General features: G+C 46.4%; 2 protein-coding genes and 1 pseudogene across 2 annotated transcripts; all 3 read right to left on the bottom strand.

Moving 5' to 3' along the window:
- Positions 1-4377: 4377 nt before the first annotated feature.
- GATA1 (GATA binding protein 1) lies at positions 4378-12128 on the bottom strand. The gene is made up of 6 exons (XM_066356758.1): positions 12064-12128; positions 7483-7721; positions 6613-6990; positions 6365-6510; positions 5366-5491; positions 4378-4875 (listed from the first exon to the last, which is right to left on the bottom strand). Exons 2-6 carry the CDS (start codon positions 7700-7702, stop codon positions 4504-4506), a joined length of 1242 nt encoding a protein of 413 aa, XP_066212855.1. The 5' UTR covers positions 7703-7721; positions 12064-12128; the 3' UTR covers positions 4378-4503.
- Positions 12129-24055: 11927 nt separating this feature from the next.
- Positions 24056-38064, bottom strand: GLOD5 (glyoxalase domain containing 5). Its single transcript, XM_066357799.1, has 5 exons — positions 38002-38064; positions 34655-34792; positions 26821-26976; positions 25172-25340; positions 24056-24090 (listed from the first exon to the last, which is right to left on the bottom strand). The coding sequence occupies exons 1-5, from the start codon at positions 38062-38064 to the stop codon at positions 24056-24058; spliced, it is 561 nt and encodes a 186-aa protein (XP_066213896.1).
- Positions 27442-28367, bottom strand: LOC136385461 (calcyclin-binding protein-like; annotated as a pseudogene).
- Positions 38065-70954: the final 32890 nt, after the last annotated feature.

A 70954-nucleotide genomic window follows, 5' to 3' on the forward strand; every position in this document is an offset into this window, starting at 1 on the left:
AGTGTGAGGAGAGTGTTTCCAGAGGGCCAAGGTAGGATAGGAGTTCCTGTAGGATCAGGTCTGAGATTCCTGTAATCTAATCAAGTTGTCAATTTCTGTTGAGGCCTGGCCGGGTGCTCAGTGGATAAAGTGTCGTCCTGGTTTCCCAAGATTGCAGGTTCGATCCCCAGTCAGGACACATATAAAGGAGCAACCAGTGAGTGTACAACTACGTGGAACAATGAGTTGATACCTCTCTCTCTCTCTCTCTCTCTCTCTCTCTCTCTCTCTTCTGCTCCCTCCCCACCTCCCCTTTTCTCTGTCTCTCTCAAATCAATGGAAAAAAAAATTTTTAAGAGAATTTCTGTTGAAAGTCAGGAAAAGGTTTTCTGCAGAGTCTAGTTATAGGTTCCAGTACTGTTATAGGCAAGGCTTCCTGTAGGGCAGGGGTCCCCAAACTTTTTACACAGGGGGCCAGTTCACTGTCCCTCAGACCATTGGAGGGCCGGACTATAAAAAAAAACTATGAACAAATCCCTATGCACACTGCACATATCTTATTTTAAAGTAAAAAAACAAAAACAAAACAGGAACAAATATAATATTTAAAATGAAGAACAAGTAAATTTAAATCAACAAACTGACCAGTATTTCAATGGGAACTATGCTCCTCTCACTGACCACCAATGAAAGAGGTGCCCCTTCCGGAAGTGCAGCGGGGGCCGGATAAATGGCCTCAGGGGGCCGCATGCGGTAGTTTGGGGACCCCTGCTGTAGGGTCAGGGTCATGGAGCCAACGCAGAGTGAGGACCAGAAGCCCTGTCTAGTGTCTGGGCGGGGGTCCTGTGCCAGGTGAGACTGTTGGTACCTGCACAGGATGAGGTCTGGGCTTAAGCGAGAGTCAGGACAGGTGCCCCGCCACAGGCTGAGGGTTTTCCATTTAAGTTCACTAGCGAGGTTCATGCTGGGAATTGGATTGTGGGTTCCTGTGGACTCTATGGGTTAGGGGGTAAGATAGGGATTGTTGTGTAGAGTGACATCGGGAGTCATTGTTGACAATGAAAGCAAGGCTCCCAAACTCAATCAAGGGTTCCTACAGATTGGGGTTTCTGCAGACAGAGTCTGGTCACTAGTTCAGAACTAGATTTTATTATGAGTGAAGTGTTTCTATTCTTTTTTTAAAAAAGATTTTATTTATTCATTTTAGAGAGGAGAGAGCGAGAGAAGAGAGGGGGAGGAGCAGGAAGCATCAACTCCCATATGTGTCTTGACCAGGTGAGCCCAGGGTTTCAAACCGGCAACCTCAGCATTCCAGGTCGATGCTTTATCCACTGCGCCACCACAGGTCAGGTACAAAGTGTTTCTAAAATGCTACCTGGAGGCCAGGGCTCCAGGACATGTGTGAGGACGGAGGTGTCCTGTCCAGGGTCAAGGCAGGTTTCCTATAGAGAGATGGAAGCTCATGAACAAGGTCGGGACAGGCATGGGCCCAGACTCCTCACTGGGTAAGGCAGAGAGGTTTCGTGCCGTGGCAGGACAGGGGCGCCTCCTCTATAAGATAAGGACTGGTGTTCCTGTCCAGCATCAGGATGGATTTCCTGTTGATAATTAGAGAAGGGGTTCCCTTAGAGTTACAGAACTAGGTTCCTACACCGGGCTAGGGCTGCTGATTTTTTTTTTTTTTTTTTTTGTATTTTTCTGAAGCTGGAAACGGGGAGAAACAGTCAGACAGACTCCCGCATGCTCCCGACCAGGATCCACCCGGCACGTCCACCAGGGGCCACGCTCTGCCCACCAGGGGGGCTGCTGATTTTATAAGGATTCAGGACCATGGTTCCTGGACAAGGTGGGTCCAGGCACATTTTCAGCACAGGTTCTGAAAGGGGTTTCTGTAAGACAAGGACAGGGGTTTCTACAGGGTAAGAGGGCTGGGGTGCTGTGCAGTAGCCAGGGCAGTTCTGGACCATCCCTGTAATGGGCATGGACTACTGTGGTTCTCCAGCGGGCTAGTGTGGTGACTAGCTGAAGGGATGCTGTTCTGTTGAGGACAGCTGCTTACTCATATTATGTCCAGGATATATGATCCCACAATCCCCATCTCTGAGGGTCAAAGGGAGAAGCCATAAAGAGAAGCATCCCAAAAGGAAATCCAGCCTTGATTAGGTGGTGGTGCAGTGGATAGACCTTTGATCTGGGATCCTGAGGACCCAGCTTCGAAACCCCGAGGTCACTGGCTTGAATGCAGGCTCATTCGGCTTGAGTGCAGGGTCACCGGCTTGAGCATGGGATCATAGACATGACCCCATGGTCGCTGACTTGAGCCCAAAGGTTGCTGACTTGAAGCCCAAGGTCACTGACTTGTGCCCAAGGTTGCTGCCATGAGCAAGGGGTCACTGGCTCAGCTGCAGCCCCCCAGTCAAGGGACATGAGAAAGCAATCAGTGAACAACTAAGGTGCCACAACTATGAGTTGATGCTTCTCATCTCTCTCCCTTCCTGTCTGCCGTCTCTCTCAGTGTCTCTCTCTCACTAAAAAAAAAGAAAATTCAGATTTGAGTGAATTGAGGAGTGAGTTATTTAAAAAGAAAGAGAAAAGCATTTCAAATAAAAGTGAGCAAGAATCACTTTTGGGGGGGGGGGTGCTGATTCAAAATTCACTCCTTAAACTCAGTGTGGTCAGAGCAAGCTACTCCTTAGTTCTGAGCCTCACTTTTTCATTGATAAAATCACTGAGTATACTTTTATCTGGAATTTTTTTTTTTTACAGATAAGGAGAGTCAGAGTGAGGGATAGACAGGGACAGACAGACAGGAACGGAGAGATGAGAAGCATCAATCATTAGTTTTTTGTTGCGCATTGCGACATCTTAGTTGTTCATTGATTGCTTTCTCATATGTGCCTTGACCACGGGCCTTCAGCAGACCGAGTAACCCCTTGCTTGAGCCAGAGACCTTGGGTCCAAGCTGGTGAGCTTTTTGTTCAAACCAGATGAGCCCACGCTCAAGCTGGCGACCTCGGGGTCTTAAACCTGGGTCCTTCCGCATCCCAGTCCGACGCTCTATCCACTGCGCCACGACCTGGTCAGGCTATCTGGAATATTTCTTTCAGGTGTTTATGAACTAAAGCAACTGAGGCCTTCCAGGCATTGTCACCCAGAGTGAGCACTCAGTAAATGGTACTGCTTGCTGGTAGTGTGTTGGCTAAGCCATGGAGCCTGGCTCAGCCCCAGGCCACCAGCTGTGTGGCCTCGGAGAGCCACTTAACCAGTCCGGTTCAGGGTGGAACCCGACTCAGTGCATGTTCCTATGTGAGGGTTTGTTCGATGGAAGAACAGATTCCACATTAGGTGGAGCAGTTCACCCAGGCGAGCAGGTGTGTTGGGAAAAGTATTGGCACTGTGGGGAGCTCCCCGCCTGTTGGGTCAGAATATCCCCCCAGAGGCTCTTTTATCCTCCTAACCTCCCCCTCTCCTTCTCTGCCATTTCTCCCAGGGCTGCAGGCTGAGCAGGGATAAGAGGTGAGTGACGAGAATGCCCGTGGACAGCCCCACAGACCTTGCGGCTACCGTTCCTGCCCCACTCTCTCCTCCCACTCCTGTCCTGACATGTTTTCTGTCCCTTGGAGAGGGGTCTCTAACTTATACCAACTGAAACTGTAGACATTGATACTTCCACAAATAAGTGTACAGATAACTGCTCACATTGTCAGACTCTCAGAGACACTGTGGCCTGGCACGTGATACGTAAAACGCATGCGCACACAGACTTGCACAGAAGTACTGCCGTTACCAGACCCACCAAGACATCCTGACACGTAGTACCGCATAGTCACACTGTTATGTCTCCATACACCATCCCATGCAGCCCTTGTTCAACATTCCAAAAATGTTTATTGATCAAATTCTGTGCCCAGTCCACATGTTGTCACACCATCTCAAAACTAGCCTGTGTGGTGCACAACCACACGAGCACAGCCTCACAGGTCTCAGCGCACACCATCACACACGTGCTTCCCTCCACGTCCTCTCCTGTAGCCTCCTGTGCCCTGTTTCTCACAGCCACCTGGTATCTGCGCAGCATCTCACAGCCTCGTCGCCACAGTCACCACCTCGCAGAGCAGCCAGCCGGCCACACACTGTCTGTCCCCACGATGCGTGGATACCTGTGCCGCGTTGCACAACCTGGGGGCTTTCACACGCGGTCTCACACACACTGTGTAATTGCACGTCATAACCCACCATCGTGAAGGGTCATGTGTGCCAGGTCACACATGCTGTCACACAGGGTCACACACCGTCATCACAGAATCACAGACACTGTTACACACCCCCACCTACCGTGGCTCTTTATTCAGTTCTACACAGACTCACACCTTCAATTTCAGAACTTTGGTGGTTTTATTTCACAAAAGCTTTGAAGGTCCCCAGCCCAAAGGGTGTCTGGGGCCCAGAGGGTTGCGTTGTACAGACTGCTGGCTACAAGAGGAGAGGGACCCTACTCCTGCTCTGAGGCCATGCTCTGTGTCCTCATGAGCTGAGTGGCGCCACCACGGTGGAGCTTGTGCTGGGAGGCATGGGGCCTGCGGAGAAGGAACCTGTGGGTGAACCCAGCAGGGGCCCCGGGAAAGGCATGAGGTGGCTAACAGGCCCCGACAGCATCACGGGGCCCAGGCCTTGGTAGAGATGGGCAGTACCAGGGGGGCCCAATGTCAAGCCTGAGGCCACTTCCCCACAATTCCCACCCCCGCTGCTCCCAGCCACTACCATGAAGCCACCAGCTGGTCCTTCAGCTGCTCCTGTACCTCCTAGACTCGACCCCCGTTTCTTTTTCCCTTTTCCAGATGCCTTTCGGTTTCTAGTCTGAATACCATCCTTCCGCATGGTCAGTGGGCGGTTCACCTGACAAAAGGGAGGCCGTGAGTGTTTCCCAACTTCAGATTTTGCCTCTATGTCTCCAACAGGTATACCCTTTCCACCCCACTCCTTGACAATAGGGAATCGGGTCAAGGACTAGGGAAGCTGGCCCCCCACTGTGACACAGATATTGTCCTAAGGAATCATGAGCTTATGAGGCCCTAAGCTGGGGAAAGGCTTGAGGAAACCTCTACCCAGGGGACTAGCTAATGGCTGGAGGGGAGGAGGAAGGAGATGAGAAGTAGAGGACAGAGAAAGGAGCGAGAAGGATTGGAAGGGAGCGAGGAGATGAAGGTGCAGAGAAGAGAGGATGAGGAGGAAGGAAGAGGGAAGAGAGTAACAGGAAGTAGAGAGGGAGTGAAGAAGAGAGGGAAGGGGAGATAGGAAGAATACAGGAAAGGAAAAAAAGGAGAAGAAAGGGAGGGTTACTGGGATGGGACAGGAGAGGCAGGAGGCTCCGAGAGGCAGGGCACACCTGGTGTAGTTTGTAGTAGAGGCCACAGGCATTGCACACAGGGTCCCCAGTGGCATTTCTCCGCCACAATGTCGTGGTGGTTGTCTGGCAGTTGGTGCACTGGGTACCTGCCCGTTTGCTGACAATCTAGGGGAAGCAAGAATGTGAGGATCAGTGCACTGGGGAGTGGAGGGCACAAGATGTGAGGGTCAGGGTGAAGGCAGGGCTTCCTGGACAGAGTGTGGACTCTGGGTTCTCTATGGAGTGAGGACATTGCCTCCTGTCCTGGGCTTTTCCATATTGTGTGGGGAACTACATCAGTAGTTCTCAACTTTGGCAGATGTTGGAATCACTTGGGGAGTTAAAAACAATCCTGGCCCTGGCCGTTTGGCTCAGTGGCTAGAGCATGAGCCCAGCGTATGGACGTCTGGGGTTTTATTCCTGATCAGGGCACATATCTGCTTCTCTCCCCCTCCCTGTCCCCACCCTCTCCCTCTTCTCCACCCTCAGCCATTGGCTCATTTGGTTCAAGTGCGGGCCATGGGTGCTGAGGATAGCTCGATTGGTCTGAGTGTGTCACCCTCGGGTGCTAAAAATAGCTTGGTTGTGAGTTGCCCCAGATGGGCAGAGCATCGGCCCCAGACAGGAGTTACCAGGTGCATCCCGGTTGGGACACATGTGGGAATCTTTCTCTCTATCCCCCGTCTTCTCACTTAAAACAAAACAATCCTGATGCCCAGCAAGCACCCCAGACCAGTTAAATCAACATATCTAGGGGAGGACCGCAAGGTGGTCCCAATGTGTAGCCAAGTATGAAAACTGCTATGCAGGGAGTGGCAGGGTTCCTGCTTGCAGCCTGTGAGGGCAGGTTTAAGATCGGCACTCCTGTACAAAGCTGGTCCCTGCATGGGTGGGGCAGGGATAGGGGGTGTGGGTTCTTACAGAGTGTGAGGACGGGGATCCCTGCACGTGGTGAGAACAGCAGTACCTGGGTAAGGGGAAGCAGGCCTGGGGTCTTACCAGGCGCTTCTTGGGCCGGATAAGAGGCCTGTTTTGCCCATTCATCTTGTGATAGAGGCCACAGGCGTTGCACAGGTAGTGACCTGTCCTGTCCCGCCGCCACAGTGGGGTGGCTGTTGCTCCACAGTTCACACACTCCCTGGCCTCTGGTGACGTGGACAAGAGGGGAAAGGGAGCCAGGCTCAGCCCAACTTTGCTTTGGACACCAACCCCACCTCAACCTCCCTGCTCCTTTTTGGGAACCTCACCACAGGTGGCCAGAGGCAGGGTTCCACGAAGCTTGGAGGAGGAATAGGCCGCTGGATTGAGGGGGCTTCCGGTAGGAGAAAAGAAGTTACTGGGAAAGTCAGGTCCCCCATAGGCACTGCCGGGGACCGGGATTGAAGAAGGCAGTGCAGGCCCCAGTGTCAAAAGGTCCGGACTCAGTCGCTCTGTCTTTAAGGTCTCCAGGAAACTGCTGCTGCCTTTCCCATCCAGGTCTTCCGGGGCCTGGGGAGGGGAGTCCTCGCGTGTGGGGCACACAGTTGAGGGAGGGTAGAGCCCAGTCTTGCCATAGGCCCAGGCTGTGTATGGGGGGCTCCCTGGGATCCCCTCCATACAGTTGAGCAGCGGGTACACCTGAAAGACTGTTGCAGGGTGGGTATGGGAAAGAAGAAAGAAGAGGACAGAACAGTCTAAAGCCATCCTGCTTTCAGGGTACAGTGGTCCCCAACAGCCCCAACATGGTGGCCAACTTTCTAACCTTTCCATCGATTGCTAGAACAGCTGCTGGCTCACTCCTGGACCCTAAGCCCTCTTGGTCACTCTGGCAACTGCAGTAACCTCCAACCATTTCCAAATGGCCTTTGAGGATAACTGCTGTAATTTGGAGCCCCATGGATTACTCGCAGCTAAGGCCGCCACCACCTACTTCCAATATTGCTTCCCAATGTGGCAGGTTGAGGAGCATGGGCGTCAATTCATTGGAATTTATGCATCCATTGGAATGAACTAGTGGAAGTGGTCAGCGTGGCCATTTTCACGATGACGTCCTTGTGGGATTCTGCCCTAGCTAAGGGTCTCCATGGTGATCCTAACAGCATGGAACCAGTGCCAGGAAGGCCACCCAGAGGAGTTACCTGGCGAGTGTCTGTAGGCCTCAGCATCCCTGTAGTAGGCCAGTGCGGCAGCTGCGGCGGAGGTGGCGCTCGGAGCAGTGGAGGAGGCTGCTGCATCCAGGCCCTCAGGCCCAGAGGGGAAGAAGACCCCCGACTCTGGTAGTGAGGACACCAAGGCAGGGTCTACAAACTGGGGCAGGGGCTCAGAGGTTCCCAGGGCCCCCAGGCCAGGGAACTCCATGGGGCCTCTGAGGTGTGACCTGTGAGGACAGGAGGGGGCTTCAGACACAGAAATCCTTCCCCTCCCCTCTCACTGCCTCTTCCCTCCTTTCTCCTCTTCTGCCACTCCATCCCCTCCATCTTTATATCCCTCCTTTCCATCTCCCCAGGTCCCTTCCCCCTCCCCTCCTCTCTTTTCTCCCTTTCCGTTCCTCCATCCATCATCTCCCCCTTGTTTTCCTCTCTGTCCTCTCACTCCCCATCCTCCTCTCCTTTCCTGTGCCCCGTTTGTTCTTCCTCTCCTCCCTCACTCTTCCTTTCCCTTGCCCCATCGTCCTCCCTCCGTGGTCCCCCTTCTCTTCCTCGGTTTCTTCCTTCTTCTCTCCCCTCTTCCCTCTCAGCCACCTTCTGTCCCTCTTACCCTTTCTACGTCTCCTCCATTCCTCCTTCCTCACCTCCTTTTTTTCTCCTCCTGTCCCTTCCCCTTTCCTCCTCTCTCCTCACCTCCTTTTTCTTCATCCTTCTCCTCCTCTCCTTTACTTTTTTTAAAAAGATTTTATTGATTTTAGAAAGAGCAGAGAGAGAAAAAAGGATGGGGGTGAAGGGGGAGAAGCGGGAAACATCAACTTGTAGAAGTTGCATCTTGTATTTTTTTATTTTATTTATTCATTTTAGAGAGGAGAGAGAGCGGGAGAGAGAGAGAGAGAGAGAGAGAGAGAGAGAGAGAGAGAGAGGAGAGAGAGACAGAGGGGAGGAGTTGGAAGCATCAACTCCCATATGTGCCTTGACCAGGCAAGCCCAGGGTTTCGAACCAGCGACCTCAGCATTTCCAGGTCGACGCTTTATCCACTGCGCCACCACAGGTCAGGCACATGTTGTATTTCTTGTATGTGCTTTGGGCAAGTCCAGGGCCTCGAACCAGTGTCCTTAGCATTCCAGGCTGACGCCTTATCCACTGCACCACCACAGGTCAGGGTCTCCTCTCCCTTATGCTCATCTCTTTCTCCCTCTCCTCATTTTTACCTCCCCTCCTCCTATTCCTTCTCTTCCTCTTCTCCCCCTGCCCCCATCTTCCCTGCCCTCCCCCTTGGAGGAGTCTGGGTGCGGTAGACTGGGGTACAGAATCAGAGTCCCATGAACCTCTTCTCACCCCCTGGGACCTGCAGGTTCACCCTCCTGTGCTCCCAAATTTAATTTCTTTTTAAAAAATGTTGATTTGAGAGAGAGGGAGACAGGAACATTGATCTATTCCTGTATGTGCCCTGAGCAGGGATCGAACCAGCAACCTCTACACTTTAGGATGTCTCTCTAACCAACTGAGCTATCTGACCAGGGCCCAGTTTCATTCCTATCTGCTGCATCTTGCCTTCTGACTTTCTCAGAAACCCCAAGGTTTCCGGCTTGACTCCCCCTCCCCCACCTCAGTTGGGTCTGCAGACAGAGTTCCTCCCTGCTCCGTGGGGGGGGTCAGCACCCCACTGCTTATCTCTGCCATCCCCGCCCAACTTTTGAAATCACCCCAAGGCCACTGGCTTCCTCTGAGAAGGGGGCCAGGTGGGAGGTGTTCCCTTCACCCATACCCACTCCCCAGGGAGGCTGGCCATAGTTCTGCTTTCTGGTTCCTTCAGTCCCCACCATCTCCAGGCCTCAGTTTCCCCATTTTCCAGATAGGAAGTGGTGACCGGGCCAAGCTGAGACCTGTGAGCTGGCAGCTTGATCCATGCCCCTTTGCCACTGTCCTTCCCCGTGTGCATCTCTGTCTCCCCGGGTCTCCTTTACTCTGACACTTTCTTCCCAAGTCTGGCTCTGCATTTCTTTCCATTGTTCCGGCTCCCGTGGTGTATATTGCTCTCTCTCTCTGCTTCCGTAAATGTCTAATGTTTTTCCCTCCCTTTCGCTGTCTTTCCGTGTTTCTATCTCTATGATTGTTTCTCTCCATCTTTGTCTCTGCCTTTTTATCTCTTTTTGTTTCTCTTTCTCTTAGCTCTCTTTATATCCTTTTTCTCTTTCTCTTCTCTCTTCCTTTCCACTCATATCTACAGCTATCCTACTCTGCCTCTTTCTTTTTTTAATTAATTAATTGATTGATTGATTTTAGAGAGAGAAAGGAAGGGGAGAGAGAGAAAGAAACATCAATTTGTTGGTCCACTTATTTATACATTCATTGATTGACCTTTTATGTGCCCTGACAAGGGATTGAACCGGCAACATTGGCGTATCAGATGATGCTCTAACTAACTGAGCTACCCGGCCAGGGCTCTGCTCTGTTTTTCTGCTTGTTTGTCTTCCCCTGCTTTTTCTCTCTGTAAGCCCTCTGGCCTTATTTCCATGCCTGTTTTACTACCCCCATATCCCTGACCACACTCTACTGCACACAGCCCCAGATGAGGATCCAGGTAATTTACCCAGACCCTGATTTGCCCTGTGAACCTGAAGGCCTATGTGACCCATTTTGTAGACAGGCTAAGGGTTAGGCCTGGGGTTGGGGGTTATGCTGGGGAAAAGATGGCCCTGTGCATATGGCCACCACCAACCTAGGCCCCAGGATCTCTCCCCAGGGAGGGTGTCTTGCCTTCTCATCTCAGCCTCCCTCTCTTTCCTCTCTGTCTATTCATGATTCTATCTGTGACTCTCTCTCTCTCTCTCTCTCTCTCTCTCTCTCGCTCGCTGTTCTTGTCTCTCTGTTTTTGTTACCGGGTCTCCTGCTCTCCTGCTGTCTCTGTCTCTCTTATATTTCCCGAGTCTCTCTATCTGTGTCTCCTTTCTCTCTCTGCATGTCTCTGCCTCTTGCTCTTCTCTATTTCTTTCTCTCCCCATCTCTCCCTTTGTTTCTCCCTTCCTTCTCTCTATGTCTCCCTGTGTCTCTTGCTTTTTGTCTCCATCGCCACTGTTCCTTTATCCCCTCATGCTCACCCCCATACCCTCCCTGCAGCCCTCCCTGCTCCCCTTGCACCTGACTCCTTGGCAGGTCCAGGGCTGCCCACCCCCTCATGGCAGGGGCCCAGCCTACCCCCCCCCCTCCGCTCAGTTATCACTCTCCAGACAGAGATAAAGTTTATCTCGAGGCTGGGGGATATGAAAGCTCCTTATCAGCTGCCCCACTAGAGTAAGTGCTGCCCCAACGGGCAGCAGGCAGCAGGCCGGCACCCTCAACTCTCCCTCGGCCTGGCCCCTCGCCCAGCCCCTCGCCCCAGGTAACATCCTTATTCCAGTCCTTGAGGGAGAGTCCCTCAGGACTAAAAAGAGCAGCTGCATCTTGGTTTGAGGGTCAGCTTGGGGCTGAGGAGTCAGAGAGGTTTGGGTTATAATTATGGGGTTTTAGAAAGCAGATACAGGCTTGAGGAGCGGAGACTACCTTGCAGGGTCACACTTTGGGGTCAGAAATAGGTTGGGAAAGAAGAGACAAGGTTGAGAATCAAGGATGAAGTTTGAGAATCTGAGCTGCAGTCGAGAATTTGGAGGTGTAGTTGGGGATCAGAGATGGATTCTGAGGGTCATGGAAAAGTTTGGGGGTCCAGAGGTTTTACCGGAGCAGAGGTGATACTTAGGGGTCAAAGATGGGTTTTGACAGGCAGAAGTGTGTCTGGTGATTAGAGATGGGTTGTGAGAGCACAGACAGAGTTTTGGAACTAAGATAGAATTGGAGTAGAGAAAGATTTGGGGCCAGAAAGGAGATCTGATGGACAGAGACACTTTGGGACTGAGATGGGGTTTAGGGAAGGCAGACACAAAGATCCATGTGACAGAACAGATTGGGAGCAGTAGACTTGGTGTTTGGGCGGCAAAGACATTTTGATGCATAGGCAAAGGGTTGGGGTGAGAAATGTTTTGGGGGAGAGGCTCAGAGAGAGAAGTCACGGGGAACAAATACAAGGTTTGAGAGGCAGAGATGAAAGTAAGAGGAGGGAGCTAGGGCTTGGCAGGCCAGAGATAGTTCTGCGTGTCAGAGGGGAAAATTAGGGCAGAGGCAAGGAGGCTTGGGGAGCAGAAATAGTCAGGGTGGGGTGACTTTTGGAGGAGAGTCTGGAGACAGAGACAAGTTCAGGTGAGTGAAAATCAAATTGGGGGCATAAGTAGGATTTGGGGGATGAAGGGGTGTTTTTAGGGTGCAGAGGTGGGGCCGGGGGAATGTTAAAGGATCAGGGGAACATAGATATTTTGGAAGGTACAGTTGGGAATCAGGGCAGAGAGAAAGTCTAGGGGAGGAGGTTTGGGGTGGGGAGGGGGTTTGAAAGAAGAGGTGGTCTGAAGGAGCTGTCAAGGGATTCAGGGCTGGTAGATACTTGGGGGCCAGCGGTAGGGTGGGGAGCCTGAAGCAGGCTGGGGGAGTAGCCTTGAGGTAAGAGTTCGCCTTGCTGGGGACTCCTGAGGGCTGAGACTGACCTGGGCTGGTTGGTGCAGAGGGTTCAGCTGCTTTGGGGATGTGGCGAGCTCAGTGTGATCCCAGGGGGTGTCCTGGCTGGCCTTGGCCTTTGAGGCTCCCTTCCTCCTTCCCTCCCTCCCTCCCCTCTCCCTCCTCCCTCCTCCCCAGGGAGTGGCTGGTGCACCAGTGGGTGGGGCAGGCCAGGGGTGGGGGCCATCCTCCTTGCTGGTGGGGCACCTCTTGGGCAGTGGGCGCCTTTCTCCACCCCACCTGCCCACCCCATAGATTCTTAGACACTGTTTGACTTGGGCTCCCATGGATTTTAGTGTCCAAGCAAACAATATGGGCTGAAGCTAAGATAAAACGAAACTAGAAGATATGGTTTCATGACTCTGCTGGACTTTTCAGTGGGCATAAAGCCCCTACTATGTGCTGGGCCAGGTGTGGGCTGGGCATTTATGTATGCGAGTCTTCCTGGTCATAGGGAAAGGAGGGATGTGACTGTACCCATTTTGCAGGCAAGAAGAATGAGGCTCAGAGAAGTTCGGTGGTATCTGAACCAGAGCCCATAAGACATCTTGACGACCCAGGCCCAGCCCCTGGGAGGCAGGAGCACACTCACTCAGCGCCCCACTGGGGCTTACGCCAGCTCTGGCCTGCCCTGGGACAGCAGATAAGTCTTATCAGATGGAGGCCACAGTGGCTGTTGGCTCCGCGGTAAAAGGCTGTCTTGGGATGGGGGGTGGGGTTAGGGGGGGCATCCAGGGACAGCGGCCTCAACTTCTTGCCTGCCATGCTGCTCTGGAGGCGGGAAACAGGTGGGACCAGCGGCTGATTCCTCTGGCCGTCCTTGAGGAGTGGGATAGGGCGGGGGAAAGGGAAGAATTGAAGGTATAGAGAAGAGTGAGAAAGAGACAGAGAGATAGAAATCGGGAGACACAGAGAAAGAAACAGAGCTGGAAGGGGGCAGAGGGCACAGAAAGAAACAAGAGACTAGGAGAGGGAGGGAGGGAGAGACACACACAGAGATCCAGAGACAGTTAAAGACAGACAGGCAGAGAGTGAGAGACAGAGATGGACAGAAGGAAAAGATAAAGCTTGAAAATGGCAGAGGCCAAAGACACAGGTGGAGAAATAGAAGGGAGATGAGACGAAGCCAATGCTATAGAGAAGGGACAAAAACAGGGAGATACTCAGAGACAGAGAGTCTGAGAGGGAGTCCGTGAGACCCCATGCAGCAGCCTGGGTCCACCCTGGACAGGTGGTCCTAGGGTTGGTGGGACAGGGGAGTGTGAATTGATGCGGACTCATGTGGCCTGTCCCTCTGCTTTCAACCTGCTGAGACGGGCCCTCAGAGAGTCACTGGGCCTCTCTGCACCTCAGTTCCCACCTTCCTGCCCAAACAGTAACAGGTGGCAACAACCAGTGTCTCATGCTGTCATAGACCCACGCTGAGCCTGTCCTGAACACTTTCTCCATGTGAAATCATTGTACACTTGCGCACAGTGCACAAAGTAGGTGTCCAACCTAGGTCCCCATAGGGAGGGGGTAAGACTACCCAGTCATGACCCCAGAACTCCATGCAACAGGACTACCCATTCCACAGATGGAGAGACAGAAACCCACTAAGGGCAGGGGGCAAGGATGGAGGCCTGCGTCAGTGGGGTCTGCTCACCCACGGCTCCACCCCCCCGAGGGAGTTTCCCATCCTCATCTTTTCTCTCTGGCCTCGATGTCCTCATATGCAAAATGGGGATTTTAAGGAGGAAAGAGAACAAGGCCATTACTTCAGATTTATTGAGCTACTGCTATGTGCCATGCCCACACGGAGTCCTCATTGGTAAGAACGAGGTAAAGGCCACCATGACCTAAGTGAAGATGGTTTCAGGACATCCGCTCTGCAGCCAGCCCCCCTCATTTATAGACCACACTACTGCCCACTGGCCCCGCAGTCTTGGGCAAGTTGCTACCTGCTCTAGAACCCCAGTTCTTCATCTGTAAAGATGGCGTAATAATAGTGGCTACTTCATAGGGTGATGGGGCCTCTAAGTGAGATTTAATCCAGGGGTCCCCAAACTACGGCCCGCAGGGCACATGCGGCCCCTTGAGGCCATTTATTCAGCCCCCGCCACACTTCCGGAAGGGGCACCTCTTTTATTGGTGGTCAGTGAGAGGAGCATAGTTCCCATTGAAATACTGGTCAGTTTGTTGATTTAAATTTACTTGTTCTTTATTTTAAATATTGTATTTGTTCCCGTTTTGTTTTTTTACTTTAAAATAAGATATGTGCAGTGTGCATAGGGATTTGTTTATAGTTTTTTTATAGTCCGGCCCTCCAACGGTCTGAGGGACAGTGAACTGGCCCCCTGTGTAAAAAGTTTGGGGACCCCTGATTTAATCCATTAAGTGATTTTAACTCACTTGAATCTGAAATATCAGTAACTGTTAAGTATTCTTATTTACTCATTGAGAACCTACTCTATATGGGGGATAGTAATTGAACCTTTTTTACTAGAACTACCACTAATCCTAATACCAATGCTACTAATATACTGACAGCAATACCAATTCTAATTACTAATACTAATATTAATTCTACTATTGATACTAGCACTAATGCAAACTTTAATAATGATAATCATGCTAAAGCTGATTCCGATCTAACAGTAATGCTATTGTGAATACTAATACTCTTTCTAAAATGAGAAATTTGTATTCATTCTGATTCTATCAACAATAATGATAAACATTAGTGACTCTGATCCTGATACTTTTCTTAGCACTAATATAATAATAGCGACAATGCTTGCCAGACCACCCCAGGCGCTGTGCTAAGTGCTGTCCCTGCATAACTTGATCCCATTCTCACCAGTTCCCTGTGGGGTCAATTCGCATCATTGCCGTCATCTTCCAGACTGGGAATAGGCATGGAGAAACAAAGATGTTCATCCAAGGCCCTGGGTTCTTTTCCCAGCTCTGACACTGATTTGCTACATGATTCCTGAGCAAGCCACCCTCTGAATCCAGTTCCTTCACCTGGAAAATGGATACAATCATAGAGCCCACATCAGATGTTGTTGAGATATCACTCAACACAGGGCCTGCCCGGCACACCATAAACTGTGAGCTCTGTAAAGGTAACTGTCCTCAATATTATTATTATTAGGAACAGCAGTTGCAGCGTAGGAGGAGAGGTAGGGAAATCTGTCCTCCTGTGGAAGACAGGCTGAAGGGCCTGTTTCTTCATAACGAGAGGGAGAAAGAGCTCAGAAAGGAAAGTAAGGATGGGGAATGGGGACCTCAGAGCCTTGCCTCCATCAAGAGCCGGAAACCGTAAAGCTCTAAGACCAGGCCTGGGCCTTTCCCTCCCCCATCTCTGTGAACGGGGCACAGGCCCAGAGTCTGCGGCTACAGTTCAGCCAGCAGGGAGGCAGCTGGGAGTGGGCAGATAAGGGAATCAGTGGGGCCAGGCAAGGCTTTGGGGGAGACCCACAAGGGCGGGAGATGGGGGTGAGGTTGGGGGTGGAGTGTCCCAGCCAAGCATCCTCTTTGTCAGACCTCCATTTGAGACTCAGCCCCAATGTCCTCTCTTTCCTGAAGCCTTCCCTGACTGGTTCACTCCATCCTGGCACCTTCTGGGGTTCTAGACCTTAGTATCAGTTCATGGAATTTAGACCATTCATGCCTCTTCCAGATTGTGGCCTCTGAGTGGTTGGGGACAGAACCCCACCTTGTTTACTTCAGGTCCTTTAAAAAGAAATAATATTACCGATACAGTTGAAGCCCTTGCACCGATTCCATCTCCCCTTCTCTTTCCACTGCCTTCATTTTGGTGTTTGTTTTCCTCATGACTATTTTTATTCCATTAGTATATATGTATATACCGATAAACAACATAGGATACTGGGGGGTTGGGGCCTGGTTTTAGCTTCATATAACTGGAATCATAGAGTATGTGCACAGCATAATGTCTGTGACATTCATCCAAATTGCTGTGTGTATCAGTAGTTAATTCTTTTTTACGTCCCTGGCTGGTTGGCTTAGCGGTAGAATGTCAACCCAGGGTGTGGAAGTCCTGGGTTCAATTCTCCATCAGGGCACACAGGAGAAGCAACCATCTGCTTCTCCACCCCTCCCCCCTCTTGCTTCTCTCTCTCTCTCTCTCTCCCCCCCTCCCCCTCACTCCCTCCCTCCCCCTTCTGCAGCCATGATTCATTTGAGCAAGTTGGCCCCCGGGTGCTGAGGATGGCACAATGGCCTCACCTCAGGCGCTGAAATAGCTTGGTTGCTGAGCAATGGAGCAGTGGCCCCAGATGGGCAGAGCATTACTATATAGGGGGCTTGCCAGGTGGATCCTGGTCAGGACACTTGCAGGAGTCTGTCTCTGCCTCCTCACCTCTCACTTAATAAAAAATAATTCTTTTTATTAAGATATAATTCACATGCCATAAAATTCACCCTTTTAAGGAACACATTTCAGTGAATAGGCTATTCACATGGTTGAGCAATCACCAACACTATCTAATTCTAGAGCCTTTTCATCACCCCAAAAAGAAGCCCTGTACCCATTCATTTCCTATTACTGCTTCCCCCAGCCCCTGGCAAACCACTAATCTAAATCTTATGGATTTGCCTGTTTTGGACTTTTCATATAAATGAAATTATACAGTACGAGGAATAGAATTGCAGGGCCTTATGGTAATTCTGTTTAACTTTTTGAGGAACTGCAAAAGTGTTCCCCACAGCAGACATATAAGGGTCCAGTTCATTCACATCCTTTCCAACACTTGATAGTATCCCGCTTTTTGCATCTAGCCATCTTAATCGGTGTGATGTGATATCTTGTGCTTATGATTTGCATTTTCCTAATGACTTATGATGTTGAAGACTTTTTTCATGTGCTTATTGACCATTTGCACATCTTCTTTAGAGAAATGTCTATTCCAATTCTTTGCCCATTTTTAATTGAGTTATTTGTCTTTTTACTGTTGAGCTGTTACAGTTCTGCTTGGCCAGGCAGTGGCACAATGGATAGAGCATGGAGCTGGGACTCTGAGGACCCATGTTCGAAACCTCAAGGTTGGCAGCTTGAGCGTGGGCTCACCAACTTGAGCGCAGGGTCACTGGCTTGAGCGTGGGATTATAGATATGATTCCATGGTCGCTTGCTTGAGCCCAAGGTTTCTGGCTTAAGCAAGGGGTCACTGGCTCAGCTGGAGTCCCCCCGGCAAGGCACAAATGAGAAGCAATCAATGAACAACTAAAGTGCTGCAACTATGAGTTGATCCTTCTCATCTCTCTCCCTTCCTGTTTGTCTCTCTCGCTTAAAAAAAAAAAAAGATAAAGTAGAAAAAAGATTAAAAAAAATAAAAAAAAGAAAAGACAAAAAAAAAAGAGTTCTTTATATATTCTGGATGCTAGACTCTTAGAGATGTATGACTTGCAAATATTTTCTCCTATTTGTGGGTTGTCTTTTTGTTTTCTTGAGAGTGTCTTTAGAAGCACAAAAGCTTTTAATTTTCACAAAGTCCAATTCATCTATTTTTTCCTGTGGTTGCTTATGATTTGCATGTCATATCTAAGAAACCATTGCCTAGCCCTGACTGGTTAGCTCAGTTAGTTAGAGCATTGTCCCAATATGCCAAGGTTGAGGGTTTGATCCCCAGTCAGGGCACATATAAGAATCAGCTAATGAATGCATAAATAAGTGGAACAACAAATCAGTGTTTTTCTCTCTCTTTCTTCCTCTCCCTCAAAAATTAATCAATAAAGAAAACTTAAAATAAACTGTGCAGTGGATACAGCATCGGACTGGGATGCAGAGGACCCAAGTTCAAAACGCCAAGGTCGCCAGCTTGAGCGCAAGTTTGCTGGCTTGAGCGTGGGATCATAGACTTGACCCCGTGGCCACTAACTTGAGTCCAAAGGTTGCTGGCTTGAAGCCCAAGGTCACTGGCTTGAGCAAGGGGTCAAAGGGGTCACTCGCTCTGCTGTTGCCCCCCCCCCCCGTCAAGGCACTGTCTGTCCCTATCTGTCCCTCTCTCTGTCTCTCTGTCTCTCTCTCTGTCTCTATCACACACAAAAAAATAGCCTTTGCTTAATACAAGGTCATGAAGATTTATACGTACTTTTTCTTCTAAAAGTTTATGGTTTTAGCTTTTACATTTAAGTCTTTGATTCATTTTGAGTTAATTTTTGTATCTGGTGTGAAGCAGGGATCCAATTTCATTCTTTTTGCATGTGGATACCTAGCTCTCCTAGCACCATTTGTTGAAAAAAACTATTCTTTCTCCATTGACTTATCTTGACACACTTGTCAAAAACCAATTGTGCATAATGTATTCTTTCTGGACTCTCGGTTCTATTCCATTGATGTATATATCTATTTTTATGCCAGTACCATACACTCTTGATTACTTCTTGATTACTGTAGCTATGTAGTAAGTTATTAAATTGGGCACTTTGAGTCCTTCAACTGTGTTTTCCTTTTCTAAGACTCTTGTAACCATTATGGGTTCCTAGCATTTTCACATGAATTTTAAGATCAGTTTGTCCATTTTTGCAAAGGAGCAATATGACATTCTGATAGGGATTGCATGAAATCTGCAGATCAATTTGGAGAGTATTGCCATCTTAACACTATAAAGTCTTTTATCTGTAAGCATGCTCTCCTTTACTTTCTTTCAACAATGTTTTATAGTTTTCAGTATATAAATCTTGCCCAACTTTTGTTAAATTTATTACTATTTTATTGTTTTTGGTGCTATTGTAAATGGAATTGTTTTCTTAATTTCATTTTTGGATTGTTACTGCTGGTGTATAGAAATATGATTAAGTTTCATGTGGTCTTGTACCCTGTAACCTTGCTAAACTCCTATATATATGTGTGTGTGCATGTGTGTATATATGTGCACAGTATATAGAATAATTTTGTTGTGGGTTCCTTAAGATTTTCTCTGTACAAAATCATGTCGTCTGCAAATAAGGACAGTTTTACTTCTTTTTTCCAATATGAATGAATTTCATTACTTTTTCTTATATAAAATTGCCTTGACTAGAGCCTCCAGTACAATATTGAATAGAAGTAGTCAGAGGAGACAACCTTTACTTGTTCCTAATCTTTGGGAGAAAGTTTTCTGGCTTTCACCATTAAGTATGGTGCTAGCTGTATGATTTCGTAGATGTCCTTCATCTGGTTGAGGACGTTCTCTTCTATTCTCATTTGTTGAGTATTTTTATCATGAAAGGGTGTTGAATTTTATCAGATGCTTTTTTTAAAAAGAATTTTCTTTTTTTTTCTTTTTTTTTTTTTTTCTGAAGCTGGAAACGGGGAGAGACAGTCAGACAGACTCCCACATGCGCCCGACCAGGATCCACCCAGCACACCCACCAGGGGCGACGCTCTGCCCCTCTGGGGCGTCACTCTGCCGTGACCAGAGCCACTCTAGCGCCTGGGGCAGAGGCCAAGGAGCCATCCCCAGCGCCCGGGCCATCTTTGCTCCAATGGAGCCTTGGCTGCGGGAGGGGAAGAGAGAGACAGAGAGGAAGGAGGGGGGGTGGAGAAGCAAATGGGCGCTTCTCCTATGTTCCCTGGCCGGGAATCGAACCTGGGTCCCTGCACACCAGGCCGACACTCTACCACTGAGCCAACCGGCCAGGGCCAAAAAGAATTTTCTTGAAGCCTGACCTGGTGGTGGTGCAGTAGATAGAGCACCGACCTGGGATGTTGAGGATACAGGTTTGAAACACCGAGGTCTCCAGCTTGAGCACAGGATCATCAGCTTAAGCACAGTGTCACCAGCTTGAGTGTGAGATCATAGACATGACCCCATGGTTGCTGGCTTGAGCCCAAAGGTCACTGGCTTGAGGAAGGGGTGGCTCAGCTGGGGCCCACCAGTCAAAGCACATATGAGAAAACAATCAATGAAACAACTAAAGTGCTGTAACTATGAGTTGATGCTTCTTATCTCTCTCCATTTCCTGTATGTCTGTCCCTGCCTCTCCCTCTCTCTTCTCTGACTCTCTCTCAAAAAAAAATATTTTTTTCATGAGTTTATTTGAGTCAAACTTATGAGAATTGCTGGGAAGCAAAATCTCAATGGATTGAGAAAATGCTCCAGAAAATGGCTACTTCACCAGTTATTTCATACATCAGAATCGAAGGGGAAGACAAAAGGGGGTTATGTAAAATCCATTGGTGATAAATAGGAAGGCGAGAGAAAGCAGAGTTGGGGAAATCGCTGGGACTGGATAAAAAGTAAAAGGTATAGACACATACTTTCTTTACATAGATGGATGTAGGATAGTTAACAATTAACATGGTAATAACAATAAGAGTATCTGTGGTCTTTGCTGCTCCCTGAGTGGTCTGGAAAAGATCACTCTTGCATTTCAAATGCATGATACTCTTGCATTTTATGTATGTATGTATGTATGTATGTATGTATTTTTTAGCACATGGTAGGGGATGCGGACAGACAGGGACAGACAGACAGGGAGAGAGATGACAAGTATCAACTCATAGTTGGGGCACCTTATTTGTTCATTGATTGCTTTCTCATATGTGCCTTGACCCGGGGGCTCCAGTGAGCCAGTGACCCCTTGCTCAAGCCAGCGACCTTTGTGCTCAAGCCAGTGATCCCACACTCAAGCTGGCGACCTCGGGGTTTTGACCTGGGTCCTCAGTGTCCCAGGCCAACGCTTTATCCATTGCACCACTGCTTGATCATGCTACTCTTACATTTCAAGGTATGTTATCAGGTATATTATTGTAGATGCAAAAATGACAAGAAACGGACTCAGTTAAGGTAAACATTGACCTTTATTAGGGAAAAAATAACCACCCTAAGACATAATTATATGCTTTTTTCTGCATCTATTGAAATTATGTAGTTTTTATACTTTATTCTATTATCTGGTGTATTTGCATTGATTGCTTTTTTTTATGTTGAACCAATCTTGCATTCCTGGGCTAAATCCCACTTGGTTATGTTGTATAATCCTTTTATATGTTGCTGAATTCTATTTACTAGTGTTTTGATGATGATTTTTGCATTTATATTCATGAGATATTGGTCTGTAGTTTTCTTGTTATGTCTTTGTCTAGTTTTGATATCAGGTTAATGCTGGCCTCATAAACTTACCCTCTTTTATTACCGAGTGGAAGTTCATGGAATGGATATACCATAGTTTGTTTAACCATTCACCTGCTGATGGACATTTGGTTTTTTTCTATTTTTTCCCTATTATAGCAAATCTGTGCTTTACAAACTCATAGTCTTCTTTCTGAGCACAAACATGTGAGAGTTTCTCCAGGGGCAGGGATATCAGTCCATCTACCCATCCATCTACCCACCCACCCATTTTTTCATCCACCCACCTACTTAACCATTCATTCATCCACCTATCTACTGCCCACCTTCCCTCTCTCCCTTCCTCCCTCCCTCCTTCCCTCCTTCCTTCCTTCCCTCCTTCCTTCCTTCCTTCCTTCCTTCCTTCCTTCCTTCCCTCCTTCCCTCCTTCCTTCCTTCCTTCCTTCCTTCCTTCCTTCCTTCCTTCCTTCCTTCCTTCCTTCCTTCCTCTCTCCTTTCCTTAGGTCATCTGTTTCCAGGCATATAACATCTGGATACCAAGCAAGCTGTCTTTTAAAAATAGTCAGAAAACCTACTACAGCTTTGGCAAAGCCTTTCACATGTTGAAATTCACATCCTTACACACCGTCTCTTCCCAGCATTTTTAGGGCTTCCTTGGGGTTCACTCATGGGGCCTGACTGAATTACCATTTTGGTGGGGACTGTTTAGAGACCAGAGTCCACAAGATGAGGGACTCTCCTACCTCAAGAGACTCATACATGCTCCTTTATCCATCACTCATTCAGGAAGCTATATTCTTTCCTTCCCTCTATGCCTACCCCATTTGCTGGTTCCTCCCCTTGTTTCAGAACTCTAAAGGTCTTTCGGCCTCTTCTCTAGTTGACATTTTCTTTCTTGGTGAACATGTCCAGTCTCTGTCACTCACTGTTTCCTCTGACTCCTCATTGGTCCCTGCTGTTCCTCACATTCACAGTTCAGTGCCTTTGAACTGGCTCCTCTCTCTGCCCGGTATGCACTTCTTCCAGCGATCAGTGCGACTTCCACCTCATCTCTATAGGTCTGTGCTCAAATATCTCCTCAGTGAGGTTGCCCCTCACCATCCTATTACACATCGGAAACTGCTCCAGCGATTTTTATCAGCGTTCCCTCTTTTCCATGTTTTCCTTTTCTCCAAAGCATTTCTCATCCTCTAACATACTTAGTATTTTCCTTACTTAATTTCATTTATTTTGTATCTCACCCACTAGAGTAGTAGCTCCAGAAATATTGAGGGATATGCTTATCTCTTCTGTTCAATGCTATCTCTCCAAAGCCTGGAATAAGGCCAAGTATACAGTAGGTGCTCAATATATGTTTATTAACTGAGTGAGTGAATTGGGTGGTAGTGTGTGCAGGGGAACAGAAACAAAGAAAATTTATCCTTGTTCCATACTCTTTCAGGAGCTGAGCCTCAATTGAAATGAGTCCGGACTTATCAGATCCAAACACAGAAAGTGCCACATCCCCTAGCGGTGACACCAGATAAGGTAGTATCATCTGGGCTAGTCCTTGAAGTCCCACGGAAATCATAGAGATCTTGGGGTTCAGTGAGAACTCTAGGGTGGAGGAGATAGCAGGCGGCACCTGGAAGGAGTGAGCCGAATCTAAAGCATAAAAAATGGCTCTGACTAATTAGGTCAGTTGATTAAAGCATCATCCCAGTACGCCAAGGTTGAAAGTTTGATCCCCGGGCACATACAAGAATCAACTAGTGAATGCATAAATAGGTGGAACAACAAATTGATGTTTCTCTCTCTCTTTCTTTCTCTGGGTGTGTCTCTCCTTTCCCTCTGTCTATTTCTTAAAGTCAATAAAAATAAATACTAAAAAGGGTAAAAAAGCATGGGTTCCTGGATGAGAAATCTGTCAGAGGCCATGAATCCCAAGGGCCTAATCCTGGATTTAGTCCTCAGAAATGTCGTACCTTAGTCCCTGGCCCCCAAAAACTCAGAGACCTCATGTGCTAGAGCAGGGGTCCCCAAGCTTTTTACACAGGGGGCCAGTTCACTGTCCCTTAGACCAGTGGAGGGCCGGACCATAAAAAGAACTATGAACAAATCCTTATGCACACTGCACATATCTTATTTTATTTTATTTTATTTTTTGTATTTTTCTGAAGCTGGAAACAGGGAGACAGTCAGACAGACTCCCGCATGCGCCCAACCGGGATCCACCTGGCACGCCCACCAGGGGTGACGCTCTGCCCACCAGGGGGCGATGCTCTGCCCCTCCGGGCGTCGCTCTGCCGGGACCAGAGCCTCTCTAGCGCCTGGGGCAGAGGCCAAGGAGCCATCCCCAGCGCCCGGGCCATCTTTGCTCCAATGGAGCCTTGGCTGCGGGAGGGGAAGAGAGAGACAGAGAGGAAGGAGGGAGGGGAGTGGAGAAGCAAATGGGCGCTTCTCCTATGTGCCCTGGCCGGGAATCGAACCCGGGTCCCCCGCACGCCAGGCCGATGCTCTACCGCTGAGCCAAACGGCCAGGGTCCATATCTTATTTTAAAGTAAAAAAAAACAAAACGAGAACAAATACAATATTTAAAATAAAGAACAATTTAAATCAACAAACTGACCAGTATTTCAATGGGAACTATGGGCCTGCTTTTGGCTAATGAGATGGTCAATGTGCTTCTCTCACTGACCACCAATGAAAGAGGTGCCCCTTCCGGAAGTGCGGCGGGGGCCAGATAAATGGCCGCAGTTTGGGGACCCCTGTGCTACACAAACACCCGTACATAACACTGAGACAATATAATGGAAGGTCATAGTAATTGAGAGGTTAGTAGTTCACTGAAGCGGGTTAGAAGGAGAACATTCAGTCATGTAGGTTTGGGCCCAAACCCATCTCAGGTTCCCCCAGCAGGATGTGTGAAATGCCTAGGTCATCAGCCCTCGGAGGCCTTCAGGTCTGGGTGAGGGCCTGGGGGAAGGAAGGAACAGGAAACATTGCAGGGAACAAAAGGAAGGAGGGCCGCCTTCTTTTTTTAAAAAAATTTAATTTAATTTTAACTTATTGTGTTTACATGGATTCAAGTGTCCCGCTGAATATAACTCCCTCACCCCCACCCCTGGGTCCCCTTTTTTTCCCTCTCTGCCCCCTCCTCATAACTCCCTCCCCCTTCCCTCTGGGATTTGCTGTCCTGTTAGCTGGATCTATGTGTTATGTATATATAAGGTCTACCAGAAAGTTCTGTCCGTTTCTATCACAACAAGTTTCGACACGTGAGCACATGTTTATTTGGCGCATGTGTGCCTCTCTATTTTTGTCACTTAATGTATACATACTGACATAGCAAATTAATGAAAATAAAGTTGATTCACATTAAGTCTTATGTGTGAAGCGATAGTGTACCCATGGCTACTGATAAAGTTCATTTGCGCCACTGTAATTTTTACGAATTTCAACAAGGAAGAAATGCTACAGAAGGATGTCTGTCACATCCACCATATTCCCCGGACTTAGCACCCTCCGACTATCACTTGTTTTTGTCCTTACAAAAAAAATTTTTTTTAATTTTTTTTAAGTTTTTTTTTATTTATTTATTCATTTTAGAGGAGAGAGAGAGAGAGAAAGAAGGGGGGAGGAGCAGGAAGCTTCAGCTACCATATATGCCTTGACCAGGCAAGCCCAGGGTTTTGAACCGGCAACTTCAGCATTCCAGGCCGATACTTTATCCACTGCACCACCACAGGTCAGGCACAAAATTTTTTGAAGGGCAAAAAATTCAAAAATGAAGAAGATATCAAACAAGCACTGGTTCAATTTTTCACATCAAAAGATAAAACATTTTTCAAAAATGGGATATACAAATTGTCCTCACGCTGGCAAGAAATCATTAATAATAATGGCAATTATATTATTTAATAAAGTTTATTGACAGTAAGAAAAATTTGCATTTTGTTTTATTCCAAAAACGGACAGAACTTTCCGGTAGACCTTATATAATTTCACTAATCCCTTCACCTTCTCTGATCCCATCCTCTCATCCCTTCCCTCTGACAGCTGTCCTGCTGGTCCCTGTGACCGAGGAGAGCCAGCTTCAATCGCAGGGACATATAGTTGGACACCTTGATCAGGTTTCTGTCAGGGTCTCGGAAGTAGATGGATATAATGGGCCCTTTTGCCCCAGTTCTGGGGACTGGACCCTCTTCAGTGGGGAAATCACAAGCCTAAAATAGGAGGAGAAGACAAAAGTCATTCATCACCTTCCACATGTGAGACCAAATATTCCTTATAGTGGCTTAAGACCCCTGTATTTTTCTGACCCATCTACCATTCTCCCCTCCCTCTGCTCCAGCCACATACCAGCTGTATGGCCTTGGGCAGCTAACTGCCCTGTACCTCAGTTTCCTCATCTGTAAAATGAGGATGATAATAGTGTCTACTATTATTTAGTAAGTGGCAGAGTCAGAATTCAGTCCCAGGCACTCTAGGTTCAAGTCCACACTATTTTTTTTTTTAGTGAGAGAGACAGAGAAAGGAACAGATAGGGAAAGACAGACAGGAAGGGAGAGAGTTGAGAAGCATCAATTCTTTGTTGTAGCCCCTTAGTTGTTCATTGATTGCTTTCTCATATGGGCCTTGACCATGGGGGCTACAGCAGACCGAGTGACCCCTTGCTCAAGCCAGTGACCTTGGGATCAAGCCAGTGACCTTGGGCTCAAGCCAGCGACCTTTGGGCTCAAGCCAGTGACCATGGGGTCATGTCTATGATCCCCACATGCAAGCCATTGACCCTGCGCTCAATCCGGCAACCTCTGGGTTTTAAACTGGCTCCTCTGTGTCCCAGTCCGTTGCTCTATCCACTGCGCCACCACCTGGTCAGGCTAAAGTCCATACTCTTAACACCTATGCTTTCCCCACTTTACTTCCAAGCAACACTTGTTCTTTTTTTTATTTTTATTTTCCTTCTTTTTTTTTTTTTTTTGGTGACAGAGACAGAGAGCCAGTGAGAGGGACAGATAGGGACAGACAGGAAGGGAGAGAGATGAGCAAGCAAGACTTTTTCACTGATACTTTCCAAAAAAGGAGCCCAGGATATTTGCACAAAATATATTCAAGACCTCAATCTGTGTTCCCCAACAGGAGAACCAATGCCCCTTTTACATGAATTTTAAATGTCACAGGACACCAACATTAAATACTAACAAGTTAGAAATTATTCCTCTTCAATCCTGATTATACCAAGAAGAAAGCCCTTGGTGGAGGCTAACAAGTCCGCACCTCCTCAACCACTTGCCAAACCACAGGCCCAGAGAGCACAGGGAATGCGAACAGCTACAATCAAATAACACTGTGATGCTTTTAGAGCTGCTTGTTTTTACAGTTACCTTCCCTTTATGCCAAGATATAATGGGTTTTTCATTACTTGGTCAAACATTTTCTGTTTACCTAACTGTATGTATGTAAAGATAATTGAGGTACAATTTTTTTTTACAAGGGTAATGTAAAAGTTTCCTTTTAAAATACATTTGTTTATGTGAAAAAATGATGTCAATAAAAATAACGAGTAAACAATTCTGTACAAGGCATATCTGGATGCAAGGAAACCTCTTCTGCCTGAAGTTTGAGGAGGAGCTCCCTGGGTCATGCTCCTGTTTTCACTGCATCTGCAGCAGCTTTCTCAAAAGGAATGGAAGTTTGACTCACCTTGGGGTGCTGGACCATTTCCTCCAAAGGTGTCCCTGTGATCAGACATATATCCCGGGAGCCAGGAATTGGGTGAGCAGCTTTGGGCTCAAATTCCTTTCCCACTTCATGAAGGTTAAATTTCTGGTCTCCAAAACACAATGCTTTCTTGTCTCCCTATTTGAGGAGAGAAGACAACTTAGAGCTAAGCCCCCAAGATGAGTGTGAGGCAAAGCCCCACTACCTACCCTAACAAGGTTTTTTCAAAAAGAAAGAATTGGCCTGACCTGTGGTGGTGCAGTGCATCAAGCGTTGACCTGGAACATTGAGGTTGCTGATTCGAAACCCTGAGTTTGTCCAGTCCAGGCACATACGGGAAACAACTACTATGAGTTGATGATTCCTGCTTCTCCCTCATTCATTCTCTCTCTCTCTCTCTCTCTCTCTCTCCTATTTAAAATAAATAAATAAAAAAGAATAACAGGGTTCTTAATGAAAAAACAGCAGCCCCATGCCCCACCCCAGTGTCATTTCTTAGAGGCAACTGCTTTTAACATGTTTGTTTTTTTTTCTGGAAATTATTTTTTTTTTCAGAGGAAATGTTTATTAAGCACATTTAAATAAATGCTCCAGTGGAATTCGTTGCCTTTACTTAGAAGAAGACTGTAAAATTATCTGTTAAATTTATCTGGGCAGCTCACCAAATGTCCTTATTGGAAACATCAACATTTCCACATCATAGTTGCCAGAAGGACTTTGAAGTCTCAGAACTCTGTTTCTCCTTTGGCCTGCTCCTCTCTTGACTCTACCCAGGCTTTATTAATGGTTCGCTTCATATCATCATCTCCATCTTCATCAATTTACTTTAGAACATTCATCAATCCCTCACTAGGATCTGTTTCAGTGTCATAGGAGGGCTTTTCTTTCTCCTTGCACTCTTTTTCTACCTGAGTCAGGTACTCCCACCGTGTGTTTTCCGTTTTCTTTCTACATAAGATAATCACTGTATCTGTCTTGACTTTTTTTGAACTGCCTTCCACAGAGATGGGTTTCAAGAGATTATTCACAATCATGGAGTAACTCTTCCCATTTAGATTCTTTACCAAGAGATCAAATGACCGCTCTGTGAAGAGCACCTGCACGTTCTCACTGGGGACCTGAGGAACTCCAGCTAAGGTAATGTAGATTTTCACAAACTTGTCTGACTGATCCCACCCGTAGTTGCTGATCTTCACCGTGTAGCCCGAGGTGATGGGAGCGACCACAGCGGCGGGCTTCTCGCTGTCCAGCTCTGCCTGCCTCTGAGGCTTCTGCTGCACCTTGTTCTTGATCTCTGTCTCAATCCTGGCCTTCTTGGCTGGGAGGGCATCACACACTCTCTTCCAGGTGGCCTTCTCCAGCAGCGCCTTCACCTCTTCCAGATCTTTCTGCAGCTCCTCCACCGCTGAAGCCATGCTCGCGCTGCGTCAGGGAGGCCCGAGCTGCAGCACCGCGGGAGAATGAAGAGCACGCGCCGCACCCGCACGACTCCGGGCGCCCGCAGCCTGCACGCACAGCCAATGCTCCACGACACTTGACCCGCCTTGGAAATTATTTTTTTTATCTCCAAATACATACTATGTGTATATACTACCCATGGCAGAAACAACAAATTGCCTACTTGATATACATTTCTCCCTTTTTAATGTTTATTTTATTGATTTTAGAGGGAGAGGCAGGAAGGGAGGAGGGCAAGCTCTGCGCGTGGCGTCGTCGGCAGGATGCTTTAACCAGGCTAGCTATCCAGCCAGGGCTCCCTTCAAACACTGTACAACCCAAATGATGTCAGCAGAGCTGTGGGTGGGGCTGTTGGGAGCCTCCTGCCTCGCTGAGATGGCATTTTCCCCATTCACTCCCTCCTTCCCAGTTCCCCCAGCCCTAACTGCCTGCCTCTTCACTGGTTGTTAAATACGAGAAAAAGAAAACTATTTTCTTTACACACTGTTAGTTGGGTTTTCTGTGCACCTGCAGACACAGTCCCTAACTGATGTGCCACTATTTTTTGATTTAACAACTTTAGACATCCCTATTCTCTCTCTGATATGATAAATGAAAATTTGGCTCATTCACATTACTATCCCTCTCAGTAGAATCCTATCATCATGTTTAGTTTCTCTTTTGGTTCCTTTATATGTGTGTGTGTGTGTGTGTGTGTGTGTGTGTGCACGCATATATATACATATACACATATGTATATATATATACACACACATATATACACATATATACACACATATATACATATACATACACATACATACATTTTTTTGAGAGAGAGGAAGGGAGAGAGAGAGAAGCATCAACTCATTGTTCCACTTAGTTGTGCCGTCAATTTCTTCTCATACATGCCCTGATCAGGGCTCCAACCGACGACCTCAGGGTCGAGCCGGAACCCTCTGGATGGACCCTGCCACCCCGGTGCTCCAGGATGACACACTCTCCACTGTGCACCGGCCAGGGCAGTTCCATTATAATATTTTTTAATTTAATTTTTTTAGTGAGAGAGAGACAGAGACAGAGAGAGAGATGGATAAACAGGGACGGATAGGAAGGGAAATGGAAGAGAAGCATCAATTTTTCGTTGTGGCACTTCAGTTGTTCATTGATTGCTTTCTTATATTTACCTTGACCGGGGGCTACAGCACAGTGAGTGACCCCTTGCTCAAGCCAGTGACCTTGTACTCAAGCCCGTGACCTTGGTCTTAACCTTGGGCTTCAAGCCAGTGACCACAGGGTCATGTCTATGCTCCCACGCTCAAGCCAGTAACCCCGCACTAAAGGTGGATGAGCCCGTGCTCAAGCCAGCAACCTCAGGGTTTCAAACCTGAGTCTTTTGCATTCCAAGCTGACACTCTATCCACCTGACACTGCGCCACCACCTGGTCAGGCAATGTAAATAACACACTTGTATCTTTATGTTTTAGATGAACTAGAGCTAGTATCTTACTGGCCCTACTATCTTTCCCTTCATGTTTCCTCCCTCTCCTGTGACTTTCAACCTCTGCCATTTCTTGCCATTTTTACATTCTTTCCTTTATATCACTATGATTGATGCCATGCCCACTCTATCAGAAAATCACTTTATTTCACTTTTATACTTGAATGATAGTTTGGCTGAGTATAGAATTTGAGGTTGCAAGTTATTTTTCCATAGTCTTTTTATTTTTGAGAGAGAGAGAGAAAGAGAGAGGGAGAAGTAGGAAGAGGGGCAGGGGGAGGAGAGAGATGAGAAACATCCACTCATAGTTGCTTCACTTTAGTTGTTTTTATTGATTGCTTCTCAGATGTGCCTTGATTGGGGGGCTCAAGTCATTGACCTTGGGCTCAAGCCAGCTTTCAAGCCAGCGACCTCTGGACTCAAGCCAGTGGTCTTTGGATCATGTCAAAAATCCCACCTTCAAGCCAGCAAGCCCATTCTCAAGTCAACAAACAGTGTTCTAGCCAGTGACCTCACAGTGTTGAACCAGGGACTTTGGGGTTTTGAACCTGAGTCTTCAGTGTCCCAGGTCAATGCTCTCTCCACTGCACCACCAACGGTCAGGCTCCCACAGCCTTTTAAATATGTGGCTTTGTTGTCTTCCTGAATCTGGTGTTGCTAATAAGAAGTCTGATATTAATCTGTTTTTTTATTCTCCTGGAGATGATACATTTACCCTCCACTCTTGCAAATTTTAAGACATTTTTTAAAATTTATTTTTAATTTTTATTTTTTACAGAGACAGAGAGTCAGTCAGAGAGAGAGATAGACAAGGACAGACAGACTGGAACGGAGAGAGATGAGAAGCATCAATCATCAGTTTTTCCTTGCGCGTTACAACACCTTAGTTGTTCTTTGATTGCTTTCTCATATGTGCCTTGACCATGAGCCTTCAACAGACCGAGTAACCCCTTGCTTGAGCCAGCGACCTTGGGTCCAAGCTGGTGAGCTTTTGCTCAAACCAGATGAGCCCACGCTCAAGCTGGCGACCTCGGGGTCTCGAACCTGGGTCCTCTGCATTCCAGTCCAATGCTCTATCCACTGCGCCACCACCTGGTCAGGCAATTTTAAGACATTTTCGATCTTAGATGTATGAAATTTTACTCCAGTGTGTCCAAGTACAGGGGGTCCTCGGTTACGACAGTCTCAACATAGGATGTTTCTATGATGCTCACTCCCATAAAAACTTTAAAAAATTGAGACATGAGTATTTTGGCTTATGCCATTAGCGTCATACATATAGACTACATGGGTGAACTAGTTTGGAAGTCTTATAACATTTACAATGCTGTACAAAACATTGCTTTTTCCTGGGATGAAGTGAGGTGAACAAACTTAAATGGTGTGTGGAAAAAACTGTGTCCCGGTTTGTGTACGACGTCCAAGGCTTTGAGGAGTCAGTGGAGGCTGTAACAGAGAAGGTTGTTGCCACGGGTAAACGGCTCAGTCTGGAGGTGGAGGTTGAGGACGTCACAGAGCTACTGGCATCACATGGAGAGGAGCTGTCTGCTGAGGACCTCACTCAGCTGGAGAAGCAGCTGATTGAAGAGAAAGAGAGAGAAACCCCAGAACCCAAAAGATTTGCTACCGAGGGTTTGGCAGAAGGTTTTTCTATGGTAGAGGATGGGTTGGCAAAATTTCAGGCTGAGGACGCCAGTGATGACAGATTCAGTAAGGTCTACAGAGCTGCTATGGATGCCTTGCGCCTGACCAGGCGGCGGCGCAGTGGATAGAACGTCGGACTGGGATGCAGAGGACCCAGGTTCGAGACCCCAAGGTCACCAGCTTGAGCGCGGGCTCATCTGGTTTGAGCAAAGCTCACCAGCTTGGACCCAAGGTCGCTGACTCAAGCAAGGGGTTACTCGGTCTGCTGTAGCCCCACGGTCAAGGCACATATGAGAAAGCAATCAATGAACAAGTAAGGTGTCACAACAAAAAACTGATGATTGATGCTTCTTATCCCTCTCCATTCCTGTCTGTCTGTCCCTATCTATCTCTCTCTCTCTCTCTCTCTCTCTGTTAAAAAAAAAAGTACTTGAAGAAACCAACAGAAAATAACCAAAAAAAAGAAGGATGGATGCCTTGCAATACAATAGGCAGATTTTGGAAGAGAAGTTATCAACCTTCCAGACTATCCTGGAACAATTCTTTAAGAAGGAAGAGAGGCCCACAACAGATCCTGTACCCTCTACATCAGCCTCTTCTCGAGATGAAATACCTGTAGTACAGGTAGAATCACCTCCAGCGTCTCCTGCATGTTCCTTGGCAATCCTGACTCACCTGACCCAGTATCTCCAGCACCTTCTGCAGGTTCTCCTGCCTCTCCAGCTCCCTCCTCCCGAGAGGTCACTCCCTCCCACCTTGCAATGCCTTCCAGTGTGCAAGCCAACCACAGGAATAAAGGTAAGGAATTTTTTTACACTCATTTTTTGGTCATTTTTCTGTTACAACAGTACACATACAGTACAGTACATTTATGTCCTTTTCCTTTCTGTGGCTTAGTGGTGTTTTTATGTTCTAGATCAGGGGTCTCAAACTCAACTCAGCATGTGGGCCGCAGAGCAAGATCACAGCCGTTCGGCGGCAGGCCGCACTAGGTCTACAAAAGGCAACTGTTGCCTGACCTGTGGTGGTGCAGTGGATAAAGCGTCGACCTGGAAATGCTGAGGTCGCCGGTTTGAAACCCTGGGCTTGCCTGGTCAAGGCACATATGGGAGTTGATGCTTCCAGCTCCTCCCCCCTCTCTCTCTCCCTCTCTCTCTCCTCTCTAAAAATGAATAAATAAAATAAAAAAAAAATTAAAAAAAATTAATTTAATAAAAAAAAACAAAAAAAACAAAAGGCAACTGTTACGCAACACTTTTCTCACTGCAGTTGAAAACAAAAAAAATCAGTACAACAAGCACAATCGTACATGCAGTTTACTCAGTGTCACAAAACGACCAGAAACTGTAGTTCGCATCACAACTGCTGTTAACTAAGCTAATATCTAGCTAGGATGCTAGAGAAATAAAAAAATACAAGTAGGCCCCTGGGCTTACTTAATTTTATCCAAAATATTTTGAACTTCGTGGATTAGTCTGCGGGCCGCACAAAATTGTTCGGCGGGCCGCATGCGGCCCGCGGGCCACAAGTTTGAGACCCCTGTTCTAGATTATGATTTTACAACTGTGTTAGGATAGGTAAGTGACTTAGGTAGGGTGTGTATAGACTTACACCAAAATTTGGGTTACATCACTGTTGTAGGAACGGAACTGTGTCCTAACCTGAGGACCCCTGTACCGGGAGTTGAGGCGTCATATGCTTCATTATCACTATTGGCCCGTGCAAGGCCCCTTTCTTGTTTTCTTTATGCATTTATTCTTTTTATCTCCGTTCTCCACTCCTGACCCCACCCCAGTCAACCATTACAATGTGTTTGATGCTTGGTTTTCAGAAGTTATTGTAAAGACTGGATTATTATTTCATGTGTGTATATTATATAAATGGTACCATGCTGTAGACCTGATTCTGTTTCTTCATTTTTCACTTAGCGTGATCTTTCTAAGACCTGTCCATCTTGCTGTGTATACATCCAGTTCAATGTTGCATAGTTCTATTTTAGTGCGTAGTGTTCCGTGTTAGGTTTAAAATTTTTATCCTGTTTGCCATTCCATGGGCCTTTCAATTTAAGATATAATACTTTCTGCTTTCTCTGCATCTCCCAATGTTGAAGTTGTTTCACATTTTCAAGGATAGTATTCAATCTCTGGAAACCTCTTTTCTTCCTGGGGTCTCTCCTTCTTGGTAACTTTCTTTCTCCTGTTCCAAATTGGACCGATTATCCTCTAGGTGTCTTTCAGGAATCCCCTTGGAATTCACTGTGTCTTTCTTATTCCCGGCTTGATGACTTATTTTGATATAGCAGAATCTCAGTTTTCAAAGCAAGTGGCCAAAGTTCTGATTCTTTTTATATCTAAGAATGTTTTATTGTACCCTCACCTTGATTAATAGTTTGGTTGCATATAGAATTTTAGGTTGAAAATTTTTCCCTGAGAATTTTGTAGGTGTTTTTTTATTGTCTTCTAGTCTCTGATGTGAATCTTGGGCAATCTGATATCTGTATATATTTTTTTCCTTTGTAATTAAACTACTTTGCTTTTTAAAAGCACCTTTCTGAAAGTTCTTAGGATCTTCATTTTCACTTTGATGTTCTACAGTTTCATAAGAACACATCTAAGAGTCCTGACCTCTGGTGGCACAGTGGAAAGAGTGTCAACCCAGAGTGCTGAGGTCACTGGTTCAAAACCGTGGGCTCACCCGGTCGAGGCACATACGAGAAGCCACCAATGAACAACTAAAGTGAAGCAACTACGAGTTGATGCTCTTCACTCTCTCTCCTCTCTCTAAAAATCAATAAATTAAAAAAAAAAATTCTGGCCAGATAGCTCAGTTGGTTAAGAATGTCATCCTTAAGCACAGAGGTTGCTGGTTCGAACCCTGGTCAGGGCACATGCAGGAACACATTGATGTTTGTCTCTCCCTTTCTCCCTGCCTCTCTCACTAAAATCAATAAAAAGTAAAAAGGAACACATCTAAGTGTCAGTGTACTGAATATTCAGTTAACCCTTTCCATATAAAAACTGGAAGTTTCTCTTGAATCATTTGTATGGTAATTTCCTCCCCTCTATTTCTCCATTCTCTCTCTCTGGAAATTCCAGTATTCAGAGTTTGGAATCTCATTCACTGATCATTTAAATTTTTCTCACAGACTTGCGGTGTGTGTGTTTTTTAAGTTATTTCTTTAAGTATAATCAAATTTTACTCTACCTGCAGTTTGGTATTTGCGTAAGTAATTACCTTGAATGCTATGATCTCCATGCCCAGAATGTTGGAATAAAACATGATGGTGTCTTTGATACTCTTTACTGTCATCACGATGTGGTCAAGTCTATGGATAAGACATGGGAATGCGGTCTGACTGCTGTGCCTCCAGGACTGACTTAAAAAAAAAACAACAACAAAAAACCAGAAGAGATCACATTGCTACTGGTCACATGTAAGTTTCCTGTTTCCTTGTCCTTACCTCACCTCCCCTCCCCAATGCCTGTATTTCCTCCTCACCCCTATTTCAAGGGAAAGTCCTGGGAGGAAACTTTAGTAGAATCTTATTGCCCATGTATAGATTCCCAAGAGCCCATGTTTCTGCTGTGAGCACCCTTCACTGCTTTCTTATTCTTTCTCCTTCCAAAAGGAGAGAGGTAGAGAGAAGGGGAGTGGAGACCAAGACCAGACCCTGTCTTGTTTTCCCCAAGCTAGAATTCATCTCTTGCAAGAAGAGGCCCAATGCTGTGAGTATAAGCCATCTGTTGGCCAATTTCACCCAATCCCCTCTTTTCCCACGCCGCAGCTACGATCACAGAAGACAAAACAAGAAGGGGGCATCTCGGATGAAAAGAATGTTTCTGGGCATGCGTGTTTACAATCTACCGTCTCACCCAGTAGGAGGGCATACCCCCTTTCTCCAACTTCCTGCCCTCTGCATACTTCCCATCAGGTCTAACTTGATTTGCATTCTTTAATAATGTATATATTTATATTATATCTGCTACAGGATTGTAAGGTGCCTGTGGTCTGGCATTATAGGTGGCAGAGTATAGTGGTTAAAAGAACAGACTCTGGAGCCAGACTGCTATTTAATTAACCTCTCTGTGCCTTCATTTCCTCTTCTGTAAAACAGACATGGCTTTATCTATTTCTTATAGGGCTGTTGCAAACACTTTTAAAAAGAGTTCTATATTTAAGGGCTTAGGACAATGCCTGACAGGTAGTAAGTGACATGAGAGCTGCTGCTGCTGATGATGATGATGATATTGTCATAGTCATTGTTAAAGTTCAGACTCCCGACCATGGCCCCCGATCTCTATAGCCTCATGCATTGCTCTTGAACTCCAAGCCATGTTGCTGCCTTTTTGCCTGTTCCTCATAAGGGCCATCCTTGTACTTTTGGTCTCAGGGCCTTTTGCACATGCTAATATCTCTCCTTAATTAGAATATAAGCTTTGTAAAGGTAGAGATTTCTCTCTGTTTTGTTCCCCACTGTGTCCCGAACAACTAGCAGATGTTCAATAATATTTGTTCAATTAGTGGATATCTACTACAGCAATTAGGTCCAGTGCCTGGCACAAAGACTGACTTTCCCTTCCCTTCCCTTCTCTTCCCTTCCCTTCCCTTCCCTTCCCTTCCCTTCCCTTCCCTTCCCTTCCCTTCCCTTCCCTTCCCTTCCCTTCCTTGTCATCCTTTCCCTTCCCTTCCCTCTCATCCTTTCCCTTCCCTTCCCTTCCCTTCCCTCCTCTCTCTTCCTTTCCCTTCCCTTCCCTTTCCTTACCTCTCTTCCCTTCCCTTCCCTTCCCTTCCCTTCTGTTCTGTTCCCTCTCTTCCCTTCCCTTCCCTCCCCTTCTCTTCCCTTCCCTCTCTTCCCTTCCCTCTCTTCCTTTCCCTTCCCTTCCTTTCCCTTCCCTTCCCTTCCCTTCCGTTCCCTCTCTTCCCTCTCTTCCCTTCCCTTCCCTTCCCTTCCCTCTCTTCCTTTCCTTTCCCTTCCCTTCCCTTCCCTTCCCTTCCCTTCCCTCTCCTCCTTTCCCTTCCCTTCCCTTCCCTTATTTCCCTTCTCTTCCTTTCCATTCCTTTCCTTCCCATTTCATGCCATTCCACCCTGCCATTTTTTATGTTCCATTCCATAGTGTTAAATTCCATTCAAGTTATTAAATTTTAAACAATTGATTTCACTGAGCCCTCACCTTAAAAAAATACTATGTTCTATTTTCATGAGTGGAGGAGGCATTATCAAAGCTGCTGAGCTTTGCTGTCCTTGTGAAGACAGAGGATCCACAGGGACACAGAGGCAGTAGAATGAGAAAATGAGTGATGTTTGGGCTCCGTTGGAAATAAAGTCACGTATTTTAAAAAATCTTATTAACCTGTTATCATCTGTAGGATCTGTAATTAGCACTGCCTTTTCATTCCTGGTATTGGTAATTAATAATTTTTTCTCTTAAATGCTTGAGAGAAAACAGAAATTACTAATATTTTATTAATCTGTTAAAAGAACCAACTTTTCTAATCTATGGATTCAGAGCTGTAGATTTTCCTTAAGTACTGCTTAGCCATATCCCCAATTTTTTAAAAAGATTTTATTTATTGGTTTTACAGAGAGAGGAGGGGGAGAGGTGGGGGAGCAAGAAGTATCAACTCATGGCTGCTTCACTGTAGTTGTTCATTGATTTCTTGTCATGTGTGCCTTGACTGGACAAGCCCAGAACTTCGAACGAGTGACCTCAGCGTTCTAGGTCAATGCTTTATCCACTGTGCCACCACAGGCCAGACACATCCTCAATTTTGATAGTCTTTTGGAAATCAACTAAACCTAATTCCTCCCATTTTTCAGTATCTCGCCATCTCAGATTCACTCCCCAGATCCAGTTTTGTATATGGGAGCTCCATCTCTACAAATTCAAGGACGAGCAGGGGTGGCTTTCTGAAGGAACAGGAAGAAGGCTAGTGTGGCTTAAAACCTAAGGGTGAGTCAGACATGAGCAGGCGGGTAAGACAAGGACCAAATCATTCAGGGTTGTCAAGGCCAGGTTTATAAAAAGACAATTAAGACAGAATAATCACATAAGGCTTACTGTGTCCCTTGTTCTAAGCACTATACAAAAGAGTCCATTTTATTCCTCACAACAACCTTGTATTGATAATAGAGTGCCCAGACCATGAAGCCCTCCCTCCTGCTTCCTTCACAGGGAAGGCCTCTATCTTTCTACAAAGTCTTTTTCAAGGTCCCCTTCAAGGTGCCAGGAGCGCCTGGAATTCTTATGGCAAACCTCAAGGTCGGTGCTGTTTCCTGGCCCCTCCCTACACGGCGCCGTCCTAACGTCCCTGAGGGGACAGAGCGGCCGGCCCTTGGCCAGGCCCACTCCTGCAGACATGTTGATGGCCGACCGCGTGTTAGAGCGAGGCCTTCCTCTGTCCCTCTGCTGCCATCTGCTTGTCTTTGAAAGAGGAAGAAAAAGAAAGGAAAAGGGGGAAATGGATGTCAGTACACCAAGATAGCCCACACAGAAGGGAAGCAGGTTACTGGCCGTGCTGGGAGGGCCCCGGCCTTGGCGCCTACACCTGTGCCCCAGGCCCCCAGGGGCCACTCCGTTCACCTGATTCTCTGAAGCCCTGCCCCACATCCTGGCTGGCGGCCTGGAGAGCAGATGGCACAACATTTCAGGCTACATGTCCTTGCTCTGGGACCTCCAGACAACCTTCTGGCTCAGTGCCTGGAGACCAAGGGGCAGGAATGGGAGGGCCGCGGACAGGACTGCCAGCGGAGACAGAGGTTGGCAGTGCGAGTACGAGGACTCTCATGTAAAACTCAGGACCTTGAAACCAAAAGCTTAAGGTGTGTCTTAGACTACAGCCTGGGCGGCTTAAAAAACAAAATTTATTTTCTCACAATTTTTGAGGCCAGAAATCCAATATCAGGGTGTCAGTATGGTCAGGTTCTGGAGACAGCTCTTTACCTGGCTTGTAAATGCCACCTTCTTGCTGTGTCCTCGCATGGCAGAGAGAAAAGGCCAACTTTCTGATCTCTTCTTATCGGGCACTACTCCTGTCACCAGGCCCCCCCCTTATGATTTCATCTCATACTAGTCACCTCCCAAAGGCCCCACGTTCTCATACCGTCACATTGGGGGGTAGGGCTTCAACATGTGGGTTTGGGGGTACAAACATTCAGTTTGTGAATAACAAGTACATATGTGTAAGGGATTCCTTTGTAATGACAGAAAAACCACTCATCTTTAAGTATTGGGGGGCTCTATTCTAGGATGTGAAGACTCTGATCTCTTTGGGGGGGCTGTGTCAACAGCGAGATCCCTGATCTGTTTGGGAGTCTGTGTCCAGGGTGTGAAGTTAGATGCTGAGTTAGAGTATGACCACTATAACTTATTATGGGTCTGTTTCAGGGCCAAGAACTCTAGACTATTAAGTGTTCTGTGCCTCAGGGTGCAATGATCTTGAATTCTTTTGGAGTATGAATTTTGGGGTCCTCTTCATGCTCACTCATCCCTCAGTCTACTCTCACCCTCTGATGCTGAAAGGCAGGGGAATGTTCATCCACCCCATTGCTGTTTGTCTTACCCTGAGCTAACCTCCCTCTGTCCAGCCTCTTGGGCATATGAGTTTGAGATTCTTGTTCCTAGACATACTCTAGCTATCTCACCCCTGACACACACAAATGCTCTGTGCTATGGACATTGTTTTTAGCACATGGTTTTCCTTTATAAAGAGTTATACAAATGATACTTGAACCTAGCTTTGTTTAAAAGGTTTCAACAGCCCTGGCCAGCTGGCTCAGTGGTAGAGTGTTGGCCTGGCATGTGTATATTCCCAGGTTTGGTTCCTGGTCATGGCACACAGGAGAAGTGGCCATCTGCTCCTCCACCCTTCACCTTCTCTCTCTCTCTCTTTCCCTCCTGCAGCCATGGCTCGATTGATTCGAATGCATTGGCTCCGGGCACTGAGGATAGCTCTATGGAGCCTCTGCCTCAGGCACTAAAAATAGCTCGGTTGCAAGCATGGTCCCAGATGGGCAGAGCATCGGTCCCAAATGCGAGTTGCCAGGTGGATCCTGGTCAGGGCACATGCAGGAGTTTGTTTCACTATCTTCCCTCCTCTCACTTGGAAAAAAAGAAAAAAATAAATAAAACGTTCCAATAATACATCAACATATGTAATACATCAATATATGGACTACTCAGGTCACCCCCACTTCCACCCTCCCAAAATTACCACTGTGGTTAGATTCTGGTGTTTCCTTCTAGACATTTGTGTGTGTGTGTTGTGCATGCACGCACACATGCACATACTGTCACCATAACCAGCTCCCACCTGCTTTTCCTTGTCAACAGCATGTCCTATGGAAGGCACCCCCACCCTCACAGGTACACACAGGTCCCATTCATTCTGTATCACGTGTGGCAAATGCTCTGTGGTATAACACGAACTCCCACCACTTATCTCATTCTGCAACAGTCATTGTCCATAAGTGTACAATTTCAAGGTTTTCCCAGGTATTTGTGCTTACCAGCCTGTGCACACAGCTCTGGGCATGTATGTGAGTGTTAGAAGTGGAATTGCTGGATCTAAGAGTTCATTCATTCAACAAACACCCAATGTGTGTGTTCCGTGACTGAGCGCTGTTCTATGTGCTAAAGATATATCATGGAACAAGACAGAGAAATGTTCCTGCCCACATGAAGCTGACATTCTAGTTGGGTAAAAGAAGGGGGTTCAGTTTTTACTTGGATATTTCACAGGGTCCTGGAAGGCTTTACTCTATCAGTGAGTAGGTGATTCACTTATTGGTTTCCTCCCCACCACTCTGGATGGTAGGGTCTGCAGCAAGAGGCTGGTGTCTTGGATTTTGCTCTTTATAAGATCTGCAGGGTCACCCTAGCCCAGAGGTCTCAAACTTGCAGCCTGCGGGCCGCATGCGGCCCGCCCACCAATTTTGTGCGGCCCGCAGACTGGCCCGCAGATTAATCCACGAAGTTTGATTAGTCTGCGGGCCGCACAAAATTGGTGGGCGGGCCGCATAGCAACGAGTTTGAGATCCCTGCCCTAGCCGGTTGGCTCAGCGGTAGAGCATTGGCTCGGTGTATGGATATCCCAGGTTCAATTCCTGGTCAGCGCACATAGGAGAAGCGCCCATCTGCTTCTCCATCCTTCCCCCTCTCCTTTCTCTCTATCTCTCTCTTCCCTTCCTGGAGCCAAGGCTCCATTGGAGCAAGGTTGGCCTGGGTGCTGAGGATGGCTCTGTGGTCTCCGCCTCAGGCACTAGAATGGCTTCCTGGTGGGCATGCCGGGTGGATCCTGGTCGGGCACATGTGGGAGTCTGTCTGTCTGCCTTCCTGCTTCTCACTTCAGAAAAAAAAAAGATCTGCAGGGTCTGGGGCTGGAATCGTCTATTTGAGGATGTAGGACACATGAGTGCATGTGTATGTGCACAGTTAGGGAAAAGGACATGGAAATTGAATTGTCAACTGGGGAAAGCAAAGGTAAATAGAAAGAGAAGAGACCACTTTAGTGGTCCTGGAGGGAGCCAGGGACAAAACAATCCACTTAATTAGGCATGAACAGCCTCTCCCAGGCCACACCCATGGTGGGTGTTGGGAACAGCAACACTGGGGAATATAGTACTGCTTTGGAATAAACCATTATGTGGACACTCTTAGGGCCATACGGACTGGGGTGTGGACACCTTTGGGGTCACAGAGTCGGGTGTGAATAATCCTGTAGTCACACTGAGTGAGGTGTAAACACTACTGAAGATACATAGACAAAGGTGTGGACACCATGTGAGGTAACACACACAGCGATGTGGACAGTCTTGGGTTACTCACAGGGGGTCTGGGCATTCCAGAAGTCACGCACACTGAGGAGTGGCACTCCTTGAATCATACGCTCTGGAAACTGTACACTCCTGGGGTCACCCAGGGTAGGGTGTAGACATTTCTGGGGTCAAGGTGACTAGCATGCAAGCACTACTGTAGTCAAAGAGACTGGGGTGTGGGAAGTCCTGGGATCAAACTGACTTGCATGTGGACACATCTGGGGTCACATACACTAGGGAGTGGACACTTCTGAGTCACCCAGACTAGCTAGTAGACATTCATAGGGTCACACTACTGGGGTGTGGACATCCCAGGTATCAGATAGCCTGGGTTGTAGACATGCCTAAGGTAACACAGATTGGAGTGTAGAGCCCTGGGCTCATTCAGACCGTGAATCAGGCTCTCCTGGGCTCAGACCCCCTAAGGTGTGGGCAACGATAAGGTCACACAGGACAGGTGTGCACAGACTTAGAACCACAAACCTGAGAGTTCGGACACTCATGGAGTCACTCATGTACAGACATAAGGTCACTCAAAAAGGCATGTGGCCCTAGCCGGTTGGCTCAGTGGTAGAGTGTCAGCCTGGTGTGTAGGAGTCCCGGGTTTGATTCCCAGCTAGGGCACACAGGAGAAGCGCCCATCTGCTTCTCCACCCCTCCCCCTCTCCTTCCTCTCTGTCTCTCTCTTCCCCTCCCGCAGCCAAGGCTCCATTGGAGCAGGGTTGGCCCGGGCGCTGAGGATGGCTCTATGGCCTCTGCCTCAGGTGCTAGAATGGCTCTGGTTGCAACAGAGCAACACTCCAGAGGGGCAGAGCATCACCCCCTGGTGGGCATGCTGGGTGGATCCCAGTCGGGCGCATGTGGGAGTCTGTCTGACTGCCTCCCCGTTTCCAACTTCAGAAAAATACAAAAAAAAAAAAAAAAAAAAAAAAAAGGCATGTGAACATTTGCTCCAAGGGTCACACAAACTGCAGAGTCAACATTCCTGGAGTCATCCAGAGGGAGTTTGGGACACTTTTGAAGTTAAACACACTGGGGATTGGACACTCCTAAAATCTCACATGTTGTAGACTAGACATTTCCTCATGTTGCACAGACTGGGGTGTGAACATCCATGGCATTACACAGAGGAGGGGACACTCCTGGGGTCAGAGTGACTGAGGAGGAGTCAGTCCTATGGTCACATAGCGTTGTGAACACTCCTGCAATCTCAGTGAAAGGGGTGTGAACATTCTTGGGGTCAAAAAAATGATAACTTGGCACCTCTAGGGTTCGAGATTGAGGTAAAGACACTCCTGTGCTCACATAGAGTAGTTGATGGACACTCCTCTGTGTGGACTTGGAACTAGGCGCTGCTGAGAACAGAGACTGTGGTGTGGTTGGCCCGGGGGTCACACAAATGGCTATGTGGGCACTCGTGATCATCTAGCCTGGGGTGTGGACACTGCTGATGTGACACAGGTCGGGGTTTGGGTACTCTCAGAGTCACACACTATGATGGGGACATTTCTGGCTTCACACACAGGGTTGTACACATTCACGGTGTCACACAGACCGGGGAGAAAATGATGCTGGAGGCGCGTGTTTGAAGACCACCAATGAAGAAGGGAAAATTTAAATACCACCTGTTGAAGTGGTTAGACAAGGAGGCTATTCGACTGAGGTGGCTCTGATACCTAGCAAGCTTATATAAGCAAACTGAAACCTAAGCCTGAGTCAATGCACTTGTATCCAAATAATCAAAATGAAAGAAAAACCGATCACAAACAGCCAACCAAGCTTTCCCAAATAAGGTAGCCTTAAGCTCTAGCCAATCAAACAATCACCTCATTCTGCTTCCGCATCTGCTCTAGAAAATCTTTGCCCCAGCTTCTGTCATGGAATGTTCCTACCCACTGCTGGGTGCTGCCCAGTTGGAATCTATGTCTGTTCAAATTCCTGAAAATTGTAATGTGCCTCAGTTTGTCTTTTAACGTACCTAAGCCATGCACATGACACACACACGGCCATGTAAGACATGTAAGACACACACACGGCCTCTTTTCACGGCTATTTGGGTTGCTAGAGGAAGAGACTTACTTCTAACCTATTGCTTGGAAGGTCCGCGAGGCCTGTGACCTTGGGCTTCTCACATCTCTTCAGAGTTGATCTTACTCGGTCTTCTTTTTCTGTGAAATGAGGATCACTTGTTTCCCTCCCCCTTTGCCAGGACATTTTGAGGAAGAAGTGAAGTTCTTAAGTTAAAACTGCTTTGTAGGCCCTGGCCGGTTGGCTCAGCGGTAGAGCGTCGGCCTAGCATGCGGGGGACCCGGGTTCAATTCCCGGCCAGGGCACATAGGAGAAGTGCCCATTTGCTTCTCCACCCCCCCTCCTTCCTCTCTGTCTCTCTCTTCCCCTCCCGCAGCCAAGGCTCCATTGGAGCAAAAGATGGCCCGGGCGCTGGGATGGCTCCTTGGCCTCTGCCCCAGGCGCTAGAGTGGCTCTGGTCTCGGCAGAGCGACGCCCCGGAGGGGCAGAGCATCGCCCTCTGGTGGGCAGAGTGTCGCCCCTGGTGGGCATGCCGGGTGGATCCCGGTCGGGCGCATGCGGGAGTCTGTCTGACTGTCTCTCCCCGTTTCCAGCTTCAGAAAAATACAAAAAAAAAAACTGCTTTGTAATATAGAGCACTAGGGCTAAGGCCCTTCCTGAAATTCAAAGCAGTGAGCTGGCTGGTCAGGATGACATGGGGCAATAAGCTGGGGGAGTGGACACCTAGTCTGTCACCATGGCTCTAATTGCATGACCTTGAGCAAGTCACTAGCCTGTACTGAGCCTCAGGTTCCTGGCTAAAACACCCATCTGAGAGGGTGTCACAGTGAGTGACAGTTGGCTGTCCCCAAAACTCCTGCTTGATCTGTCCTATTGAACTGTTGCAAAGCAGCTGCCCAACCAGAAACTACATTTCCCATCTTCCCTTGCACCTGGTTGGAGCCATATGACCTATCCTGTCAAATGGAACTTGAACTAAAATTATGTGTGTCCTTGAGAAACAGCCATACTTTGTCCATCTGCTCTTTGTCTGCCTTTTGGAGGTGCAGCGCCTCAGTAGAAGATGAAGCGGTGAAGCCACTGTACACAAAGAGCCTGGGTCCTCAGCCACCACATGCAAGTCCACCTGCCAAGCAGGATCACCCGTAAAGTCTGTGACGAGAGCAAGAAACAAACGTTTATTATCATGTGAAACCATAATAATAACATTGTGGGGTTGGTTTGTTATTGAGGAAGAATTAATTCCTAAGTACGCAGTGATATTGTGTGGATTGAATCCTGTGTGGAATGGGCCCTGCAAGCCAAGAAGCTCATGCATAGGGGTGCCTGCTTCCAGGAGGGCCTTCTGGCTTCTAGGAGCTGCTCGTCCTTCCTTTACAACAGGCAGAGCTCCAGCCAGGGTAGGAGCTGGGAGGGCATCTGCCCCTCCAGGCTGGACAGTTGTTCCACTGCTCGCTGGAGGAACGTGGAACTCTGTCCTCCAGAGACCCCTGGTACTCTGTAGCTCGGCTTGGCTTTAAAATGGATTCCAGTTTGTACCTAGAGTCTGTAGAATTCAGCCACTCCTTTCCATAAATCAGTTAAAGATCGCTTTGATTTCACTAAATGTCTGCAAGAGTGGATTTATTTTTCTCCTTAAAATGGAGGCCCTTTCTGTTGAGGAACCGAAACTCACCATGCTCCCCCACCACTGGTCCCAGCACTTCTCCCAGGACAAAGCCCCAGAAGAATCAGTGGGGCAGAAGCCAGGGTTTCCCAAACCGTGGCCACCTTCAGGGCCATTTGATGTTCCTGCAAGCACAGGCCCACGCAGTGTGCTGAGACAGTGCTTGTTTAGTGTATTTCTACCCCAAAGATAATGCCTGTCTTTCCACCAGGTCTAGAGTTTGGGAAGACTTGAGGGAAGACATTTAAATCACATGAGCTCTGTAGCTCCATTGCCCTGTCCATAAAATGGGCCTGCTGGAATCTAGCCTGGCCATCTCTAAGGACAGCTAAGAGATTATGGAAACAGGCCTTTCTTAGTTAGGCATTCTTCTCCCTCCAAATAACAGAAAGCCTTATTAGTGTGCCTTTGAGTGAGAGGTGTTTATTTATTTACTCCCATTACCAGAAAATTGGAGGTTGACGGTCTCAGGCTCAATGATATTGTAAACAGGGTAGAAGTTTCCTTCCCTCTTTCATCTCCACCATCTTTAAGGATGCCAACTTTTGTCTTCATACTTATTGTCTCATGGTCCCAAGATGGCTAGTGCACTCCTAGACCTCACATCTGTATCCAATGCAAGAAGAAGGGATCAGGACAAAGGCTTTCTCCTAATGAGGCACTGTCCTTTTATTTTAGGTGGATAGTCCTCCCTATAGGTGATCCAATCCCTTATATGTCATTTTTGCTCCAAAATACATTCAATGCTTCCCCCAGTTTATCCAAAGGAAGCAAAATTTCTTTTTTTTAATTTGATTTATTTTTTTAAAAGACTTTATTTATTGATTTTACAGAGAGGAATATGAGAAGTAGTTGCTGGACTCTAGCAATTCATTGGTTGCTTCTTGTATGTGCCTTGACCGGACAAGCCCAGGGTTTTGAACCACTGACCTCAGCATTCCAGGTCGACGCTTTATCCACTCCACCACCACAGGTCAGGCTAAATTTTATTTATTTATTTTTAGAGATAGAGGAAAAAAGAGAGAGATCAATTTGTTGTCTCATTTATTTATGCATTTATTGGTTGATTCTTGTATGTGCCCTGACTGGGGATCACACCCACAACCCTGGCATATGGGAACAATGCTCTTATCCCTATGCAACTAAGGTACATGGCCAGGGAAGCAAACCAAATTTCTATGACTGGATTTAGACCAATCATAACCCATCCCCTTGGTCTGGGGGAGGAATTGGTCCTCCATTAGAACAGGGAACCTTCACCTACCATCTGAGAAGAGGGGAGGTGGGGTAGTGGAGAGGGAGGGAATGGGGTGAGCACTGTAGGGGAGGCAGCGGGAAGCAAGGTGAGTGGAGTTCTAGCTCTGGTTCTGCATTGGGGCTGCTGTGTGGCTTGGGTTCTGTCCCTTATCCTCTCTGAGCCTCAGTTTCCTCTTCTGTGCAGGAGGAATTAAGCTCAGTGGTCGAAAAGGACACAAGGACACTCCATGTGTTGGTTGCCTTGTGGCCTTGGCCTTGGACATGGGGACTTGGCTGTGAAATCCACTACATAGCAAAGAAGGCCTCCGGAGTCTCGACTGGGGAAGACCCAGAGGATACTTGGATTGTGTTTCCTACTACCCGGCAAGCGCAAGGATTTCTCCTCTCACTGAGATCAAGGTCATTTTGGTTGTCTTGGAAGAGGTCACTTGGAGTGTGTACAGGAGATTCCTGGGCAGAGCAGGGGACCACACCTGGGTTCAGTTTCTGGCTTCTAGCCACAGCTCTGTTGCTGATATGATGCTGCATGACCTTGAATAGGTCTCTGGCCCTCTCTGCGCTTCAGTTTCCCCATCTGTTCAGTGAGGAGGTTAAACGAAACAATCTCTGCCAGACTTTATAGCCCTAACCCGCTGAGGCTGAGTGGGTTCAAGAAGGACCGAAGAGAAAAGTGAGGTCTGGGGTGATGGGAGGCCTTAGGAGGCAGGCGATTGGGTAGTCATAAACCACTAGTAAAAGCCACGGGGAGCCCCTCCTTTATGAGAGCAAATGCCCTGACTGCAGCCCTGATGCTCATGCCACTCAGAGCCGCTACCCTTGCCTCAGAGTTTTGGGGGGAAGGGCAGGTCCTCGGATGGCCTTCCAGCCTCCCTCTGTCCGCTGTTTCACTGCCACCTGCAAGCAGGCCTCTGTCAACACAGTTCCTCCAGTCGTGGGGCCGCTAGGGTTTGTTCCCACACCTTCCCTCCAAGAAAAGCCAGAACTTTTGTGGATGGCCTGCCCCCTCCTTCTCTCCCTTTCTATCATTCTTCCCTTCTTATTACTTGTTAAGCTTCTACTGTGTGCCAGGCACTTGTTCTTAGGTGTTGGGGATATAATAGGGAACATAGCAGACCTGCTCCTGTCCTCCTGGAGCTCAGAATCTGCTGGGAAAGTCTGCCATTAAACAAGCAGTTCATATTCCTTGGCAGGAGTGTTTTAAAAGGAGAGCACAGACAGGACCAACCAACAGAGCCACACGGTGGGTATTTGTTTCCTAGGGCTGTTGTGACAAAGTACCACAAACTTGGTAGCTTAAACATCAGAACTGTATTCTTTCCGTTCTAGGGGCCAGAAGTCCTAAATTGAGGTGTTGGCAGGCTTTACTTTCTCCATAGGCTCTAGGGGAGAATCTAGTTTGGGGTTCTTCCAGCTTCTGGTGGCTGCCGGCACTCCTTGGCTTGTGGTCACACCACTGCGATCTCTGCCTCCATGGTCACACTGCCACCTCCTGTGTGTATGTGTCTTCTCCTCTTCTGTCTTTTGCAAATCTCCCTTGGCCTTCCTTTTATAAGAACATTTGTGGTTACATTTAGGGTCCACATCGATATTTTTAAAAACCTCCCTATCTCCAGATCCTTAGCTTAATTACATCCTCAACGTCCTTTTTTTTTTTTTTTTTTTTTTTTTTGTCATATAACTGAACAGTCACACATTGCAAGGATTAGATGGTACATATCTTTTAGAGGGCCATCATTCCTTCTACTACAGTGTGTGTGTGGGGGGGGGGGTGCAATCCTTGCAGGAGGTGGCATCTTGGCTGAAATCTGAAGGATAAAGAGTTAGCAGGAGAAAGGGAGACAGAATGTGCCAGTAGAAGGAGCAGCATGTGTGAAGCTCTAGGAAGTGAGAACAAACAATGTGGGGAAACAGCGATTTAGGAGAGTGGAGTGGAGTGTGATGGGCAGGTGGCTGAGGATGCTGAGCTGAGGCTGTGGGCGCAGGGCTTCTCCTCCGAGCTGCTCTCTAGACCCCAGGCCTGGAGAGACCAGCTGCAGCCTGCCCACTCCTCAGCAGCACCCTGGCTTCCAGAGGCCCCGACTAGCCCAGCCAGACACAGGGAAAAGGAGGGCTAAGCCAGTCTGGCACTGTGCCAGTGCTCCTTAGGCCAGGCAGCTGTGCAGTGTGCAGGCTGAGGGCTGGCCTGTGCCTGACAGACACAGCCGCTCCCCACGCCGGGAGACTTGGGTGGTCAGCCCCCATTCGCTCAGGAAGGGAGGTGGGCCTCTGGGCTGGAGTGCCCCCAACAGCACAGGTCAGTGTGGACTGACAGTTAAGGACACTGATCACAGAGAGAGTGTCCAGTTGTCCAATAACCATGTGAAAGATATTCAATCTCATATTCAATCTCTCATGTGAAAGATATTTCACTCATTGGTGAAAAATTAAACCACAAGGAGGAACATCACATCATATCATAATGGCAAAACAAAAGTTTAAGGAATTCTTTATGCACTGCTGATGGGAGTATAAGACAATTCATTCACTTTGGAAAACTGTTCTGATTTTTTTTTTTTTGAGACAGACAAACAGAGAGATAGGCAGGAAGGGAGAGATGTGAGAAGCATCAACTCATAGTTGCGTCACTTTAGTTCATTTATTGCTTCTCATATGTGCCTTTACTGGGATGGGGGATGGAAAGGCTCTAGCCGGGCCAGTGACCCCTTGCTCAAGCCAGTGACCTCAGGCTTCAAGCCAATGACCTTTGGGATCAAGCCAGCAACCCTGGGCTTCAAGCCAATGACCTTTGGGCTCAAGCCAATGGCCATGGGATCATGGTGATGAGCCCACACTCAAGCCAGCAACCTCAGGGTTTTGAACCTGGGTCTTCAGCGTCTCAGGTGGATGCTCTGTCCACTGTGCCCCACTGGTCAGGCTGTTTAGAATTATTTAACAAAGTTTAAAGATATGCATCTCCTGTGATCCAGAAATTCCCCTTCTCCATGCACACTAAGAGAATGGATAAACAAATTGAAGAATACACTCAATTATCACTGGGTAATATATGCCCAGTCCTGAAAGTCAACCATTAATAAACCCCCTTGAAAGCCAGCCAGTCAATGATAAGTCCATGCTTCTATACAACAGCCAATCAAAAAGCACTTGCTCCAGCCATCCGTTCTGAAAGTCAATAGTGGACAGCAGTCTTACTCCAGCGAGTGCAGGAACGGTCTGGAAGTCTGTCAGTGGCCCCACATGTGCAATTCTTGTGGTGGTTGTTATTAACTATTTTTAATGTTTATTTTATTGATTTTAGAAAGAGGAAGAGAAGGAGCAAGAGACAGGAACATTGGTCTGTTTCTGTATGTTCCCCAACCAGGGATCGAACCAACAACCTCTGCGCTTTGGGACTATGCTCTAAACAACTGAGCCATCCAGCTAGGGCTGTTATTAACTATTTTAAATATTTGTGTATATTTAAACCCCAAAATGCTAAAGCCCAAGTGTAAATTTTATGAGGAATTTTCTAAGCAATAGACATTTATTAAATGACGTTAAAGTCCTCTTGAAGCTCTTTGAGCAGGACCCAATCAAAATGGTAGAAATATCAAAAATAGAAAGTCAGATATAAACCAACATAGTACAGCTAAGAAAAAAAGATATATAATTTCTTCAACTAGTACCAAAACAACTGATAAAATACTAACTTGTTTTATTTTTAAAAATTATTTGAGAGAATGAGAGAGAAACATTGATTTGTTGTTCCACTCATTTATGTATTAATTGGTTGATTCTTTTTTTCTTAAACTTAGGGTCCCATGGGCCATTTTTAAAATTCATTTTAGAGAGGAGAGAGAGTGAGAGTGAAAGATAGAGAGACAGCCTGACCTGTGGTGGCACAGTGGATAAAGCTTCGACCTGGAACGCTGAAGTCGCCGGTTCAAAACCCTAGGCTTGCCTGGTCAAGGCACATATGGGAGTTGATGCTTTCTGCTCCTCCCTTCTCTCTCTGTCTCTCTCTCTCTCTCTCTCTTTCCTCTCTAAAATGAATAAATAAATTAAGTTAAAAAAAAAGATAGAGAGACAGAGAGACAGAGGGGAGGAGCAGAAAGCATCAACTCCCATATGTGCCTTGACCAAGCAAGCCCAGGGTTTTGAACCGGCGACCTCAGCGTTCCAAGTCAATGCTTTATCCACTGCGCCACCACAGGTCAGGCCTTAATTGATTGATTATTGTATGTGTTCTAACTGGATCAAACCCGCACCTTTGGCACATCGGGATGATGCTCTAATGAACTGAGCTACCCAGCCAGGGGTAAAATACTCATTTATTGATTAAGAAATTTACATCAATAAGATAACTTAATCACAGCACAAATTGTAATGGCCTTCCACGCTGTATTATCATTAAATTTTCAGCCTGAATGACCCCTTAAGAGTATCTCTATCAGCCTGACCTGTCGTGGTACAGTGGATAGAGTGTTGGCCTGGGATGCTGAGGTCCCAGGTTCAAAATCTTGGTGTGACTAGCTTGAGTGCAGGCTCACCAGCTTGAGTTCAGAGTCGCTGGCTTGTGCGTGGGATCATGGACATGACCTCATGGTCTCTGGCTTGAGCCCAAAGGTCGCTGGCTTGAGCCCAAGGTCCCTGACTTGAGCAAGGGGTCAATGGCTCAGCTTGAGCCCCACCACCCTATCAAGGCACGTATGATTGCTTTCTCAAAAGCAATCAATGAACAACTAAAGTGCCGCAATTAGGAGTTGAGTTGATACTTCTCATCTCTCTCCCTTCCTGTTTGTTTGTCCCTGTCTCTCTCGCATGTGTGTCAATAAAATAAAATAAAATAAAATATAAAATCAGAAAACTGCTGTCTGTGAATTGATGAATTTAGACCAGGGATCACAAACTATGGCTTGTGAGTTGTACAGCTGTTTTTATAAATAGCATTTTATTGGGACACAGAAGACACTCATTCATTTACTATTGTTTAGAGTTTCTCTTACACTATGACAGAGACAATATGGCCACAAGCCTAAAATACCTACTATCTGGTCCCTTAAGCGCAAAAGTTTGCTGACCTCTGGTGTAGAATATTTACAACTAATGTAATTATTTATATGGCTGGATTTATGGCTACCATTTTATTGTCCCCCCTTTTTGTTCCTCTGTTCCTCTTTTTTGTTTTCTTTCGGGTTGTTTGAATATTTTGTAGTAATTCATTTTCATTTATCTATTGGATTTTTGGCTGTGTCTGTTTGCAATGATATTTAGTGGTTGCTCTAAGGATTACAATACATATACTCAATCTCTCACAGTCCTTTTAGAGTTGATATTTTACCACTTCCAGTGAAATGTAGACACCTTGCAACTCTTTGGCTCCCAGTACCTTACCCACTTTTTAAATAGTTGTCATATATATTACATCTACACACATTGAAATCCTCAACAATAACATTTTTGCCTAGAAAATAATTTTTTTTTTGCATTTTTCTGAAGCTGGAAACAGGGAGAGACAGACAGACTCCCGCATGCGCCCGACCGGGATCCACCTGGCACGCCCACCATGGGGCGATGCTCTGCCCACCAGGAGGCGATGCTCTGCCCATCCTGGGCATAGCCATATTGTGACCAGAGCCACTCTAGCGCCTGAGGCAGAGGCCACAGAGCCATCCCCAGCGCCTGGGCCATCCTTGCTCCAATGGAGCCTTGGCTGCGGGAGGGGAAGAGAGAGACAGAGAGGAAGGCGCGGCGGAGGGGTGGAGAAGCAAATGGGCGCTTCTCCTGTGTGCCCTGGCCGGGAATCGAACCCGGGTCCTCTGCACGCTAGGCCGACGCTCTACCGCTGAGCCAACTGGCCAGGGCCCTTACCCACTTTTTAAATAGTTGTCATATATATTACATCTACACACATTGAAATCCTCAACAACATTTTTGCCTAGAAAATATTTTTTTAATATTTTTTAAAACATAGGAGAAAAATAGTATTTTATATTGACCCAGATATTTACCATTTCTGCTGACCTTTTTTTGTTGTTGTTGTTCCTGAAGTTCCAGGTTTCCATTTAGTATCATTTTTTATCACTTCTTGCAGAGCAGGTCTGCTGTTGACACATTCTTTCATTTTTCTTTATCTGAGAATATCTTCTCTTCTGCCTTCATTTCTGAAGATCATCTTCCCTGATTGGAATTCTGAGTTGACAATTTGTTACTTTCAACACTTTCAAGTTGTTATTTCACTGTATTCTGGCCACTATGTTTCTGATGAGAAATCTGTGGAGTGTGTACCATTGTTCCCCTATGGACACTGTGTTGCCTTTCTCTAACTGCTTTAAAGGTCTCTTTTTTCCAGCGATGTGATTATTATATATTTTTGGCATGGTTTTCTTTGAGGGTACGCTGCTCAGGGATTACTGCACTTCTTGAGTCATTTATGGCCACTAAAGTTTGGGAAGATTTTGGGCCATTATTTCCTCAGTTTTCCCCCCACACCAATATCATCCTCTCTTTCTGATACTCCAATAATATGAATATTAGACAGTTTGATATTGTCCCATAGATCCCTGAAGTTCTCAGTTTTTAATATTTGTCTGTTTGTTCTTAAAATTGGATCGTTTGTATTGAAATTCACTGATCCTTACCTCTGTCATATCCGTTCTGTTATTGAGCCCATCCAGATAATTTTTAAATTTCAAATGTTATGTTTTTTATTCTAAAATTTCCTATTGGTTATTTTTATAGTTTATCTATAGCTTTTATATGCCCTAAAAACTCTAAATTTTTTAATAAACAGGGGTAGGCAAAAGTAGGTTAAAAAATAATAATTAATATAATAATTGCCTGACCAGGCAGTGGATAGAGCATCAGCCTGGGACGCAGAGGACCCAGGTTCAAAACCCTGAGGTCACCGGCTTGAGCACCAGCTCATCCGGCTTGAGCATGGGGTCATAGACCTGACCGCATGGTCATTGGATTGAGTCCAAAGGTCGGTGGACTTGAAGCCCAAAGTCACTGGCTTGAGCCCAAGGTTGCTGACTTGAGCAAGGGGTCACTCGCTCTGCTGAAGCCCCACCCCCACCCCCCAGTCAAGGCACATATGAGAAAGCAATCGATGACCAACTAAGGTGCCACAACAAAGAATTGATGCTTCTAATCTCTCTCCCTTCATGTCTGTCTGTCCCTATTTGTCCCTCTCTCTGTCTCTGTCTCTCTTGCTAAAAAAAGAAAATCAAAAGCCCTGGCCGGTTGGCTCAGTGGTAGAGCGTTGGCCTGGCGTGTAGAAGTCCCGGGTTCGATTCCCGGCCAGGGCACACAGGGGAGGCGCCCATCTGCTTCTCCACCCCTCCCCCTCTCCTTCCTCTCTGTCTCTCTCTTCCCCTCCCGCAGCAGAGGCTCCATTGGAGCAAAGATGGCCCGGGCGCTGGGGATGGCTCCTTGGCCTCTGCCCCAGGCGCTAGAGTGGCTCTGGTCGCGGCAGAGCGACGCCCCCTGGTGGGCAGAGCGTCACCCCCTGGTGGGCGTGCCGGGTGGATCCCGGTCAGACGCATACGGGAGTCTGACTGTCTCTCCCCGTTTCTAGCTTCAGAAAAATACACACACAAAAAAAATCAAAAACAAAAACAAAAAACCCAATAATTAATAAATAAATAGTATGAGAATAAATTCTGTGTTTCACATACTTACAACTAAACCTACTTTTGCCCACCTCTGTAGCTCTCTGCTGAGAACTTCTATCTTACCATTAATTTCAAGTGTGTTTATCTTTGCTTCACCAAAAATGGCTGGCATAGCTTTCATTTTGGCATAGGTTTTTTTACAGTCTTTGAGAATTCTAATATATCAGTCCTTTTATGTTGGTTATCTGTTGTCTTTTCCCTTGAAAATTGGTTGCATTTTCCTGTTTCTTTGTATGTACATTAATTTTAGGTTATATCTTCTATCTTAGACATTGTGAAGATTGCCTTTTTATTATGATGATGATTGATTAATTAATTTGAGAGAGAGAGAAGCATTCATTTGTTGTTCCACTTAGAGGCGAATTAAAGTCGGTTGGGGCCCCAGGTGCAGAAGAAAATATTGGGCCCCTTAAACTTGGTGTCATTAGAAAAAAGTGTAAAGTTGGGGTTTTGCGGGGCCCTTCAGAAGTCGGGGCCCAGGGCATGCGCCCGGTGTGCCCTCCATTAAATCCACCTCTGCACTTAGTTGTGCATTCACTGGTTGCTTTCCACGCGTGACCGGATCGGAAATCAAACCCACAACCTGAACCGACTAAGGCTAAGCTAACCAGCCAGGGTTGAATATTTTGTTGTTTAGATTCTAGGTCTTTTTTTTTTTTTTTTTCAATTTTTCTTTTATTAATTTTTTAGAGAGGAGAGAGAGTGAGAGAGAGAGAGAGGGGGGGGGGAGAGGAGCAGGAAGCATCAACTCCCATATGTGCCTTGACCAGGCAAGCCCAGGGTTTTGAACCGGCGACCTCAGCGTTCCAGGTCGATGCTTTATCCATTGTGCCACCACAGGTCAGACAGATTCTAGGTCTTGTTAAGTTCCTGAAATTATTAATTTATTTGTTTTACCAGACAATCAACTTGTCTAGTTTTGTCTCACCTTCTGTGAACAGTGTTTCTGATGTCAGTTCCGTTTTCAAAGACATTGCTGTCCTGTGTTGAGTCTGCTCGCGCATGCACAGCTCAGGGGTGAACCTGGGACTCGCGGCAGTTTTTGTACAGGATTAGGGGATTCCTGCCCTGGCCGGATGGCTTGGTTGGCTAGAGCCTCATCCCGAAGCTCAGTGGTTGTCGGATTGATCCGTGGTCAGGGCCCATATAGGAACAGCTTTTTAAATAAAGAAGAAGAATCAGGGGTTTCCTTTCTGCAGCCTTCTCCTGGTCTTCTGGACAGAATGATACGATTTCTCTGGAATATTTAGCTGCTTACACTGCTGCCAAGTAGTTCTAAACTAGGGCTGCCATTGGGGTAAGACCAGGAGAGAAAAAAAGAAGAAGAAATCCCCCAGAGATTCCGCTCCCCCGCCCAGACACACAGACACTCTTCAGACTATAGTTGGGGGTCGTGGTTCTGGGTAAAGTGATCCTTAGACTATTTAAAGATTATTCCCCAGAATTTGTAGTCTCTCAGCTCTTTGGGTCTCTCAACTTTTTAAAAATCTGAATTAGGACTTATTGGAACTATTTGGACACCTGTAACAGTTTGAGAACTCTGACTGTGGTGTGTGTGTGTGTGTGTGTGTGTGTGTGTGTGTGTGTCCAGTGGGTGAGGTCTCTGAGAACCTTTGGTGTTTGTGTCCTGTGATATGAAGTCCCTAGTTGTTTAGGGTCTATTTCCAAGTGTGAAGTGTCTGTTCTTTTTCAGGGTTCAGTCTCAGGGTGTGATGTTTTTGACTTATTAAGGAACTGTTTTTAGTGATGGAAATCTCAGAGCCATTTATAAGCCAGTAGTACAAGGAATGAGATCTCGTAGGTGTTTGTAGTTCGTGTACTTGGATGTGCAGTTTCTGAGCTGTTTTGGTGTCCAGATCTTGGGATGGAAATTCTCAGAACTCATTGGCATCTGTCTTGCATGGTGTTTTTGAACCATTTGGGATGTGTTTTTAGGCATGCTGTCTCTGGTCTTTTTGGAAAATCTTGATTTCAGAGCTGCTGTCTCTGATTAATTAGGGGTTATGTGATTAATCAGGGTGTGAGTTACCTGCACTGCTTATCAGTCTGTTTCACAGGGTTCTAGGTCTCTGGACTATTTGGGGTCTGTGTATTAAGATGTACGGTCTCTGGGATATATATGGATCTGTGCCCTACAGCGTAAGGTTTCTGAGCTCGTTGGGGACCTCTTCCTGGGTGTGAAGTCTCTGAACTGGGAAGGTTTGCATCCAGCAGGCAAAGTCTCTGAGAAGTTTTGTGGTTTTATCCCCATAAATGACATCACTGAAGTGTCTGGGGTCAGTCCCAAGGTTGGAGTCTCTGACATTTGGAGATTGCGCATACCTGGCCGGGGGCCTCAGAACTCTTACCAGCTCTGTTCCTCACTGGGTGTGGTTCTAAGATACTTTGGGGATGTGTATCCAGAAGAAAATCTCTGAAATGTTTTGCATTTTTTCCTCAAGAATTTGAGGTATTTTACCTGTGTGTAGGACTTTGTTTCAGGGTGTGAGGTCTCTGAGCAGCTTTAGGGTCTGTGTCCAGAATGTGAGTTCTCCAAGGTGTTTGAATCACTACCTCCGTGGGTGCATTCCGCAGTGCAATGTCTCTGACGTGATTCTTTTTTTTTCTTTTTCTTAAGACTTTACTCATAGAGAGGAGAGAGAGAGAGAGAAGGGGGAGGGGCAGGAAGCATCAAGCCCAGGGTTTTGAACCGGTGACCTCAGCATTCCAGCGTTCCAGGTCGACACTCGACCCACTGCGCCACTACAGGTCAGGCTGAGGTGGTTCTTTGTGTTCTAACATAAGAGCTTTCAGAGGTTCTCTGGTTACATTGCTCACTGTACAATGATTCTGTATTATTTTTTAGTTTGAGTCCAGGGAGTTGAGATCTCTTAGCTGTTTGGGGATCGGAGCTATCTGAAGGGTATGAGATGTCCGAGTTCTTTCAGATTTCTGTCCCATGCCATGAAATCCCTGTGTCATTTGGAGCATTCCAGAGTGTGAGGTTTCTCATATTTTTGGTCAGAGTGTGATGTCTCTGACCTATTAGTGGTCTATTCCTAGGGTATGAGATCTCAGAATTTGATTGGGTTTTTGTCTCAAGATGGATGTTTCTTTGCTAATTGGTTTCTATGAAATTTGTGGGCTATTTGGGAGCCTGTTCAAAAATTGTTACCAGCCCTGGGTGGATAGCTTCACTGGTTAGAACATTGTTGTGAAGCACAGAAGTTGTTGGGTTCAATCCCTGGTCAGAGAACATGCAGGAACAGATCAATGTTCCTGTCTTTCTCTTGCTCTCTCTAAAATAAATAAAATCAACATTTTAAAAAACAAAAATAACACGGCCTGACCAGGTGGTGGCGCAGTGGATAGAGAATCAGATTGGGATGCGGAGGACTCAGGTTTGAAACCCCAAGGTCGCTGCCTTGAGTGCAGGCTCATCCGTCTTTTTTGTTTTTGTTTTTGTTTTGGGGGGTTTTTTGGGGGATTGTTTTTTTTTTTTTAATTTTTATTTTTCTGAAGCCGGAAACAGGGAGGCAGTCAGACAGATTCCTGCATGCGCCCGACCAGGATCCACCCGGCATGCCATCCGGGGCATCGCTCTGTTGCAACCAGCTCTACTCTAGCGCCTGAGGCAGAGGCTATGGAGCCATCCCCAGCGCCCGGGCCATCCTTGCTCCAATGGAGCCTTGGCTGCGAGAGGGGAAGAGAGACAGAGAGGAAGGAGAGGGGAAGGGTGGAGAAGCAGATGGGCGCTTCTCCTGTGTGCCCTGGCCGGGAATCGAACCTGGGACTTCCGCACGCCAGGTCAACGCTCTACCACTGAGCCAACCAGCCAGGGCCTCAGGTTCATCCATCTTAAGCACAGGCTCACCAGCGCAGGGTCGCTGGCTTGAGCAAGGAGTCACTCGCTCTGCTGTAGCCCCCAGGTCAAGGCACATATGAAAAAGCAATCAATGAACAACTAAGATGTCACAACTATGAGTTGATGCTTCTCATCTCTCTCCCTTCCTGTCTGTCCTTCCTGTCTGTCCCTCTCTCTGACTCTCTCTGTCTCTGTCAAAAATAAAATGGTTACCAACGTAGGAGGGTTCTAAATTGTTTTGTGGTCTGTGGCCAAAGTGTGAAGTATCTAAATTTTTGGGTAATTGGTGACTGTGTCCAAGCTGCAACGACCATATATGAGTCCTAACACATGAGGTCTCTGAGCTCTTGGGCATCTGTGTTCATGACATGAGCTCTCTGAGCTGTTGTGTGACCTGTGTCCAAGGGTGTGAGTTGTGAGGTGTTTTGAGGTCCCAGGATATGAGCTTTGTGAGATTTAAGGATCTATGTCCAGGGTATGACCTCTCTGCTTTTTCGAGTTGTGTCACATGACAGAAATTCTGAGCCATTTGGGATATGTTTCCAGGTATGAAGTCTCTGTTCCTAGTGACAGTCACTGTCAAGGGTGCGTTGTCTCTGATCTCTGTCCTGTTTCCAAGGGAGTCTCTGAGCTATTTAACTGGCTGTATGTGTGTGTGCCTGTGTAAGATCATGTCTGTTTATGGATTTGGCTTCCAGGACATGCGATCTCTGAGCTATTTGGGTTGTGTGTCCCTAGTGTCCTGTCCTCTGAGCTGTTTTGGTTGGCCGAATCTCCAGAGATGAGATCACTGAGGTACTTGCTGTCTGTGCCCCAGGGTGAATTTGGGGCTGGGGGTCCGAGGGTGAGAGTTGCCGAAGCTGTCCGGGACGCATGTCCAGGTCTGAAGGACTCTAAGGCAGTGGTCCCCAACCTTTTTTGGGCCACGAACCGGTTTAATGTCAGAAATATTTTCACAGACTGGCCTTTAGGGTGGGACGGATAAATGTATCACGTGACAGAGACAGGCGTCAAGAGTGAGTCTTAGACGGATGTAACAGAGGGAATCTGGTCATTTTTTAAAAATAAAATATCGTTCAGACTTAAATATAAATAAAACGGAAATAATGTAAGTTATTTATTCTTTCTCTGCGGACCGGTACCAAATGGCCCACGGACCGGTACCGGTCCGCAGCCCGGGGTTGGGGACCACTGCTCTAAGGTATTAAGAGTCTGTGTGACAGGATGTGAGGTCTCTGTGTTTTCGAGTTGCTCTGTCTTCACAGGTCTGTGAAGTCTGGAGGGAGGGGGCAGTGGAGGCAGTGGTTCCTGTGCAAAGCTCAAGGCCTTAGAATTGTTTTGCGCTGTATCTGAGTGTGAGGTCATTGAGCTTTTCTGGGACACTGTCTCAGGTTGTGAGGTCTCTGCAGTGTTTCTGGGTCACTGTCTGCATCCAGCGTCTCAAGCCTTGGAATTATTTTATGTATTAAGATCTTTGTGGTCATGGAGTCTTGGTACCAAAGAATAAGATTACTGTGGTGTTTGTACTTCTTTTTGTCTCAGTGTAAGTTTTCTGAGCTGTTGGGGTGTCTTCTTAACTTTGTGACAATTTCTTTCCTTTCTTTCTTTTTTACTTTTGTTTTTGTTTTTTAGAGAGAGAGGTAGGGATAGAGAGACAGGAACATGGAGCTGCTTGTGTATGTGCCCTGACCAGGGAATCAAACTGGCGACCTCCGTGCTCCGGGCAGTCGCCCCAACCAACTGAACTATCTGGCCTGGGTTTTTTATTGACTTTTAGAGAGACAGAGAGAGGAAGGGAGAGAAAAGGGAGGGAGGAGAGAAGCATTCACTTATTTCACTCAGTTTTGCACTCATTGGCTGTTTCCCGTGTGTGCCCTGACTGGAGATCCAACCTGCAACCTAGTCTTTTCTGGGAGATGCTCTTAAACTGACTGAGCTAACCGGCCAGCGCTTTTGCCCAGATTTTTAAAATGTGTATCTCAGGTGAGGTTTCTGGGCTGTTTTGGGGTCTGTGTCCACAGTGTGAAGTCTCCAAGCTCTTTGTGCTCTGAGTCCAATGGTGACATTTCCTGAGCTATCTGGGATATGCTTCCCCTAGTGAGATCTCATTCTGCCTCACTGTCAGCCAGTGCTCCAAGGTATAGCATGAATCACCTTGTTTCATTTACACCTTTCTTCCTAGGTGTTTGCTCCACCCATGCTTATACACACAGACTTGTACATTTCCTTAGAACAGATATTGGGAAGTAGAATTGCCAGGTCAAAGGAGTCATTTATTTACTAAAAGCCCTTTTGAGCACCCACTGTGTGCAGGACAGTTTTAGGTGCTGTGGAAACTCTAGGAAACTGGTAATCTGCATACACTCAGGTGGTACTGATATTCTAGTGGGGAGGGCTGCCAATTTTTTATTTTGATAGATGCTGCCACACAAATTCATACTCCCACCAGCGGCATCAGGGGAATGGATGCCTGTATGTAGTCCAGGGATCTGCAGCAAGGGCTGGGCACCTTTGTCTAAGCCTCGACGACCATCAGGGTCGTTTGGGGCTGGGATGGTCCACTGGGAGACATTTGGAGGGGAGATGGAGAATGAAACGTGGGTGGGGAAGGAAGACATGAAAGAGTCTATTCAGTTATGTTTGGGTGAACAGAAAATTGAACGATTCCTGGGCACTGACATGAAACAGCCCTTCCTAGGCGGCACACATAATGAGAGCGTGAAGGGTGGGAATGAAGAGTTGATGAGACAATGCAGCTCCAGATATACCTTAGCACGACGCAGAGATGGAACAGTCCGCTTCAGGAGGTACCACAGGGGTAAGGGGATCATGTATTTTGGAAGAAACCACTTTATGTGTGGGGACACGAAAGGTCCCTCATCCTGCTCGTGGATCGGCCCCCTCCCCAGACGGAGAGGAGAATAGCGCATCCCCAACTCACACCACCCTTACTCAGAAACCTTCACTTATCTATTAGTGACCAATGCTGTGATCTTTATGTGTGGTCCCGCCCAGTTGGCTCTGCACTTTCGAATCAACAGTGGAGTTGGAATGGGGTGGAAGGCTGCAGGGCTGTGATTGGTTCCGGAGTGGGTAGGCGGGATTAATCGTTCCCCGATCTCTGATTGGCCACAGCGAGATTACTCAAACTCTTCCAGGGTAGCAAGGATTACCGACTCACTTACTTGTGGTGAGGCGGCTCCTCTAGCTACGTGTTGTCATTGGCTGCTAGCTCGACGCAGGCGCTTTGGCTCCTGGGCTGGCGTTCAGGGTTGCAGGAGCAGGGTTTTGCCACAGGTTCGAATCCTATATTGGAACTTCGGTTTCCACACCTGTAAAAGAAGCTGGTATTATTGGTTGGCACAGACTGTGTTGGTCATCTTATCTATTCTCTTCTATCGGTTCCTTCTCTTTATAAGGCAATTCTTATTGCACCCCATTATACTGTATTAACTTCTGGAACTTCCGACCATACACAACAGCACCGCAAAAAAATTCTCCAGAGTTACTGACAACTGTATTTCAGGCAGCCTGTAGGTCTGAGTCCCACAGAGAAGGTTCAAAACTGTCTCGTGATCCTCCTCCAAGCCATACCCACCTTCCCCTGAAGAGGGTGACTTGGAGGCATCCTGTCTCCTCTGGACCAGGCCTGAGTAGGGATGTACGGAGGGGTGTGTGGAGCAGTAGGGTGAAGGGTGGGCCATAAATGACTAAGGGAAGATGCATGCTTTCATGCTTTCGGATGAAAGGCTGGGTGGCAATGAAAAGGAGAACTTGGTGGAGGGCAAGACTAAACTCAAAGGAGTAAACTTTTTAATGACAGGATTTTATTTTATTTTTAATGATGGGATTTTAAGCATCAGGCAGGGAAGGTGTTTGGCCTAGTGCAGGTTAGTGGGAGGAAAGTGGTTCTCAAGTCACTCAACTCCTCAGGTAGTTATTACCTGCTGGATGCAATTTGGAGGACTGTGTACAGGATGTGAAGTGTTAGACTTGTTCTGGAATCCCAGTTTAGGATGTGACAGACTGTGAAGTCTCTCAGCTGCTTTGGGGGTCTGTGTCACAGAGGTTTAGGTCTTCCAGATGTTTGTGGTTCTGTATCCCAGGGTGTGAAGTCTCTAAGCTATTTGGGGCTTCTTGTCCCTGGATGTACAGGGATTTTTCCTTCTTAGAGTTGAATTTCATTTTTGTTTTGTTGGCATTTCTCTGCTTACTAAAGGGATTTAATATTGTTTTCTGAGCTTGTTGGCAAGATGTGTTTTAAGTTTTATAAATTCCCTTTTATGTCCTTTGATCTACTTTTCCGGTTTTTATTTTTATTTATTGATTTTAATTAAAGAGGCAGGGAGAGAGATACAGATAGACAGTGACATCAATGAATTCCTGTATGTGCCCTGACCAGGGATAGAACCAGCAACCTCTGTGCTTCGGGACAACACTCTTAACCAACCGAGCTATCTGGCCAGAGCTCTTTTTTTTACTTTTTTAGTACAATGATGCCTCGGTTTTCCTCGATAATCCATCCGAAAACAATTGGTGAAATCCGAAACTGATGAAAACCGGGGCAATTATTTCCATATGAATCAATGTAAATCCAATTAATTTAAGACACTCCAAAATATATACCAAAAACATATTTTATAGAGAATAAGTGTAGTGTTTAATACTAAAAACAATAAATTAATATAAAATGAGTATAAAAGACTAATGTAAAGAATAAATGGAAACTTTCTTTGGTCTCATGATAGAGCTAAAAGGAAAGGGTTAACTTATTAGCAAGAGAAACACTTAACAGGACCATGAGATTTGAGTACATGTTATTTTATCTTATGTGCATTATGTACATTTTGAATCTGAAAAGCACAAAATAAACACATTACACCGAATACTGTATACGCAGTATTCACATGTAATTGTAGTATTAAGCACTCGCAATCAATAAAAAAAGCACGAAAACACTGGAAAGCAATGGAATTGTTTGGCTAGATCAGGGATTGGGAACCTATGGCTCACGAGCAAGATGTGGCTCTTTTGGTGGCTGTATCTGGCTCACAGACAAATCTTTAATAAAAAAATAATAACGTTAAAAATATAAAACATTCTCATGTATTACAATCCATTCATTTCCTACCGCTCATGTACATGGTTGTCACAGCTGTCCTCTGGGACAACACCAAATTTTTATTGGGAAATAATGCATAGTGCACGGGTGGTTGTATGGCTCTCACGGAATTACATTTTAAAATATGTGGTGTTCATTCCTCTCTCAGCCAAAAAGATTCCCGACCCCTGGGCTAGATGCATGGGGTGATGCTCACACAACAAGAAACAACGCCACACTGAGCAGGAGAATGTGGGTTGCCCTTTGTTTTCGCTAAGGTGACCAACATTTTTACAATGAAAAGGAAGACAAAAATAAATTGAAGAAAACAATATTGTAAATAAAAGAAACATTTATTCATTGAACAATAATATGCTATGATAAATGCATAATAAGAACATTTGTAATGTTTTATATTGTAATTTTGCTTACATGCCTATTAATTTTTAATAATAATTGTAAGAAAGAAGTACTTGTTTAGATAAGACTATTTTTCATTGAATGAATATTTTTTGTCAATGTATAATCTTGTAACAATATATTGGGAATATCTGAACAAGAAATATCCTTCATATTGAATTTTATGGCAAGTGCTACAGCTAGAGTATCAAGATTCAATCTCAGTTTCTCACTTGTCCAAAAATCATTAGCAATTGAGAAAACTCTTTCAACTGCTGCATTAGTTCCAGGGCAGCAAAATGTAAATTGAACAAGAATAAATAAATGTTCGCATTGAATATGTTCATTTTTGAAATGGCTGAATATTTCTACACCTTTTATCAATTTCAACGTGTTCATTTTCCCATTGTATTAATTTTTCAGAATTTAAATATATATTCAGTCTTCTAATTTATTCAAAGAGACAATTGTTGTCTGTTTTCATGTCTGGCATTTCCTTAGATAAAAACTCAAGACAAGATTCAATATCTGTCCAATATACTTGCGATGAAGTAAAAAAACACCATTGAAAACTGTTATTTCCTCCCCCCCAAAAAAAAAAAAAAAAACACAAGAAAACTGTTATTTCCTGTGATGTTTGTTTCAGATCATTCTTTGATATATTGAAAACATGTCTGGGAAAAATTCTGCACCTTTTTTTTTTTTTTTTTGGTAATTTTCTGAAGTTGGAAACAGGAGGCAGTCAGACAGACTCCTGCATGTGTCCAACGGGGATCCACCCGGCACGCCCACCAGGGGGTGATGCTCTGCCCATCTGGGGCATCGCTCTGTTGCAACCAGAGCCATTCTAGCACCTGAGGCAGAGGCCATAGAGCCATCCTCAGCGCCTGGGCCAACTTTGCTCCAATGGAGCCTCGGCTGCGGGAGGGGAAGAGAGAGACAGAGAGAAAGGAGAGGGGAAGGGTGGAGAAGCAGATGGGCGCTTCTCCTGTGTGCCCTGGCCGGGAATCGAACCTGGGACTTCTGCATGCCAGGCCGACGCTCTACCACTGAGCCAACCAGCCAGGGCTCTGCACTTCTTTGATAGACTTTTCTATTATGCCTGGATTTGATTCCTCTAAGTCTGACAATTTTCTTTTTATAATTAAAGGAAGAAATTTTTCTTCAAAATGAAATTTATATTGAAGGATAAAGTCATTCAAAATAAGACTAACTTCTGTAGCTGAAATATGTTCACCTTCAATCTTTTGAATCATTTTGTGAAGAATAAATGCTTGATTATGTACAAACTACATTAATATCTCAGATATTTTATTATTGCAAAACGATTCCAGGATTTTAGGACATCTGTCTAAACTTTAAAAATATGAACAGAGAGTCCCAAATAATTGTAGAACATGCTCTATAGCAGGTGTTAGAACAAGCCATCTAACTTTTGAATATCCTTGAATATTCTAAGTTTTTTGTATTCAACATTTGCTTCTTCACAAAATTGTTTTAAAGTAGCGACACGAATGGTAAAACAACTAAAATGCAAATAAATTGTAGTTATTATTACTTCTACATCAATTGGCATGGCAGATGACGCTGTATTGATTGCATTTGACAAAATATGTGCATTACAACCTATTCCTAGTATGTTCTTTTGGAGTAACTCTTGTAATTCTACATACACATTATTCACATTCAGCCCTTTGCCTCTTCACCCACCAAAATTTGTATTTGTATTATCAGCCATTAGTGCAACAACTTTGGATTTCAAATTGTTTTCATTTGTTACTTTGTATAGATGGTTTGACAAAATTTCAGAAGTTTCACCCTCAATGGATTCTAAATTTAAAATTTTTACTTGAATGCCCTTAGTAACATTAAAATATCTTACTATTATCGGATACAATTTAATTTCATTATGATTTGATGCATCAGATAAAATCGTTACAAATGCTGCAGTTTCCAAGTCCTCTGTAAGTATTTTGTCACAGTAATTTTTAAATACTGATTTCAAAGTAGCCTCACATTTTGACCTGGCACATAAAAATTTTGCATTGTGAAACTTTTTCAATAATTTAGTTGTACAATCCATACTATGAAAAATTTGTGAATTATGGTATGAACTGCAAATGTTCCCTCCATTCCAGGCAACTGTTTTTCATCTTCAGAATAATTTGAAGTTTTTAAAAAACTTGTTACTTTACAACTGGAAGCTGATGCATCTAATGATTGCTTATGTGTGTTGGTGGTCAAGTGTTTTGTTATCGCTGCTCTGCTCCCAACTGCAATACAAAATTCTCTGCTGCAAATATTGAAGAAAACAATGGTACCTTTCTTTGATATGAGGAATGGAAATTCCTTTTTCAATTTATCGTTGAAATGGCATTTTCTCTTTTTTGATTTTTCCATCCCTTAAATGAAATTAAATATTAAAAATAAAATATAGAGCTACACAAACGATGCAAGCACATTAGGAACTGAAAAGGTTATATTATGGTAGGCGAATTTTCCAGAAGCTAAATTAACAAAAATATATATCAAACAAAACCATTAATTTGGAGTGATATTCGGGTGTATTTATCATTTTCTAATTAAAAAAACATCTGTTTTAGGCCTGACCTGTGGTGGCGCAGTGGATAAAGCGTCGACCTGGAAATGCTGAGGTAGCCGGTTCGAAATCCTGGGCTTGCCTGGTCATGGCACATATGGGAGTTGATGCTTCCAGCTCCTCCCCCCTTCTCTCTCTCTCTGTCTCTCCTCTCTCTCTCTCTGTGTCTCTCCCTCTCCTCTCTAAAATGAATAAAAAAAAATTTTTAATCTGTTTTATGCAATTATTTAATCAAAATGCATTATTCATAGATATGGTTTGAGGTTAGATTTCCATTTTAAAACTCAAATTTCAGGAAAATACTTGTAAATAAAATTATATGTATTTGGAAATTATTAAATAGATAATGAATTAATAAAACATGAATTGTACTTACCCGTCTAGGATTGAATATTCACTGAGAAAGAAATAATCGTGAGTCTACAATGTCGTAGGTGTGTGTTGTGTTTCAGTAAGAAGTACACAAAGCCATTTGCATGCTCGGTATACCGCGCGCTCTCTCAAGGTCTCCCGTGTGGAGCTCTTGCGTCTCATAATTGCTTCTCACCGCACTGTACTGATCCTTGATTGGTCGTCCTGTCAAATACAAATACGTCACCAATGGATCAACTCTGCATCAGTCGAATACGGACATTTACAGATTAGTCTTCCAATATCAAAAAGCAGGACATGTAGGAGGACACTTTTTGAGGAAGGATGGAACTTACAAAAGAAGGACTGTCCTCCCTAAAGGAGGACAATTGGTTACCTTATTTTCACAAAATTAGCAGCGAGGTCACGTGGGTACACGGACGAAATCCGAGGCAACCGATGAAAACTCAGAAATTTTTCGTGGAAAAAATAAAAACCAAAACTGATAACTGAAGTAAATGAAAACCAAGGTATTACTTACTGTATATGTGTTGCCAAAGTGAGCACACTTTTTTCCTTTTTCTGTGTGTGTGTGTGTGTGTGTGTGTGTGTGTGTGTGACAGAGACAGAGAGAGGGACAGATAGGGACGGACAGAAAGGAGGAGAGATGAGAAGCATCAGTTATTCGTTGCGGCACCTTAGTTATTCATTGATTGCTTGCTCATATGTGCCTTGACCAGGGGGCTACAGCGGAGTGAGTGACCCCTTGCTCAAGCCAGCGACCTTGAGCTTCAAGCCAGTGACCTTTGGGCTTAAACCAACAACCATGGGGTCATGTGTATGACCCTACGCTCAAGCCAGGTGAGCCTGTGCTCAAGATGGGGACCTTGGGGTTTCAAACCTGGGTCCTCTGCGTCCCATTCTGACACTCTATCCACTGCACCACCACCTGGTCAGGCATACTTTTTCCTTTTTAAAAAATATTTTAAAGTAGCCCTGGCTGGTTTGCTCAGTGGTAGAGCGTCGGCCTGGTGTGCAGAAGTCCCAGGTTCGATTCCCGGCCAGGGCACACAGGAGAAGCGCCCATTTGCTTCTCCACCCCCCCTCCTTCCTCTCTGTCTCTCTCTTCCCCTCCCGCAGCCGAGGCTCCATTGGAGCAAAGATGGCCCGGGCGCTGGGGATGGCTCCTTGGCCTCTGCCCCAGGTGCTAGAGTGGCTCTGGTTGCGACAGAGCAATGCCCTGGAGGGGCAGAGCATCGCCCCCTGGTGGGCAGAGCATTGCCCCTGGTGGGCATGCCGGGTGGATCCCGGTCGGGCGCATGTGGGAGTCTGTCTGACTGTCTCTCCCCGTTTCCAGCTTCATAAAAATACAAAAAAAATATTTTAAAGTCATTTTAGACTTAAAAATTGCAAAAATTGTGCAGAGTTCTTGTATACCCTTTGTCTCACTTCCCTAATGTAAAGAACTTGTAATTCCCATACATAATTTTTTAATGTTTTATTTTACTGAGTTTTTAGAGAGAGGAAGGGAGAGAGCAGGGGAGAGACAGGAACATCTGCTCCTGTATGTGCCCTGACCAGGGATTGAACCAGCAACCTCTGCTCTCCAGGATGATGCTCTAACCAACTGAGCCATTCAGCCTGGGCCCATATATAATTTTAAAATGAGGAAATGAATGATGCTATTGTTCCTGGGCTGTTGTTCACCTGTTTAGTGTCTGTGTTCAAAGTATGAAATGTCTGAACTCTGTGGACCCAGAGCTCTTGTGGGTTCTGTGTCCCATGTTGCGATGTCTCTTAGCATTCCATGTGTGTTGGTCTCTATCAGAGATTCTCAGGTCACTAAGTGGGTTCTGTGCTTAGGGGACAGGGTTTCTTAGCCTCAGCACCGCTGACATTTTGGGCCGCAAAATTCTTTGTTAGAGAGGGCATTATAGCTTGTTGTATTAGTTTTCTAGGGTTACCTACCACAAACTAGTTAGCTCAAACAATAGACACTTGTTTCCTCCCAGTTCTGGATCTAGAAGTCTGAGACCAAGGTGTCAGCAGGGCTGGTTCCTCCTCGGGCTCAGGAGAAACTTCCAGGACTCCCTCCTCGCTCTGGGGGTTTGCTGGCAGTCGGACGTTTCTTGGCTGCCGCTGCATCAGCCCAATCTCTGCCTTTATCTTCACTTGGCCTTCTCCCTGTGCATGTGTATCCAATTTCCCCCTTTTTATAATAAATACACCAGTCATATTGGATTAGGGGCCCAGCCTACTTCAGAATGGCCTCATCTTATATCTGCAATGACCCTATTTCCAAATAAGGTCACGTTCTGAGGGGTTATGACTTCAACATATGAATTTTTGGGGGATGCAGTCTAACCTATAACAGATGTTTAGCACGAGAAAGAAAGGAAAGGAGGAAAAGAGAGAGGGAGGGAGCACCCCTCAAGATCCGGAAGCTGCCTTGGCACTCAGAGCTAGGCCACTGTACTCTCCTGTCAGACAAAAACAACCTCACAGAACGCTAAACCCTGGACAGGTTTACTTTGAGACTATGATAAAATGAGACTAAGCAAAGCTACTTTATAAAGTCGTCTAAGCACAGACAAAAACAAGGTCACCATGCCACCCACAACATAGCAAACATCCCGGCCCTGGCCGGTTGGCTCAGTGGTAGAGCGTCGGCCTGGCGTGCAGAAGTCCAGGGTTCGATTCCCGGCCAGGGCACACAGGAGAAGTGCCCATCTGCTTCTCCACCCCTCCCCCTCTCCTTCCTCTCTGTCTCTCTCTTCCCCTCCTGCAGCGAGGCTCCATTGGAGCAAAGATGGCCCGGGAGCTGGGGATGGTTCCTTGGCCTCTGCCCCAGGCGCTAGAGTGGCTCTGGTCGTGACAGAGCGACGCCCCGGAGGGGCAGAGCATCGCCCCCTGGTGGGCGTGCCGGGTGGATCCCGGTCGGGTGCATGCAGGAGTCTGTCTGACTGTCTCTCCCTGTTTCCAGCTTCAGGAAAAATACCAAAAAAAAAAAAAAAAAAAAAAAAAAGATAGCAAACATCCCCTTCTCTTGGTTAAAATGAATGACTGCTGCTTCTTTACCAATTACAGCTTTATGTTCACTCTAGTCTGCCCTCCCTATAATTAAGATGTATCGAGACACCCAACTGTAAAATTGCCCTTACTTTATGACATCAGCCAATCTAGGTTAGTCCCTGATTTTTTGCACCCTCCCCCAAACCACTCAACTGAAGCTCAGATCCTATTGTTGCTTCTCTCGAAGACCCTCTTGTGAAGATACCCCATGGTTCCCCACGGTCTGTGCTCTCCCTCACTGCAATGAATAGTAACCCCCGCTGGCTCAACTACAGGTATGTTCTTGGGGAGTCTTTGGCTAAAGGGCAATGACATGCAGCATCCCTGATCTCTACCCACTAGATGCCAGGAGCACCTGCCCCCTCCCAGCCATGACAACCAAAACTATCCCTAGATAAAGTCAGATGTTCTCTGGGGGCTAGGGTATGAAGTGTTTGAGTAGTTTGAGGGGACTTTGTCTGAGGTTTGTATCCTCTGAGAGGTGTTTAGCTGTCTCAAGATGTGAAGTCTCGCCTGACCAGGTGGTGGCACAGTGGATAGAGTGTCTGGTGGCACAGTGGATAGAGTGTCGGACTGAGACACAGAGGACCCAGGTTCGAAACCCTGAGGTCGCTGGCTTGAGTGAGGGCTCACCAGCTTAAACGCAGAGTCACTGATTTGAGCATGTGATCATAGACCCCGTGCTTGTTGGTTTGAGCCCAAAGCTCACCAGCTTGGACCCAAAGTCGCTGGCTTGAGCAAGGGGTCACTCTGTCTGCTGTAGCCCCCTGATCAAGGCAACTAAGGTACCGCAATGAAGAACTGATGCTTCTAGACATCTCTCTCCCTTCTGTCTGTCTGTCCCTATCTGTCCTTATCTCTGTCTGTCTGTCCCTCTCTCTGTCTCTCTCTCTCTGTCTCTGTCAGATACACACACAAAAATGATGTGAAGTCTCTGTTCTGTGTCAGGATCTCTGCACCAATGTTTGAAAGCTCTGAGCTCTTTAGCGTGCTGTATCAGGAATGAGTGACCTCATTGTGTACCCAAAGCCAGACATTAGGTGTCTGTGGCACCCCACCCCACCCCAGCCATATGCCAGTTCAGAAAGGCAGTAAAATGTGGGAGTCACGTGATTGGTTGTAAACTCCATCCCAGGGATCGTAGCAACGCTGGCTTCCTTGTCTTGACTGTGAAGTATTGGTAGCAACTTTCTATAGAACCTCTGTCATGCCCTTTGCTCTGGAAATCAGTCTCCCTTGACAGCGTTCATGGAGATTGTTTTGTAGGAAGGTAGTTGTGTCTCTTAACACCAGCCCTGGAGTGGAAACTGTCTCTCAGGATGGACATTGCTTAGATGAACGTTGAAGTCCATCTCTCAAAAGACCTCATTCACAGCAATTACACACCCCTAGTGCACGTGGTCTTTTTTTTTTTTTTTTTTTTTTTTCATTTTCCTGAAGCTGGAAACAGGGAGAGACAGTCAGACAGACTCCCGCATGCGCCCAACCGGGATCCACCTGGCACGCCCACCAGGGGCGAAGCTCTGCCCACCAGGGGGCGATGCTCTGCCCATCCTGGGCGTCGCCATGTTGCGACCAGAGCCACTCTAGCGCCTGGGGCAGAGGCCAAGGAGCCATCCCCAGCGCCTGGGCCATCTTTGCTCCAATGGAGCCTTGGCTGCGGGAGGGGAAGAGACAGAGAGGAAAGCGCGGCGGAGGGGTGGAGAAGCAAATGGGCGCTTCTCCTGTGTGCCCTGGCCGGGAATTGAACC

The sequence above is a fragment of the Saccopteryx leptura genome, chromosome X (genome assembly GCF_036850995.1).
Source record: "Saccopteryx leptura isolate mSacLep1 chromosome X, mSacLep1_pri_phased_curated, whole genome shotgun sequence".
Lineage (NCBI taxonomy): Eukaryota > Metazoa > Chordata > Mammalia > Chiroptera > Emballonuridae > Saccopteryx > Saccopteryx leptura.

Coding starts and splice junctions, on each gene's coding strand:
- GLOD5 (XM_066357799.1), bottom strand. CDS start 38,064: ATGTTGTGCCATCTGCTCTCCAGGCCGCCAGCCAGGATGTGGGGCAGG. Junction 34,793..38,001: donor GCAGGGCTTCAGAGAATCAG/GTGAACGGAGTG, acceptor TTTTTAAGTCAG/TCCTGGAGGCACAGCAGTCA. Junction 26,977..34,654: donor TGGAGATCATAGCATTCAAG/GTAATTACTTAC, acceptor CTCCTCAAATAG/GGAGACAAGAAAGCATTGTG.
- GATA1 (XM_066356758.1), bottom strand. CDS start 7,702: ATGGAGTTCCCTGGCCTGGGGGCCCTGGGAACCTCTGAGCCCCTGCCC. Junction 6,991..7,482: donor GGCCTACAGACACTCGCCAG/GTAACTCCTCTG, acceptor ACCCTGCAACAG/TCTTTCAGGTGTACCCGCTG. Junction 4,876..5,365: donor TCTACTACAAACTACACCAG/GTGTGCCCTGCC, acceptor CCCTTTTGTCAG/GTGAACCGCCCACTGACCAT.